The sequence below is a fragment of the Electrophorus electricus genome, chromosome 7, assembly GCF_013358815.1.
Source record: "Electrophorus electricus isolate fEleEle1 chromosome 7, fEleEle1.pri, whole genome shotgun sequence".
NCBI classification, from domain to species: Eukaryota; Metazoa; Chordata; class Actinopteri; order Gymnotiformes; family Gymnotidae; genus Electrophorus; species Electrophorus electricus.
Window position 1 is genome coordinate 6310318 of NC_049541.1, and position 52498 is coordinate 6362815.

The 52498-nt window shown below is 40.3% G+C and overlaps 6 protein-coding genes across 7 annotated transcripts; 3 read left to right on the plus strand and 3 right to left on the minus strand.

The window, feature by feature from the left end:
- Positions 1-8656: 8656 nt before the first annotated feature.
- si:ch1073-184j22.1 (erythroferrone) lies at positions 8657-14746 on the plus strand. The gene is made up of 8 exons (XM_027030010.2): positions 8657-9753; positions 10108-10224; positions 10465-10579; positions 12616-12743; positions 12969-13080; positions 13425-13515; positions 13623-13701; positions 13940-14746. The coding sequence occupies exons 1-8, from the start codon at positions 9628-9630 to the stop codon at positions 14036-14038; spliced, it is 867 nt and encodes a 288-aa protein (XP_026885811.1). The 5' UTR covers positions 8657-9627; the 3' UTR covers positions 14039-14746.
- A 1645-nt stretch (positions 14747-16391) lies between these two features.
- On the minus strand, positions 16392-17822 carry si:ch1073-184j22.2 (dual specificity protein phosphatase 14). Its single transcript, XM_027031746.2, has 2 exons — positions 17730-17822; positions 16392-17334 (listed from the first exon to the last, which is right to left on the minus strand). Exon 2 carries the CDS (start codon positions 17328-17330, stop codon positions 16764-16766), a length of 567 nt encoding a protein of 188 aa, XP_026887547.2. The 5' UTR covers positions 17331-17334; positions 17730-17822; the 3' UTR covers positions 16392-16763.
- An 859-nt stretch (positions 17823-18681) lies between these two features.
- Positions 18682-19937, plus strand: sft2d3 (SFT2 domain containing 3). Its single transcript, XM_027029818.2, has one exon. The coding sequence runs from the start codon at positions 18718-18720 to the stop codon at positions 19381-19383; it is 666 nt and encodes a 221-aa protein (XP_026885619.2). The 5' UTR covers positions 18682-18717; the 3' UTR covers positions 19384-19937.
- Positions 19938-20936: 999 nt separating this feature from the next.
- On the minus strand, positions 20937-43050 carry wdr33 (WD repeat domain 33). 2 transcript variants are annotated; one of them, XM_027029828.2, is made up of 23 exons: positions 42866-43050; positions 38143-38365; positions 37984-38052; positions 37744-37848; positions 36939-37034; positions 36675-36826; positions 34899-34996; positions 27713-27839; positions 27227-27381; positions 27064-27142; positions 26736-26846; positions 26509-26603; positions 26334-26420; positions 25752-25894; positions 25446-25598; positions 24544-25278; positions 24349-24412; positions 23842-24112; positions 23604-23669; positions 22907-23058; positions 22710-22811; positions 22121-22318; positions 20937-21928 (listed from the first exon to the last, which is right to left on the minus strand). In XM_027029828.2, exons 2-23 carry the CDS (start codon positions 38344-38346, stop codon positions 21759-21761), a joined length of 3432 nt encoding a protein of 1143 aa, XP_026885629.1. In that variant the 5' UTR covers positions 38347-38365; positions 42866-43050; the 3' UTR covers positions 20937-21758. The 2 variants fall into 2 exon arrangements, with proteins under 2 accessions (XP_026885629.1, XP_035383728.1); XM_035527835.1 differs by lacking the exons at positions 20937-21928; positions 22121-22318; positions 22710-22811; ... (11 more) ...; positions 27227-27381; positions 27713-27839 and adding an exon at positions 28956-30273.
- A 756-nt stretch (positions 43051-43806) lies between these two features.
- On the plus strand, positions 43807-45982 carry dusp28 (dual specificity phosphatase 28). Its single transcript, XM_027031408.2, is given in 4 exon segments — positions 43807-43941; positions 44093-44280; positions 44282-44446; positions 44706-45982. Coding segments are annotated over 3 exon segments (453 nt in total). The 5' UTR covers positions 43807-43941; positions 44093-44100; the 3' UTR covers positions 44814-45982.
- A 994-nt stretch (positions 45983-46976) lies between these two features.
- On the minus strand, positions 46977-51367 carry proca (protein C (inactivator of coagulation factors Va and VIIIa), a). The gene is made up of 7 exons (XM_035527861.1): positions 51295-51367; positions 50245-50402; positions 50117-50141; positions 49082-49222; positions 48716-48837; positions 48374-48491; positions 46977-47527 (listed from the first exon to the last, which is right to left on the minus strand). Exons 1-7 carry the CDS (start codon positions 51365-51367, stop codon positions 46977-46979), a joined length of 1188 nt encoding a protein of 395 aa, XP_035383754.1.
- Between the last annotated feature and the right edge of the window lie 1131 nt (positions 51368-52498).

Below are 52498 nucleotides of genomic sequence, written 5' to 3' on the forward strand. Positions count from 1 at the left end.
ACAGGGAGATTTGAGAGGTAAGAGAGACCAGTTGCCATGGATACCACAAGCTCCTCCACTTGGGCCTGCATTCCCATGGTAGCAGAGTGAGAGAGAGAGAGAGAGAGAGAGAGACAGCCACAAATCACATCACCCCATGTGTGATGCATATAAGATGCCCACTACAAAAGTTACTATTAACCAAAGATTTACAAAATAGTGCATAAAGCAAATTCACATAGCCTTTTCAGATAATTATGTTATAATAATACTATCCTCAGGTTGTTGTACTATTATCAGCTTCTACCAACTCACCTGCTCCTATAGCTTGTGTGAATGTTGCTGTACTATTATCAGCTTCTACCAACTCACCTGCTCCTATAGCTTGTGTGAATGTTGTACTATTATCAGCTTCTACCAACTCACCTGCTCCTATAGCTTGTGTGAATGGGTGAAGTTACACTTATATAGCACCTTTCTTAGACCCCAGGGACACTTTACCAGTCCAAACTCACTGTTTTCCTTCCAGTCAACACTCCAGTGAGAAACAGCAGCCAGCTGCACATAGCATATTCTTAACCAGAAAATATACTGCGTGCAGGAAGGGGAGAGAGGATAGATAATACCCAGGACAGAGCACCATCCATCACTCTTACACAGACACCCCAGGACAATTTTTAGGGTAGTCAATTTTTATCTAATCTCCATGTTTTGGGACTGTGTGAGGAAACCCACACAGACACAAGGAAAACCTAGAAACTTCACCCAGATAGGTAATTGAACCAAAGACCCTAGCACCAAGAGGCAAGCCACCAAGCCACTGTGTTGCACATGCTATGTCTAACATAGACTATTGGCAGTGCCCAAGAGGTTCACCTAAGCATGTCCTCCAAGAGGTTTGCAGTGTCAACCTCCTGACTGGCGCATACATGTGGAGCCGTCGGCCAGCAAGGGGCAGCAGAGGACTAACAGGTAAGAGGTAAAGAGGGAAACTATTTTCTAAATATTGGTCTAGCTTCTAAAATCAGAACAGTTGTGATCATATCCATGATGAAGTATTTTGGACGAAAGTGTGTTCATATCCATGATGTACCTCTGAAATGACAGAGATCATAAGTGAAAAAATCTTTGGTGAATTGCTGTATTTTTGTGACACTCTCCAAAAACTTGGATCACAAGCCAAGGAGTTTATCAGTTGTTAGAATAAAAGAACAATAAGTAGTTAATTAATGTGGTCAGTCGATCATGCTGCATTTTCAAATTTACTCCCACACACTACCCCGAACCATTATGCTGTGACAAAGTTGAGTTGTAAGAGAAGTATCGGTATGTGGTGAGAATAAAATTAGGTCTGTGTATTCTGTGCACAATACGTTTTGCTAGCTAGCTAATTAAAAATTACTAGCTACCGAGCTACGCTACAAATGTTGATAGCTTGCTAAGTAGCTCACTGTCAGTGGCTAGCTAGCGAATGTTGCATCTCACCTAGTCCGTATCGCCGCCAAATCTAGATAATGTACGATGGCAGTGCAGATCTTATTAACGAAAAAATATTACTAGCTATTACTAGCTCTGGCTGAAGGTGGGTTTAATAGCATGACCCTTGTCTACTAGCCAGCTAGCTAAGATAACAATGCAATGCAATGCAAATAAAAACTGCCAGCGAATCAGCAGCTGTTTCCCACGTGCATTCTGTATTTATCAACAGGTTACTCATTTTCGTGCATTTCATCGCATGTCGTTACATTCGTACGTTTAGCTTAGTATATTCCATATTCAGCGGTCAGTACTTTTTTTTCTAAAGAATTTCGCTGAACTGTAATTAGAATTTGCTTGGATATTTGGTGTCAGCGCCCTTTGAAGCAATAAGCTTAGATATATGGATAACAGATCAGTCTTTCAACTTGGCCTTTTTTTTTTTTTTTTTTTTTTTTTTTTTTTTTTTTTTTTTTTTGCGGAGGCAATATAAACGGCATCCATGATAGCCTTGACCGAATCTGTGGTCTGACAGGCTTGAATTGTGTGCTGTACAAACTTGGACGTCTCTGGTGAGTGAAAGAACTCCTGCAGAGATCACGTTTTCTGACAGAATTAGATTCCCAATACGCACAGAGAAAGCAAAACAGAAGCAGATGGTAAGATCAACCCAGTCAGTCATGTGGGAAAAGAATCAGTGTTTTCTGACTGAAAATGGATGCACTCATGTAATGATGCAAAATCCATTACCTTGATAATATGGTAATTTGGAGTTTAGCTACCATTCCCCAGACAATGTGTGAAAGTAATCAATTAAGAATGCAATAAATAAATAATAAAAATAAATAAAAATCTCAAATGTTCTATGAATATGATTTTCCACATTCATGACAAATGTCAAATTCTTGCACTTACAGTTTGTTTTGGTCATCCTTAACCATCTTTTGAATACAGACTCTAAGGAGTGAAGTACTGAAAAAATACCTAGTTGCAATGGCCCTGGGTATGAGGCACAGTATGACTGCACAGTATATGTTAAATTATGGATTTCATATGGAATCCACCTTTAATAACAGCAGCTGTTTTATGAATCATACGCATGACTATAGACAAATTGAGAAGCATGTGCACAGAAGGCACTGAGTGGAAGAGGAGGAGCTTACCTACACAGGTCTACATATTAGCCACCAGGCTGGCTAAAGGTAGATGCCAGTTTAGCTCAGGGACGTGGCACTACAGGAATGCTCAAGTGGAATCTATGAGGAAGGCCAAGCATCTCGCACGTCCCAGAGCCAGACACAGCAGCCCAGACCCCGTGCTACACAGCTTGCACAGGAGGGACAGTCATCACATAATGTCTCCATTTTAGGGGGGTGGAAGCTCATGCACATTTCTTGCCTAGACTAAATAGAATGGAGACAGGGGCTAGTCATTTTCCGAGCTCCCCTTAATCTTAATTGTTTTCAGGCCTTTTGTCGAGACAATGATTATTCTGGAGCCTGTAGCCACACTTTAAATGCAGCCTCGCCTCAAATGTTTTCTCGAAGCTCTGGAACTCTTGCAGTCTCCCTTGGGATCCTGCAGCCAAGGCACCACCTATAAATAAAAAGCACATGCATGATTTCAGTCCACTATACATACAACCAGTATAGGAAGAATGTGTGAAGCAGAGTCACTTTCGTGTGTCAAGCCCCCCCCACATATCACATTAGCTGACATACTTCAAACTTATATTTTGACCTCACTGGGCTAGTGCATGATTTGTAATCTGTTCCAAAATGTTTTATGACTGTTTCTTTCTTATTTTCAGTTCAGCTATTCCTGTTTTTTTTTTTTTTTTCCTGGCCATCCTCCAGAGCTGTGTCAAGAAGCAAAACGCTGTAGGCTCCAAGACCCAAGGTGCTGGAGCCCACCAGTCCCTGGCATGCACCGAGGCCACTGGCATTCAGTGCTTACTTGGCAGACACAAAGAAGATGTGGTCAGGCGTCTGGTCAGCATCCTCCACCTTCAGCTCATTTACCAAAAAACACTGATGCATTGGTCTGTGTGCCACACTCCTGAGGGCCACTGAGAGACAGAAAGCCTCAAACAATGGACTTGCAACAGGAGCATGTGAGTTTTTGAACATTTTTAAAATTCCTTAGGAGACTAGAAGTAGGAAATCAGTGTGCAGTCATTGAAATTGCGCATTGTCCAGGTTCTCACACTCACTTTCAGGAAGTGAGTGAAGGAAGGATAAAGAATATTAGTAAACCCATGGGGTTGCAGTAAGGAAAATGTCTACATATGTGGAATTTTACATTAAAGAAAACACTACAGGCCTGGAGCTACAAAATCTTAAAAGATTAAATGTGGTGCACTGGGAATGCTGTAAGTGGATTCCCTCACTGTGTTTGAGTGTGAACTCCAAGTTGGCCACCAGAATAAAACACACAAGCATCTAAGCAAAACCTTTTGATCCAACTGTCCAGGTCGAATGTGACATTGACTCCTCGGCTGATAGGACAAGTGATGTCGCATATTAATCCCATTTGCAACATTTACAGCATTAATCAAGGTGTTTACAATATCTGTAATGTTTAAAGAATCAACTAATGCTTTTTTATTGTCTCTGTTCTTCATACTATAGTTGATGTGTTGATGTTGGAGTAGTCAAAAATGCTAAAACACTAATAGTGAGAGGAGTTTTTGAGTGTGCATAAAACTAAGGATATTTTTGACACAAGAAAATATAGAGTTAAAATACCAGAGAGAATTCCCTCATTGCAATATAAATATAGCTTAGTGCTTATGGACTATGGGCAGACACAGTGACAGTTCATTAGTTACATCAGCACATTGATTTAATCCCTTGTACAACACATTAAGCCTTGGAGAAGTCTGTGTGTCTGCCAAGGGTTTTGTCCTGAAAGTCAGGTATGCTAATTGTGTGCCAAAGCCTCAGTGGAGAACATAAATGTCTCTCTAGCGGGTCCAGACCACGCCTGTACCACTCCGTGTACCTGTCCATCAGCACCAGCTCAACCCTCAGCAGGGTACATTTGGTCTTGGGCCAGAAGTTTTGCACCAGACAGCCAGCGTCCAGTTTTCGGTTCGCGTGCAAATCATGCTCCAGCTGATTAACTGTGCCAGACGAAGAGGCAAGAGATTAAGGGTGGTATGAGAAGAGTTCTACAGTGAGAAACAAGGGAGTGCAAGGGATAGACAAATTAGGCCATTTCAGTCAGAAATTCATCATAAATGAAGCACTTTGCATCATCTGATATTTCAGCATGAGTAAAACAATAACTTAAAAATCAGATTGATGACAGCATCCAAAATGAAAGCTGGCTTGGTCTGGGCACCTTTTACTTTTGATCACCTGAGGAGCAAAGGCATCAATGTACTCATCACTGTCCTGGGTACTCTGTTTTATCAGAGCATAGGAATGGATTAATGGAATTCAAGATTTCTCTCTTTAACCTGATACTTCTTTACTCAAAGATGTCCGTCTGTCCATCTGTCTTTAAAAAACCTTTTCTGCTGTGTGTCTATTGCTTTTGGTAACTCACTGGTATTACTGCCAGTGCAAACATATTAATGGCCTATTCCATTTTGCTGGCATGTTTACAAGTCGAGGAACCGTCAGCCTAAACAGATCAGTCATCGGTGCACTTTTTGTGGTACATGCCAAAGAAAGCCACCTTCATGTGGGGCAGCACTTCAGTAATGGATGCCAGTTTCCTGATGCAGGCTTGGATCTACGCACACTGGTCCTCCTCCACCACATGGTCCAGATCCTCACTTCTCCATGTTTCTGAGTGCATGCATACACACGTGTGAAAACACACACACACGCATGCACGCACCCACCCACCCACCCACCCACACACACACACACACACACACACAAAAAATAAAATAAAATAAAAATCTACAGGGCTGTATGAGCCCAGTGGGCAGACCATGACCAAATTACTCTGCATGAGTCAGTTTAACACTGGTGATTTTATTGGACCGTTGTGAACAGGGGGTGTTCTGTAGTTCTTGCAATAACAAATACCAGGATTCACACCTATCCAGAGGCAAATCATGGTTCTTAAGTAACCCAATAAATTGAGAAGATTTTGTATTTTCTTCTCACTCCTAATGCAAATTGGCTTGCAAAAGAAAGCAATGCGCCAGGACAATGAGAAGACTTTATGGGTATGGCAAACCTTGCCGTAACATTTTTCATGTGTAAAAACATTTTTTCCTCTATTAACTAAATGCCTTCAAATATAGTTCATTGCAAGATGAGTTTTATTATAAAAATGCTAAGCAGAGCCAGTTTTGCTAAGTGAACCACCACAAAGTCTGATCCCTCTTTAACGAACGCTAGCCGCTGTTCAAGCATGGTACTAATTGTACTTTTTGCTGCCACAAAGTGCTGTAAGGGAGAAGTGTCCACCTGTGTTTATAATACTGAAAACACATTTTCCCTTTGGCCATTTAGCTTTTTAAGTCCAAGAAGGACATCTGTACACGTATGCAATCTCTATGCAAGCTATTGGTAGTAGTCAGATGGGTTTAAAAAGGATTTGAGCTCTGGGACATTACTCCACCCTCTCTATTATGTTTTGTTTTGTGGATATTACGTAAGTGAACCTTCTTTATAGGATGTATAGTATGGGAGAGGTAGTCTATGGCAAGTGTCTTAGTCAAGTCTGCTTCTACTGACAATTCAACACAGAACATCTTCAGACCTTTTATTCTGGTATTAATACAGCAACAGAACCTATGCTTCATATCTGCAAACCCAAAGAATTTTGGTAAATTTGATATTGCATGTGTCTTACTTAGATCAGGAATATACCTCCACAATTACTGGCACCACTGGTAAAAATGAATTAAAAGGGGTTTCAAGAAATTCACCTTTTGGTGAATTAGTATAATCTCACATTGAAAAAGTGATCCAGCCTTTAATTTAAATAAATTTATTCTGAGAAAAAAGTCACTCATCATGAAATAATTATTTTTTGAACAAAACCACATGTACCACAATTATTGGCACCCCTAGAAATTCTTAAAAATAAAATGTAACTGCAGTATTTTTTCCATTTATATTTTGTTTTTAAGTTGCTAAGAGTGTCTAGAAACAAGCAGACTTCCTATTTTACTGGGGTATATACATGAGATGAAACAGAGGTCAAATTCTCTTAGTCATTCTTCAACATGGGAAAGAGAACACACAGTTCAAGTAAGGGAGAAGTGTGTTTAGCTTCATAAGTAAGGGAATTGCTATAAAAAATAGCTACTCCTGAAAACAAACCACAAAAATAAGTGCCTGGAGTTTGAACAAGGCTGCTGGAACTTAATCTGGAACCGTGCTCTCTGGTCAGATGAAATGAAAATTGCTTTTTGGCAACAAACACTCAAGGTGGGTTTGGCATAAAAATAAGGAGAGCTATGCTGAAAAGAACCGGATGTTCACTGTTAAGTGTCTTGGAGTGTCTGTGATGTTGTGGGGCTGTTGTCCCTCCACAGGCCCTGGGAAACTTGTTAGGGTACATGGCCTCATGGACTCCAAGAAATACCGGGACATTTTAAATAAAAATCTGTCTGCATCTTCCTAGACACTTAAAATGGGTTGTCTTTCGCTTTTCCAACAGGATCATGGATCTGAAACATGTGTCCATGTCAACACATAATGGTTTACTGAACACAAAATCAGTCTTCTGCCATGGCTATCTGAGTCCTCAGATCTAAACAAGAGGGTTGCGCTAAAGAGGCGAGTGCACAAAAGAAGACTGGACCCTAGATGATCTGGAGAGTTTCTGTAAAGAGGCATGATCTCTGCTCTGTATTCTCTAACCTTATAAGATGTTATAGGAGAATACTTGGTGTTGTTTTATTGGCAAAGGGAGATTGTACAAAGTATAAAATGCAGGGGTGCCAATTATTGTGGCACAAGTGTTGTTAAAATTAATTATTTCTTGATGAGATTTTTTTTCTCTCTGAAAAAATGGTGAATTTCTTATCTTTACCAATGGTGACACTAATCATGGGGAGGAGTATACATAGTATTGTTATATACTTTACTAATATGCAAATTATTGTTATACATGTTGCATTATTTCATACACATGCATTATGTGACTTGAATAGTCTGAGGACAGATTCTTGAATTCTAATGGACAGGCCTTACATGGAAAAGAAAAAAAAAACATGCTCAGGTAAAGGGATAAAAGTGTGTGGTTTTAATTTCAAAAGTATACCTGTAGATATTAATGATTGTTCAGTGGACTTTAACCATGATGGAAGAACAAAACCTATTAAGTAAAAAAGTAAGGTATCATCAGCAATTGTGCATTCATTGGCCAAAAAAGCGATCAATTGTTTCATACACGAAAGCTCCAATATATTATCTACAATTTCTCTTTAGCAGCTTCACCATATTGAAAACCCCCATGCTGTTTCAAACTGATGATGAGATGGTGCTGGTGTCCACTTGCATGAACTTTATAGCTAATTATATAATCAGGCTTTCAGAGACTACAGTAGTTTTGTGTTGAACTGACGCATTTCTCAGTCTCAGGACCACAGCATTCCTTAAATTATGTCAACAGACTGATATAAGAGAACAGGCTGAGAAGCAGTACAGACTGATAAAAAAAAGAGGTGTGGCAGGTTGTGTGGAAAGTGAGCAACTTTCTCCTAAATGTCATCATCCTCAACAGTCAGATTCAGCCTATCTGACATGCACACGTCTGCCCCTCCCCAAAGTGTCCTTCATGGCTTGGAAATTAAGATGGATAGGTCTGCATTATTAACCAGGCATAAAATTAACCACTTGAAACAAACACCATCTGTTCTTGGTCTCCACCCTTTTCTCTTGCCCATATAACGCATCTGGAGGAGATGTCTCTGATGACGTATGACACGAATTTGCACTAGAGCTTTTGTTTATGTATGCTGCAACTTTGGGACTTTGAGTCACGCTGTAGGCACTAGGACCCAGCAGGCCAAGCAAGGGAGCAGACAAGGCTGGTAGAAATGGTGGAATGAGCCAAGCATAAGACAAGGCAGGAGAGGGGAGGCGGGGGGCTGAAACAGACACAGCAAAAGCCGCAGGCCAGACGGGGGAGTGGGGCTGTGGAGAGACAAAGTGACAGCTCTAGATTCAGGAGCCGATAGGCGGTGGAGGGAGGGGCGGACCGTCAAGGGGAGGAGGCATCTGGCTGCCATAAGAGGGTAAAAACAGCAGGGCGCGAAAGGGAGCCTTCACAACACGGAGCCATCTGCATGCTAAGACTGAGGTCGAGGAGGAGCATGAGTACGGAGTAAGCTGTAGTCCTGGAAAGAGCTCGCCTAGAGGAATAAATCATCACCGCTCTGGGAATTACGGGAAACGCTGACAGAGTTAAAAGGGAGAGAGAGAGAAAAAGAGAGCGAGAGAGAGAGAGAGAGAAAGAGAGAGAGAGAGAGCTGGCCAAGTGGAGGCGCAGGGAGAGAGGAGAGGACAATAAGGTTAGTGAGACAGCAAGGTGAGAGTCTACCACCCACAGAGCAAAGACTCCAACAGACACTGGCTTTATCGCAGCCAGTCACGCTGGTCCGGAGCTGCACAGGCGCTAATCATCACAAAAACGCAGTGGCAGTGCCACACACAGTGTATTTATGGAATACACACAGAGGCGCATGATTCACAGCGCAAACTAAGAGAGTTTAGACTGTAGCAGGAAGGCATAGAGGGTCTTGGATGACCGAGGAGCAAGACTGAGCTTGAATCAAAGAAGGAGTGAGGTTAGGTGTTGTGCCTCAGTTTATTAGTGAAGATCCATCATCAGACTGGAACTCCATGTTTCTGCTGATGCAGAGCTCCCGAACTGAACAACCAGACCTGTTTTCATTTCTTTCTTAGGCACAATCCCAGTGCCTAATGTGGAGCATCTACGAATGAAGGAGCTGAGTCCATCTTCAAACTGAGGCCTTCGGTACCTTTAAACACTGAACTAAATACATCAGTGCTGATATTCCTTTGGCGGACCATATCCATCGTTTCAAAAATACTACCTTTACTCTGATATTTGAGCTACACACCACTGCACACACTCTCAGAGCCTCAAGAACCACGTTTTGCACAAGCCCAGAGTGGGATGGGACCCTTTCACTGAGGAGCCGAGTGAAGGACTGCCCTCTGACCCTGCAGTATGTTGCCTTGGCTTGGGGCAAGAGGGCCACTGCTGCCCCTGCTCCTGAGCCTATTGCTGACCGCCTGCTCCGCACAAGACAGCCAGGAGAGTCTGGAGCTCCAGGAAGAGAGCACAGAAACTCCTGTAAGTTAAGACCTGCATGTGCTGTTCAGGCCTGCATGCACACACACATGTTATACACCTGTTATCAACTGGAGCATGTGATACCACAGTGGAAAGTAATGTTCATCTTGCAAGCATGTGACATTACATTAAGGGAGAGAGTTACAGCAATACCTATTTTAGAGTTAAGGAGAAAATTGCCTCATACTTAATTACTAACTCCCACAGGAGTCACTATTAAATGGGCTCACTGCAGAATGGGCTCACTGCAATTATATGTTGACAGATGAGCTGATCGGAATGCTGTTGAGGTTTTTATGACCAGGAATGGTACTGACTGGCAAAATTTTGTGCTGAAATGAATCTCTTCTACAGGAAACTGTGTCCTCAGACATGGCAATAGTCAGCCCCCACAGAACCTGGATAGTCTTCAGGGACAATTCAAACAAGAGTGGAAACAAGAAGCCCAAACTAAATAAAAGGACCTCAAAGGTAAGTTTGTTCCCCTTGCCAGACAATAACTCAGAATGGGTGAACCTTCAGTTTATTTTTAAGACACCATGGTACAGAAATTACAAGAACCTGCCAGAATTGGTGTGTTGGGATCAAAGTCTAAGGGGTACACATACTCTCTCAAAACAATGTTCATTGTGGTACACTGCACCGTGTCTCCCAAATTCTGGAAGGTGTTGTGGGATTTTATGCTGAACTGACAACTGTTCATTTCTGCAGCATGGCCTACCTGGTCCTCCAGGCCCTCCAGGGCCCCAGGGTCCTCCTGGTCCTCCCGGGCCCCTGCTGCCTAACCAAGATGAGATAATGGAGGACCTTCAGTTAAAGCTAAAAGGTACAGAAAGCTTTGTGTTTTTTAGGCATTGAAGGGAACAGAAGAGGTAACCAGCAAGAGAACCTGTATGTTATCAGCATTTACAATGGCCAAAAATGTCACATTTCTGATTTTGAATATAGTGTGTTGGGAAATCATTCAAAAAGCGTAATTTGACAGATTTTCCATATAAATCATATATATTTGACATAGCACAATGTATAAACATTATATATAGTACAGAATCTTTTTTGCATGCCATTTATATGCTGTTCTACAATACAGTGTGTAAAGTTACACAATAAAGCCTCATAGTAAACATACAAGAAACAAACAAACAAACAAACAGTTACACAGTAAACCATCTGCTGCAGTGTCTGCTACTGCTTTGGCTTTTTTGAGTTTATATTCATGCCATTCGACAGAATTACAGTTGAGATAAGGTAACCACAGTACTGTAGTTGACTTGCAGTAATAGCACTGTAGTGTGCCACAGATATGCTTCGGTGCTGCCAGACCTGGTTGTAACTAACATGTCAATAACAACAAAACACCCATTAACAAACTAAAGACACCGTGGAAACAAACAAACAGCAGAGTAACTAAACACCAGTGCAACTCGGAAAGTACACCAACAAATCAGCAAAGCACAGTGACAGGAGAACAGACTACAGTTATTGATAGAACTGTTCCTTATGACAACAAAGATAAAACAGTAACTTAATGGCAAAAAATGAACATGAATGATGGAAAACTGGGCCACAGAACGATGGCTTCCTATCTTAATGTTCTCTGGAACTACTAAACTTCTGATTTCATCTGACAAAATTGTAAGATCATGTTAAGGGCATAAAATTACCTACTCATCAAGCACCTTGTTTGCAAATACAAGTGTTTGGCAGTCTCGTCTGACAACTAATCTGTTGCATGCCAGGTAATTATAAAGAGTTTACTGATGCTAATGTTTCTATTACCAGTGATAACAAGCTGTGAAAAGAGTTCAACAACTCCAGAAGTGCTGTCATGTCTTTTTCATGATCTGTTTTGGATCTGTTCTATCATAGTGTTTTTGCAGAATTGTTTAGCTGGGTTTGTATTTACATGCTTATTTCTGTTTGGTCTTTGTGCTGTGAGTAATTTTTTAAGCACAAGCTGGCAACTACACCATCAATTATATCAGCTTGCAGTCTTGCATCAGACATGGAACAAAAAATTTACACATGGAACAATGAATCTGCTCCTTTTGTTTTTAACGCTTTGATACGTTGTGTAGCATTGAGTGCGTGTGGGCAAGTGTGTTTATTTCTTTGCACCGAGTCACTTTCCTAGTATGATACGTGTGATGTACTGTGCTGTCTCACTTATTTGTTCGGGAGGCTGCTTGTCTGATTGTGTGCAGGGCTGATCCCTTAATAGGTGTAATTTTCTTGGACGATGATGCGACTTGGCGCGAGTGAAGAATTCCATGGATTCCACATTGTGCATGTGTGCGCGTGTGTGTGCGTGTGTGTGTGTGTGGAATGAGTGCTGGCAGAGGTCCAGAAAAGCAGACACAGGTCTGTTTGTGCTCCATAGCGGCGGGTTGCGGGCTGTTCTGACAGCAATATAAAACATAAAAGCTCTTATTCACACAGCAGAGCACAGTGGCGCCGCGAACTCTCTCACTTCAGCATGTAAGGCCCCCACCCCATGCACTCTCCTCCACTCCCCGTCTACTCACACACACTCACGCACTCCAAATATTTACCTCCCTCTTTCAGAGAAAGATTGTTTAATGACTTTACATGCAGCCAAGTGTCAGTCAAAGATAATCCCAAACAATTTCACGCCTAGCTGTTTATGTTTGATATTTAAGGCTTCTCGAGCCTGAGAGGGCTGTGAGGAGCTGACAGCTTCCAAAATGGTACAGGTATAATGTAAACAGTTGAAACAAAAAGAGAAGGGTAGACCACAGTTAAAGCAGTTAAGCTTTCTCTTAATAATAAAACAGCCGAGAAACTATGAGCCCTCACTTCACTCGGACCCTCTTCTTTGCGCTGCCTCCTCGTTGTGTGCAGAGATGGTAGGGTCCAACTGCTTGCTCTGCGATCAGCCCCCCCTTGTGGCCATGGCCTTCCACTGCCACCTGCGCCGTGACCTGCTGGTGCACCGCCGAAGCCTGCAGGAGCTCCAGCCCTACAGCAGCGTGAGTGATGCCGTCACTCCCTGCGCACACCAACCACAAGCACATTTCACGAGCAAGCCTTTCTTTGGTACCACACACCTTTGGCTCCAGCTCTGATTAGCCGTGGGTGGCTGGTCTGGGTCTGGCCAAGCAGCACCCAATGAGCCAGTAAGGGCAGGGGAATGGGGAGGGGTGGTGGCAGCTTGTGTTTGGGTCATCAGTAATCCTCTCTGTTTCGCCCTACAGCCGTCGGACACGGAGCGGTTCCACCAGCGGGGCCAGGGTTTCAACGCTAGCAGTGGCCGCTACACGGCACCCGTGTCTGGGTTCTACCAGCTCACTGCCAGCCTGGTGCTGGGTAAGCAGTGCAGAAATGATCTCATGTGCAGTGAGCAAAAGTCACGGCCCTACTTTCAGAGACACTTTATAAGTTAAGTCTGTCTGTCTCATTTGCAACTAGAGACAATGTAGAAAGCTGCAGGATGAGAAAAATGCAGGATGATGTTTGTTTGAATTGTTACATCATGCAGCAAGTTGAGGCACGAACACTGCCTCCGCTGTGGTTGCACGTAGATGTTGAGAGTGTGGGCCATTCCATCAGATAAAGCTCAGAGGAACAGGGGTGGGGTACTTACACTGAACATCCACCCACCACAACGCATCCATCATTACATTGTGTGTGTGTGTGTGTGTGTTTCTTAGAATCCAGTGAGACTCAGAAGAGGTCCCAGGCCAGGCAAAAGGACAGTGTAAAGGCTTCCATTTGTATAGAGTCTCTCTGTCAGACCAATGTGTAAGTACAATCCCACACTATTTTGTTCATCAACTTGCTCATGCCCATCTTAATCTCATAAGGACATGGGGAGCAATAGATTATATAATCGCACCCTTGTACTGCAGCTCCCTGGAGACAGTAACAGGCGTGAGCCCTACAGGGGGAGTGTTCAGCATCCTTCTGACAGGAACTTTGTACCTACAGGTGAGAATGACTAATGCACAGAAACATGTCCACGTGAACTCAGCAGACATATTCAACGATCACAGAGAGGATAGACGTGATCACAGGCATGTGTGGAGACAAACATGCAGAGTAGAGACAGCTAGTACTAGACATACACAAAGCATGTGTCTTAAATAATTAAACATAACTGAAATGCATATAACTAAAGAATCCAAACAAACCAGAAATATTCATGTATGTTCTGTCTGTCATACAGGCTGGAGAGTATGTATCTGTTCTTATAGACAATGGAACAGGCTCTGCACTAACTGTTCTCCAAGACACTTTATTTTCTGGGATTCTTCTTGGAGTATGAAAACTCACTCACACACACACACACACACACACACACAAACAAACAACAACAAAAAAATGCACACACAAATACATACACCACAAACAGTTGTCATTCTTTGCCATCCAAGTGGTCTCCAGAAACACATTTCTTTGCCTCTAAGACAGGAGTATATCAGCAGTAATAATTATGGCAGGGGGAGGACTAAGAGGGTGCAAAAATTATTTGTAAAATTGTTACCAGGGCAACAGGACAATATTTTGAAACATTTAAACTTCTGTTTATAGAGATGTACGTATTTTTCCATGTGCTGTGTTTATATATTACAACTAAACAGGGTAAAGAAACTTTATATATTTATTTGCATTTTTGAAAAACAGTTGTTAAGCGTGAAATTGAATAATAAAACTATTTGAAACCTCCCTAATATGGGACTGAAGTTCTCAAAGTGTGGTAATTTAATGTACTTATTTTTCCTTTATTTTTCTGACATCTGAAAAGCTTTTAAGAATCTGAAGGCTGCCCTACCAATGAAACTCATACTGTTTATTCGCATTAGTATTTTATTCCTTCAAATGAGTTCAAAGCTTTGCATGGGGGGCAAACTGCTTATATGAGAGTGTAAGTGTGTTTTATGTCTATGGCTTGTACACTTGTGTTTGGCTTTTTGTGTGTTTTGTGGTTTAGCCTGACACGATGTTAACAGATACCCGCTGGGAGTGGGGCTTCAGTCTCAGTTGGATTGCCCAATATAAATAACTAAATTAAAATAAATGGATTTTGGCAAGTTTGTTTAGATAGATGGGTTTTAATCTGCCCACAAGATTGTTTTAACATTCTGATTTTAAGATATGGTTTTAATTCTTGGTCTGGAACAATTTCTTTCTTTCTAGCAGGGTTGTTTTTTTATTTATATTACATATTTAAGGATATATTTTCCTGACAAAAAAACATCATGAAAAATTTGTGCTGGAAAAAAAAGGTTTATAGAGTATATTGATATTCAGTGGATCGCAGCAGTAGTTTTGCTTTTAAAATCCTTATATTAGCATTTCTCAGCCTGTGAAAATAGTTTGTCATACTCCAAGAAGCACACATACATGTTCTTACGTACACGTTCTCAAAAATGAAAGATGTGTTCAACGAGGGATAGGGATCATCACGCTCAAATAGTGGCGCCTGGTGTCTGGTTCTTTGCCCCCCTCTCAACACACACACACACACACACTCACACACACACACACACACACACACACACACACACACAGCTATACCTTCCAGAGAAACATCTAACGTCACATTTGTGGTACGACCGCTTTACCTTACAAGGACTGTTCGCTGTAAAATAATGTGCAGAAAGATAAATGATTGCATCTTAATGACATGCCAATTTACTCCATGATGGGTTCACTGAAAGCAGACTCTCATTAAACACACACACACACAATCACAAAAAATACATATGCGCACACACAAACACTTCGTTCTACCCTGCTCCATATTTTGCCAGCTTGTTTCCTGTTAATTGCACAAGATGGCAGTGTTTCAGGCTATAAATTCTATTTATTTTTCAGGATAAATTAGTGATTTTCCATCCAAAGCATTACGACTTATGTCCTCTCTCTCTCGGCTTTCAGTATATTAGCATACCCCCATCTAAGATTAAAAAACAAAAACAAACAATAAAAAACCACACCACCTCTCAATTGAAACATATTGTAGCCAGAAGTATATACGTAATATCTATTGCAAAGCAAGATTTTATATGATAAACATAAAACAGCTGTGACAGATTGTTTTTCTTACTGCCTTGGAAACACTACAGACTAGCAGACCAAGGATAAGACATATTGACTGTGCCTTTTTCAAACACTTCAAAAATACTTTTCAACTCTCTTCACAGAAACTGAGGTCTTTTCTTGTGCATAAAGAATACTATATAATATTTAAAAAATACTAATTTTCCCTTTTCACCAAACCAGAAACTACTGAGGTAATAATAAAGTGTCATTAAAAATATAATGTTATATAACATTTCACTGGAAATATGTAAACTGTCTCACAAAAACAGTGGGAGGAGTTTCTGCAACAGGCAAACAACAGTGACAAGGAGAAAATTGCCTGAGTAGTTCCATGACTGAAAGATTAAATGCATTTGGTGAGAGACTTTTGAATCACACATAAAAGAAGGCTATTATTAGGGAGCATGTGGACCATCCTGCCAGAGATATTCCAAGGCATTCTTATCTTGTTGGATCGACTGAATACAAACTTTCCAGTCATTCATCTCGCCTGTGTGCCAGAACCTGCACATCAGTTATTGGTTAATGTTCCCATGGTGCCCCCTGTTGTCCCAAAAGATACAGCACTGTACTTGCATAATTTCGCCATTTATTATACCCTGGAACTTCAGCCAGGTACAACCAACCAATATTTCAAAACAAATCATGAAAAACACATAAGCCAATTTACACAATATTCTCAAGGTCAGAGCAAACACTGATGGAAAACTAACTTATCAAGTTGCTCTGCTGACATCTGCTGAGCTGAAGAGTCCCACCTGTCAACAGAGCTGAGGAACAACATCAGCATTAGGAATCAGTACCCTCTCTCAGTCCTTCTTCAGAACTGGTGAATGTGCACAAGTGAATCCTACCACCTCTGCAACGGCTACAAATATAGCTCATTTCCATCCTGCTCCAGGGAGGGAGAGACTGCCATCCACTAATTTGCTTGGTACTGTACTTTAAGGCACAAAAGAAATATATCGTCTAAACCGGCTCATCCTTGGAGACGAAGGGCATTCTCTCAGACTGTATCTGTGAGCCAGTCTGGGTGTTATCGGCGGAGGTGGTGGCTCCACCGGCACAGCCACCTTCACAGTATTTCTTCCATAGAGCTTCTTCTCATAGTCCAGGAGCTGCTCCCAGAAGCCTGCGTTAAGGCGGATGCAGGGACGGCTCCGCTGCACCCAGCTGTGCGCCTGCTGGAGGGTGGCACCTCTGTACTTCATGAGGTAGGCCATGATAAGAGCAGGCGAGCGGCTCATGCCTGCTGCACAGTGCACCAGGGTCCCACCCGCCCGGTTGCCATGGATGCGAGCGGCCACCCGGTCGAAGTGCTCTCCGAGGTGGGCACCGGGCACATCGGCCACTGCGACACGCAGGCACTCTACGCCTGGGTATCTGGGGCAGCTGTGGGACAAGGTGGCATTGACGATGAGGGTGATGCCCTTGCGGGTCATGAGGGCTTGGTTAAGAGGAGCATCAGCTCCACTCAGGAAAAGGGTCGGGGTAATCTGGGACATAGACATGGAGCTGCTGACAACAAAAATGGAGTCAACAAACTGAATTCGCCGACAGTGAATTATAGCAATATTGATTTTTTTAAAATCACATACAGAGCACTGCTTGCCCATAGACAATCGTGGACACCAATAAGCAAGGCTTTATTTATTAACTTAATCTTATAACCCAGAACCAAATTTCTCCCTCCATCCCTGTCATAAACACACATCTCTTGTAAAAACATATAACAGCATCATTTATGAATTGACATGACATGCGAGTTTCACTTTAAAGTCCAATTCACATTCAAATTCTATTTCTAGATTTTTTTTTAATAGATATTTTAAGTCATACGTATTTAATATTTTCCAAATTTTAAAGCTTCTTTTGACTTGTGCACAATAATTTGTATTGGCTTGACTGACCTGGTCCCTTGGTGTGGTCTCTGTCTCTCACAAGTTTACTGTGTTTCCCTGTTAAAGGAACCCCCTGTTGGCACCCACAAACCATAAATAGGCTTCAGGAACTGTTGACCAATGAAGAGAGAGATTAATTTTAGACTCACGCAGCAGCTGTGGACTTAGATAATTTGGATCTGTTAGATTAAAAAAAGCCATCAGTATATCTGTGTACTTAAAAGTTTGCTTCCAGCTGTGAATAACTCCTCTTTGACCTTAGAACAATAGTTCAAGGTGGTGTTGCCACCCATTCCTCAGAAAACAGCATCGTCCTGCACTGAAATATAATGCTGCATCCCTTCCTGAAGGTCTTGTATTTTCGTACACATTGGATATACACTAGGCTTAGACCATATATGATCCCCCACTCCCCAAAAATGAAAACCTTTCCTACTTAAATTGTTTTATATATATATATATATATATACACACACATATACATATACATACACACACACACACACCTACCTATGTTCTATACATGCAATCATTCTTTCATCATTATAGATGGTGCATTAATGCCATTATATATCCACAGAATCAGGAAAAACTATTTAAGTAGGAAAGGTTTTCATTTTTTGGGGAGTAGCGGATCATTCCTTATTTTTCCATATTGCAAATGGCAACTCTGTACACCAGGACCCTTAATTTAAAATCTAATCCCCAAGCATATTAGAAACAGGAGCCAAAGTGTCTTAATCTTACAATAGGCCAGATCACGTCCTTCAGACTTCAGATTCTGGTGGCCAGAAAGCTTCCCACAAATTTGTGAATTAAGTCAAAGGAAAATTCAAATGCACACAAACAATTCCTGATTTGTTTACAACCTGCAATCAAGAAGCAATATGCAGATGAAACCATAAATTAGCTAGCCAATAGCTTGGTTGCTTCGGCTGTCGCGTCGTTGTGACGTGTTACTTCCTACCAACAACAAACTCCTTTACCTGACACAACCATGGCTGAATTAAATCGACAATTACAGGAATATTTAGCTCAGTCTAAAAGCGGTGCCAAGACGATATCGCAGTCCAGCTCCAGCACAACAATAAATATAGAAGAACCCACCGTTGTTCCAGGGAGCTGGTTTGGTACATGGTCAAGTCCGTTCTCTGGAAGTTCTAACGCTACAGGCCAGGGATCGAGCAGCGGCTTTTCCTGGCCATGGTCTTCCGAGCCTGATCCATGTTTGCCCGGCATCAGTCGATCACAGCGTCTTATCGCTTTCGGTACTTGTATTTTGCTCTCAGGCATATGCTTTGGACTTTCGGCACTCTATGCTCCATTGCTCCTGCTGAAAGCACGAAAGTTCGCTCTGCTGTGGTCCCTTGGATCGTTGTTCGCGCTGCTTGGGGCGGCGATTCTTCGAGGTCCTAGCAAACTCATAGCCAGCCCGACACCTGGTGCTGTTGTGTACTTGTGCTCCCTTGGGGGTACCCTCTACGCTGCTCTGAACCTCCACAGCACGTTACTTACCGCTCTTGGAGCATTTCTACAAATAGCCGCTATTGTGGGATACGTTGTAGCGTTGTTGCCAGGAGGGAGCGCGGGCATGCGATTTGTTGGTGGTATGGCCGCATCGGCAATCAAGAGAACCGTGACAGGCAAGACTATGCCGATTTGACTGACAATGATTATGCACTGACTGATGATTATCCGGTGTGAAAATCAGTGGTTTTTAATCCTATACGCAGTTACCAGTAACAAATATTGTACTGTAAATATGGGAAATGCTGTACGTTGACAAATGTAACTAAGTGGGATGATTGCCACACTAATGTTAATTCCGGCAGAATGGCAATTAATTCATATTTTTCCACTGTAACGAAATGAAAAGGACCAAGGTCAAATAGTGTTGATAAACTAGAAAACTGCAGATCATATCTAACATTTTTATCTTTGTAAATAAAGATGTGCCAGACTCATCTTGACATGCTACTGAATAGGGGCTACATGAATCTTGGAATTCACTATACATCTATGTAAATCAACAATCAATGGTATTTTAGTAATTCTAAATTTCTATTTTCTGGCTTGAGTTTCATGAGGAAAAATTATGAATTACCGCAGTTTTGAATTTACACACAAAAGGTTTAGGCTCCTGTAACTATAAGAAAGCAAGTAGCTATGCCATTTCTTTGTTTTGGTGAAGGAACATTAAACTAACATGTAAGCTGAGGCAATGGATGTCAGTCCAAGTTCTGGGGCCAATGTGTTCTGCACAATTCTGCATTTGTCAGCTATATTTTACAAGTTCCATCTTATGGAATGTTTGATGAATGACTAATTAGGAGTGTTTGTACAGCAGACACCCAAAGATGGGCAGAGCACTGGATCCCTAAGGCAGGGAGCCATAAAGGTGGAAGAGTGAGAGAGCCTGTCCCTTTATGCACACTTAAAACCACAATTACATTTGGTGTGCATGTTCATATGCTGAGTGTGCCAAGTGTCCCATGGAGCTTAGAATAAGACTGGGAACACTATCACATGTGCTATGTCTAGTTACTGAAGTGTATAGTAAAAAAATAAATAAGACAGGTCCAAATGTAGTTTTAACAGTGGTAAATCACCCAAAGATAACATGCCCGTTAACATCACATGGTATCTGGGAGTCATATATAAAGTGTCATATAATTATTTAGAACTTCATGTTTACCAAGATAGATGATGCTTATTTAAAGGTCTTGCTATGTCAAATCTGTTAAGTTGCAAAACACAAATGTTCTCAGGGTAGTATGAGGATCCCCTCAGTGACAGCACATGCTTGTGTTAGATCCAAATAAAACAGAGGCATGCTGGAGCAGCACACAAAATGCCTTTTTGACCAATATTAAAAAGTCAATATGCATCAAAGACAGTGTATTTTCCCTGTAGAACTGGATATTCATTATCCACATCAATCTTAAGTTGCCACCACTGCGAAGTAGAGATGTTCTACATTAAGGCCAAATGTTTGACCACGGATAAAATTGTGTATTATAAGGCAACTAAATTAGATGACAGTTTATTATTTTGGGCGAATTATTTAATATGGATCTAATAGCAGCAACTAAAGGATAATTTTATTAATCATGAAACTTTTCAGGTATTGGCAAAATAGTAATGTAAACTTTTCAACTTCTGCTGAAACACACTGGTAGAAATGTGTGAAACCAAAAAAATGACAAAACTGATGATTTGATATAAATCTTGCACAACTTCTATTGTAGTCTCATACAAAAAAACGGACAAAACAATACAATAACCTTCTGACAAACTGTACATGTTGAAACAAAGTCGGCAGCCTCAGGACTCAGGAGCTGCCTGGTAATGTTACAGAATGAGCTTCTCCATTATTTTACATAAAATTAAATCAAACAGGAGGAACTGAGCACTTAGAGGAAGAAACTTTAAAAAGTCCCGTGTTCCTTTATATCATTTGCTGGACTGGGAGACAGGAGTTGAGGTTAAGGTAGTCCTTAAGTTAAGGACAGTAGTGCACATAGTGCTTTTTCCCCCCCTTACAACCTCAAAACTTTGAGCCCACAGGAGTCCAGTGGAAGTTGTTGAGTCAGATGAGAGTTTGGCTCCATTTTACACAGGAGGGGCATTTTGGGAGAAGATTGTTTGAGAGTCCCCAAAGGAAAAGAACACCATGAGTCACTGGTGTGAACTAGTCTCTTATCAGTGATGCATGTGAAGTGTCCAAGATTGGATCCATCCAGTCAGCTTGAGCAATAACGGCTGAAAAAAGGTGAAATCAGAACTCACAGGCCTCAACCAATTATATAATCCCATTATTGTCTACGCAACCAGTCAGCACCAAGAGGTGGAGTCACAGGCACCTCGGGGCAAATTGGAAAGGGCTGTAAGGTCCATGTAGTTGTGGGCAAAGACATTTACCAAAATCCACTGAGAAAGCAGAACTCATGGAACAGCTGCATTTAGCTGTTTAGGTCTATGTCCTCCATGTATTCCACAGTGCCACCTACTGTCCTGAGGGGAATGTGGATTTAACTTCTACCGTCCACGGCCCCCTCTCAGTGCACCACGGGCAGCTCCACGCCTGGTCGTTGGACCAGTGTTGGCACCTGCACCACCTGTGTTAGGGGGTCCACCACGACCCCAACCACCTCTACCTCCCCTGGACGGAGGGCCGTAACCACCCTCCTCTCGAGGTGAAGGCCGGCCTAGGAAGAGAAAAGGAAAGAGAGACCAGGCAGTCATTATTTAAAGTATGAAATGTTACACATTCAGAATTGCATATTTTTTATTAATAAGTCTTTCATAAAGTTAGTCTCCTAGTGTCTATAATATCAAGGCATACCATAAATACAGGGGGGTTAGGGGGTTGAGTGAGGGAGCTAAACTGTTCTGCTCACCTGCCCCTCTGTCATCAGGTCCACCACCCGGTGAGTCCATGTCTCCAGTACCGGGGCCATCATGCCACGGACGTTTGCGAGGTGGCAATGAAGCCATGTCCATACCCTGCAGAGAAGAGGAGCGCTCCCTGCTGGCTGGAGATGGACTATCATGCATGCTGTGCTCTCCTCGTGGGTTGTCCCGATAACCTTCATGACCTGCAGGTGTGCGCTTAGCGTTAGCACAGATGAGCTTGGGTAAATGAAATGCAACAATGACAAATTACAAGCTAGAGTCATTTCCTTACTGGTTAAAGGTGGGATATATAACTGGTTGTGTACAGCACAATTTGGTGATCTCCCCACTCAAATGCGTGTGACTAAGCTCCTCTATTAAGTAATACATTTTGTGTGTGTGATGAACAGGGAAATCAACAAGTTGTGCTGGACTTCAGCTCTCCTGCACTGGAGAAGGGTACCCTTGTTTTGAGATTGGGACTGAGAAAAGGATGCAACATTCAGTTATTATCCCAGGACACTATCCATCTACACTACCACAAAAACATCATCCCACCCACCCCACCTGCCACCTTTTTTGATATGTTTCTACCTGAGTCTCGGCCTCCCTCCCAACTCTCTTGGTTCCGTCCTCCTTCATAGTGAGGTGGATAGTCATCGGGAGTTGGCAGAAGCCCCTTTCTTCCTACACCACCTAAGAGAAGATGACATGTTCAAACATGGCACCTCATGCTGACCAGATGGATTTTGGGTGTATAGCATTAGAAGGATGACACGAGTGAGACTGACCTCCCCGTGGTGGACCTCCACGTGGCCTTCCTCGGCCTCCACCTCCCCAGCCTTGACCCATTTCATCCTGAGAGTCGAAGCTCTCGTCTCCTCCATACTCATCTTGGAAACCCCCTCTACCTCCACGCCCACTTGGACCACCTCTCCTGTAACTACAAACAATATGTTATCAATCCTAAGCCACAATTCAGTATAGCGGAGGCATTTATTTTGTTTATACCCCATTTTTCTCCCAACTTCAGGTGTTATGCCAATTCCTTCACAGCAGCTAGCTAGCTAGCTCTCCTATCATATGACAGCTACAAACTGGGAGGGTATGGGCAGCACATGCTGCCTTTGAAACACATGAAGCCAAATCACTAATTCTCCTAGAGATGCTACCCACGGTACACCACAGAGAATCTGAAGGCACTCAAAGGAAAGTGCCAAAAGTTCTCATCAGCAGACACCCATGATTAGCTAGAATTGCTCTGATTAATAGAATAGTCTTCCCAACCCAACAAATTTGGTCTTTTGGATACACCGCCATGAATGACTGAACTAGAGAGTCCATGAAGAAAAAGCAATAGGTGCCACTTAGGAGTCCTAGCATACAATGTTTTTAGTGTTCTGCTGCCCAGCTTTGCATATCTGTGCTGATACACTCACCACTGTAAAACAGCCTGGCTGTCTGGTATGATGTAGTTGTTGTACTTACGAGTCATCTGCATGTGGAGCTCGCCTCTGTCTCTGATCAAACTCCTCCCCCTCGTATCCGTCGTACCTTAAAGGAAAACCTGTAATTCAGCAATTGGGCCCAATCTCTTGCCACATGAGGATTTTTGCTAACTTATAATGTCTTCAAGAAACTGAAAAGATCTTAGCTGAAAGAAACTAAAAGCAATCACATCCATCACACAGAAGTACTAAAAAACATTCTAGTGTTTGATGTGCACCTGTCAAGTCCACCATATTCCCCATCATGGGGCGGGAACCGCTCCTGGTTTTCCCATTGCCCTACAGAGCTTCCTCTGTGACTCCGGGGATCCCCGTGGTACTCCTGCACTGGTCCCCCAGGACCCCTTCTCCAGCCCTCCTGGTAGCCTCCATCGTCCCCCCAATACTGACCCCCGCCGTCTGAGCCCTGGCCTGGTCCACCTGGACCCCCAGGGCCCTGACGATCAGGCAGTGGTCCCATATGGTGGTTGGGAAGCCCACGAGGCCCATCTTCTCAATCAACCAGAAACCCAAGTATGAGACAGACAAGTCATAAATCTCTCTTTCCTAGATCATCTGTTCCTCAATATACAAGATTAACAATAATTTATATAATTTTTATAAGAATAGATTCCATATCTAAGTCACACATTTAAGTTCTTTCATTTTCATCTGGTGGTCTATCCTTCGTTGATCACATTTATTTATGACAAAATTAATAAATAAATGTGTTCACATGGCTGTACCTTTGCCACTGGGTCCTTGCTGTCCCATAGCATGCATCATTGACTGGGGGCCAGAATTCTGGCCCTAGAAGGCAGAAAGGAGATTCGGATTAGGATTTTTAGTTTTCTAAGTGGGCTCACCAAAAAAGTCTCTGAAGTGACAAGGTGTGCTATGTTTAAGCATGATTCAAAAAGGTCCTCTTGCTCCTACATCACCTGGCTGAACTGCCCTCTGTTTCCATCACCCATGTGGGGCAGCTTGCCCTGCTGCATGTATGGAGGAGGTCCCTGCATGTTGCCTGGGGGTCCCTGCATATTGTTTGGAGGTCCGTGCATTCCTCCTGGAAGGGGCCCCATTCCATGCATGTTCCCCATGCCTGCGATACTGCCATGAGTTCTGGGTGGAGGCCCCATCATACCTCCTGGCATGGGTCCCTGAGGGCCCATCATGCTGCTGTGGGGTGCAGGGCCCCGCATGTCTTGATGCATCATGCCTCCCTGTGGTGGCCCTTGGCCCCGAGGTGGCGGTCCCATCATGCCGCCTGCTGGCCCAGCAGGTCCTGTGGGCATCCCTCCAGGAGGCCCTTGCATACTCCTGGGTCCTGGCGGCATGCCATGGGGGCCTTGGGGACCTATGTTCCTATGAGAACCAGGGTGGCGTGGCGGTCCATGAAGATCTGGGGGTCCCATCATGCCCTGGGGAGGAGGGCCCTGGTGAGGAGGAGGGCCTGGAGGTCCCATTTGGCCAGGAGGCATGAATGGACCAGGCATTCCACCCATAGGAGGCATGTTGTGGGGCATTTGCTGGGGTGGCATGGACTGAGGAAAACCTTGTGGAGGTGGGGCCATTGGGCCACCCTGCCCAGGAAAGGGTGGCATGGCTCCTGGCTGACCACCAGGAGGTGGCAGGCCCTGCTCTTGAAGCTGAGCCATTCGCTCAATCTTCAGTTGCTACAGAAAAATTGAAACAAAAGCACTCATTACTGACAGAAACAGACAAGACAATGACCATAATCCAGCACTTGTTTAGCTTGTGTCCTGCCTCTGTAAAATGAAATGATGGCTGAGGATGAGAGTAGGGAGAATGTGGAATTGCACGTGTGCAAGTGTTCACTCACTTCCAGCAGCATGGGATTTGTGTACTGCAGTGCAGCCATCTCTTGCTCAATCTCTGCCTGGGTTTTCTTCTTGCCGTCCACTTTCTTTTCATCCTTGCCCTCTGTGGGTATCTCTCCAGGAGCCATTGTTGGCACCTTATTCTCCGCCCAGGCCTAAAAAAAATAATGTTGCAGATGTCACACCTCACAGCCGCTGCATCACCATAGCTTGCTCAGGTAAAAAGCTCAAAGGCCAGGCCAGCACAAAAATAATCATCAGTTTGTAAGTCAAAAGTCTTACCACAAACACTGCTGAGTCAGACGTACCTGTTGGAACTGTGCAGGAATTGGTTTTGCATAGGGAACCTTCTTGGTTGGAGGTTTCTTCTGCTCTTTTTGCATGACCTCATCCATTCCCCAGTCAAGGCCTGGAATGCTCATCTCTGCCTCTGGTGCCGCGTCTTTACCTACTGTTTACGGAGTCCACATATTAGCCACCCCTTCCTTGAAGGAAGGACTCTCAAAGTGTACAGAAGGATCAATTTAACCAGCACCAGATAGTCTTCTAACTAAACCTACCCCTCGTGCTGCCATAATTATGATAAAATGACCCGTGGGGTGGTTCCATTTCTGACTACAACTAAATCAAAAGGCATGTAACAAAATCCATAAGAAAGAGGATCATAAGGATTTTAAAAGGGATTTGGCACAACGCTGCATACAATGTTCTGTCAAAATACTCTCAATAAGCACCCTGGAAGTGCAGCTTTTCACCCACAGGCTCTAGTACTTCAATACTTCCATTTAATATCATGATTTTACTGTAGCAATCAAGCCATTTAAAACAGGTTGTCAAGGCTTTTTTTTTTTTTTTAAATAAGTGTTAGGCTGTCAGTGAATAGTCCTCACTGGTTTGCTCCTGCTCCATGGCTGCTTTCAGTTGCTCCGGGATCCCCATGCCAGGAATGGCCGCAACACTGTTGGGCTCCATGTCATCTGGAGACACATCATGGAACTTAGTGCTGTATAAGAAACACTGTGTTTTCTGTCCAGAGTGCAGGTGAGATCCTCACTCATCACTCACCATACTCCACCCCATCCTCTGACATTCCTGGCAGAAGGTTCAGGTTGTATCGATCACGCATTTTGTCACCTGGTCGGTTCCTGGTCCAAAATTTGCTGAAGATGGCAATAAACATAGATTGATCTCATCAGTATAGCTTAAACATGGTATGATTGCATCATTTTAAATGACATCGCTGTCTGAAAACATATCTATGTGTATAAAACACTTGGCACACAAATACATACCTTGTGTGGTCATTGGACCCTGAGCACAAGATATGGCCAAGAGGGTGCCAAGCTAAGCTCCAGATCATGCCCTCATGAGCCATCTCCATACCACCCACCTCCTTCTCCACCCTAACAACAAAAAGTTTTATACATTTACAGTGCAATTACTGACTCAAACTCAGATATCTCCTACTTTGAAACAAACGACAATTTTGATCATGAACTGTACTAAAAATAAGCAACCTTAACTAACGTAGCAAAAGTACATTTTTCTGTATTTTTGTTCAATTTAGACTTTGACCATTACACATGCAGGTGATTGTAGATGTGTGTAAACAGTGCCCACCCTGCATGCCAGAACAGAAGAGACCCATCAGAACCTCCACTTGCAAAAAGGCCCTCATGGACAGGGTGCCAGGCAACAGCTGCAACCAAGAACAATGTCAGTTAACACAAATGCACACACGCACACACGATGTTAGTAACAGCATTCACATTTGGCGTTATACCTGTAGCTTCCTTCTTATGACCTCTGAACACCTGCAGCTCTTCCTTCAGGTTACGGATGTCAAACAATTTGCACAAATGGTCACGTGATGCTGTCAGCAGCCAGTTGCCATTGAGATTCCACTTCACCTCCATGACTGTGTTTTTATGGGCATGCCTGAGACGTGTAAGAAAGGGAAGTAAGAAACTTTGGTGAAGGACTGAAAAGATCACTTTAGTTTCATTGTCATCTGCTCATTAGTTTAATTATATTGTTCCTAGTTCATCACCCTTACATCTTAACAATATATTTCTTAGCTATCTCTTATTGGCTAATACAAGAAATTTGATTCTTGTATAAAAACATTCTTAGTAATTTACAACCTCTAATAAAATAAAAACACTGCTCTGTGTACAGGTCAGCTTTTTCCTCTCTCCAGCCCATCAAACTCCCTCCCAGGCTTGTAATTTAACTCCTTAAACACTCCAGGGGACAAAAACAAACTTACAGTGTTGCCAGACTCTGGCCTGTCTTTGGGTCCCAGAACTTGATAGGCTGCTGGCTGTCCTTGCTACCGGACACCACCAAGCCTTTGGTGGGATGCCAATCAACACATTTCACATCAGCTCCGTGGCCTGAACAGCAACAAGCAGTACAAAGTGAGCAGTTTCATTAAGGATCTTGATGACTGATTCACTGTCTCATATAATCAAACTTAAAATATTTTAGTAATAGAAGTAGTCAATATATTCTAGGCTGTGCAATGTCAGCTTTAAAGTTTTTCACAGAATAAGGGATAAACCCTTTGTGCCAGTGACACTGAATGCACCCTGAAAATGATGCACTGTTCTTTGCAAGTGTGTGTGAGACAAAACATGACCAGTGTCAATGACAAAGAGGAAAAGATACTCAAAAGACAGTCTACTAACTTTCAGCATTGTGGACAACTGGAAAATGGAACAAATTAGTTTTGGGAACTGAGCGGGGGCAATACAGACTCTTAGCTTTTAACCTAAAAATTAAAATCCATCATATTGTTTTGCAGTTGCTGCAGTAAACCTATGCTGAAAACAAAAGACAAAAACAAAAACACATACCGTACCTATAGTTTTCAAGAATTGTACTGTTGCTTCACACATCATTCCATTGTTAAACTGAGAAAAAGCAGCATATCTGAGTGATTTGTCAATTTCCCAAACTACTTCCGAGACACTCTTAGCGTGCCTTACTGTACATGACTTCTTGTCTATGCAAGAGATTTGTCTAGTCATTCCTAGCATACCACCACTAATAGTTAAAGCAGGGTATTTTACTGGAGCTACTTGCACCACTCAAATGAGCATGAAGTACCCAATCTACACTAATATAAAAGAATTGTCTGAATGGTGAATTATTGAAGTTGCATAACAACTGAAAAAAAAAACAAAACTGCACACACAGGTGTGTATATACACACACATAATATATATGTATACACACCTACATACATACACACGCATGCAAACTTATATAATGTGTGTGTGTGTGTATATATACACACACACACACACACATATATACATATATATATATACACACACACACATATACATATATATATATATATATATATATATATATATATATATATATACACACATATATATACACACACACACACAAATTATATATAGCATTTTTTTTTCCCTCTTAAAGGTAAATGTGAGATATGTAATATCTGTAAATGTAATATCTATGGAACTTCTTTATATTATCAAACAATAACATTATGAATGTAGCTCTTGAATCATTTGCATCATGCATCAACCATTTTTATCATCATTATTATAATTATAACCACTTCTGACAATCTCCTATATCACTGATGTTTAAATGTAAACCCCTGCTATAAAAGAAGAAACGTTCTATACCCAGCCATCACAAAATAAATCATAACTTATTTATTCAATTAATTATTTTTGCATAGAGAACATATGCACTGCATATTGGGTGAATTATGGCTGAACATTTATATTTATTTAATTACCATGCATTAAGTATGAAACACTTTGACATGCTGCTGCTTTATGATCGTGGTTTGTTATTCTTTTCTGTTATGCATGTTGATGTAAATAGCTGCACTGATCATAATTAGATGCATAAAGGGTGTGACGTCGTAGTGCTGCTTAGTAAAGAGTTCTCTGGCCCCAGCAGTACTGAATGTGTCACGTCAAAGCACATGGATACCAAATTCAGAAGTACAATTTATATTTAGCTGACAGTGAATTCAAGTTTATCACATAGAAAGTACCACATGGAAAGGGAGTTCAGGACAGCAAGCTTGAAGGCTATGCCTTTGCCTTGTTCGGTAATGAGCCAGTCTCCCAATGAATTGGTCTGTTCTGCCTGACTAATGTTGCTCCCAGTGATGGGTTGGAAGCAGAATTGAGGTTAAAAGAAGACATGGCAACAACAACTAGCTTGCATGTATACATTAGCAGAAATGCCAGAGGTCTGATGTAATTACTAATAATTATTAAATACTAAGTAATTACTTGAACCTTTTGTTGGTATCATCATGCACATAAAAATGTGGCCGTCCCATGGTTGTATTTCAGGACAATGACATAGTACTGAGGTTTAAATTCAAGATAAGACCAATGGAAACATACAAAAATGGACAGAAGATAAACAGGTATAAAATGTGGCAAATGTAGTTTATAGGTGCAGGGCATAGTAATTAAGTTACCCAAAGACACAGCAAAAACAGGTTTTCTTTCATGTATTTCAAAGTTCACGTGTTTATTTTTTTTTGACTGCGAAGCTCACCCATGTGATATGTAAAGTAAAAAAAAATAAAAATAAATAAAGGATTTCCACCCTATAGATTTGTGATGCTTTTTTCCTTTTAAACATCTGTACTTGTTCACACTAATTTATTTTAATCTGGAAAATGCAGGTTTATTTAGTTTTTTGATGCCAATGTATGAATACAAGTGCATATGGAACATTCCTTGTACTCCCAGATGAGTCAGGATAAATCTTATTTCGATCCAGATTGTGGAAGATCATGATTATCAATGAATGCAACTGAAAAAAAAATGCACATTTCAGACTAATGCTCTCTATTATCCAGCCCAAACTTGCAATGGCAACTGATGAAGCAACATAAATCAAAACACAGTTCAACACACTCTTAATATACTAAAATACTTTTCAATGGAAAACTGTGTGCTATAGACTTCCAACAACTTCCAAAACTGATTCAGACTCCCAGTCCAAAGTAGAATTAAAGTCAATTAAGTCTGTCATGCTACTCAATGTAACTTAATGTAATGATTAGTAGTGACTAATGTATTTACATCATTATAGGTATGTATACCCAGACAAAAACATGTGATACTTATGGACCTGTATTTTAACTCACATTTATCAGAAATGTTCCACAAGAGGGCGCTAGTGGTGCCTTAGTAACTTTTGGTTGGGACATGTTATGTTTGCAGCACGTTTGGAGTCAATCAACTTTTACTTTCTTATAGTAAACTGACCTAAACAAACCCTACATAATGCAAAAAAAAAAAAAAAAAAAAAAAAAGCTCACTAATGCAAAAAACATTCTACTGTTTACATATCAAAATTGGACTCTAGCAGGCTAGCATAACAATATAGAATGATCTTTGTCTGGCCATCGCGTAGGGTTTGTTGGTCCTAAATGCACTAATGCCATGACTATAATACATCCAACACAATGAGTAACGAGTAGAGTGGCACTCGTATGTTGAGCTTTGTTAAGTTTTGCAACTTGGCTGAAATGTTCATTAAGTAGCCTCATTAGGTGTGATTTTTAGTAGCCGAAAGTTGGTCAACATAGCTTCTTTTTTACTTACTAAATACAGTATAGATTAGTATAACTTAAGAAGGGTTTCATTTTTTTACCTCACAATGTTTTGCACCAACCTACATGAATCAGTTGGGTTGAGGATTTGTTCAAAGGAATAAAAAAAATTACAGCAGAGGTACGGTTAGCATGGAGCTTTACACTGAAGACACTGTGTGCCCTTTATAAATAATGATGCCTTACTAATCAATTTATTCCCGATTTAAAAACAAGAATAAAACAGATGAAATGGTTTCAAGTTTAATTAACACTATTAGTTACTTATTTTTGCCATTAAAATAAAACTGCTATTTAAGTTTCACAAAATTGGCATGCACAAGCTTCTTTCAGAAAGATAAAGGTTATCCCAGTCAGAAAATGTCCCGATCCTTGCAATCTCAATTTTGTTGTGCTTCACAGTGTTAGCCTGGCACACAATTACCAAAAGAACCAAACAACATATCTATTTATGCCTTCAACATGAAAAATAACAATTTGACATTGGCAGCCTAGCTATTGCTAGCTTCTTAGGTTGGTCACTTATACTAGTGGGCAATAACGGTATTGCACTCTCCAAGCACTTTAGAAAGAAATTTCCCTGCAGACTATACATGCGATTTAAAAACAAATAGATTTTGTTTAGCTATTATTTTTTATTTGTAACGCTATTTTTTATTAATTTTTTTTAAAAATTGGACTGGGCCACATCAGATGATGTTTTTCTTCCCAATACTCATGCTGCTATACTAAATGTGCTAGAAGATTCAATTGACTTGAGCCAGAAAAACTAGTAAAACAATGGACAAGATCAGATATTCTACATTCATTTTCCAAGTAATTTTATGAATTTGAACAAAGAGAGAAATTCCTGCGCTATTTCAACACAAGATTTGTTTGTACATATGACTATATATTTTATTTTGTATTTAATTCAGGGAAACCCAAGAGGTTAGGAAGCAACTTGGGTTTATACTGGGCTTTTTTCGAAATAGCTAGTCTACGCTAGCACTTCCAATTAAATACGTTTTTATATGACACACAAAGTCTGTTTGATTGAGACAGTTCATCTACATGCCAGGTGTCCTTAAACAAACATCTTATTAGTTGTAAGCCCACATTTCATAACACCTTTGTTTTGTATTTACAAATGTTATACATTGCAATTTTGTATGCAACAATATATAGTGTATTGCTTGCATAATTCACATTTATCAACAGTGTGGGACATTCTAAAACACAATAAAGTATCAAATCAAAATGTAATGTGCATTGTAAAGCACTGGCGGTAAGGAACCTTTTTTTTTTTTTTTTTTTTTGCACAATAGCAGTTCTTTCCTATAATGGACAAAGGTATGGCATCATATCCATGCCAAAAATAGAGGCCACAAAAAACAGGGTGAAATTTATAATGCACGCTTTAACAGTTTAAGTGCAAAAAATAGGGTGAAAAATGTTTGACCATTTCGCATGTGTAAATATCCCACTCCTGAGTGTAATTGTGAAACTTGCTAGGTCAGAAGTAAGAATTTTGTGCTTATTTATTAGAATGTCAAATCCGAACTGTCTCATCATTCGTGATTTTATTTTTTCCTTCTAGATTTGATTGTTGTCCTCACATGACAAATACATTTCCTTTACAAGTACATCGGTTTTGACACCTTGGGGGCAGGCTCAGGAATGGCTTTGACAGTTTCAGGGTGGGCGTATGGGTTTTGGTGTCAGTGCAAGTTATTGGCTGATTGCTCTAGGTTTTGTGACTGACAGTACACTACAAAAAGCCTTCTCCAGAAGATGGCAGAATACAAGGAATGTAGACAGGTGAGTTGGATAGATTAGAAGCAAAATTCAGGTTGATATAATAATGATTAACACTAAAGCGTGTACCGATTCCCGCTGCCCACTTGCCAATTAGATTTTTGTCTTGAAGTTTTAAGTGCTTATTTGAACATTATAGTTTGCTAGGTTAGTTAGCTAGCCTCTGCTATAGTGCATAATCATACAAATGTAATGCAATTTGGGGAATTAATTTACAATAGGTTCACATCAGGAGATATTGAGCTATCTCCACGGTATTATGCACACAGTTACAGGTTTTAGTGCCGAAAAATGGTGGCTTTTAGTGTCATGTTGGTAACATTAACATTACAAAGTGTTAGTTTACTATCGTACGCTAAAGAGCCAACATTAAGTGGATCAGCAAAGAAATAACTAACAAACTGTTAAAGGACATTTGCCACTAGTCGTCTTTTTGCAAACAATTTGGGTTAGACCCTTGTTTATTGCCAAAATCCACTCACTTCATAATATAGCTAGTTAATCTGTCTTAATAGTAATCTTTAAACTAACAGCTAGTAGCACCTATAGAAATATATATTCTGCATTTGCCTCGATGCATTCTGTAACTGTGTCTAGTTTAATTGGGAGAAACAGGAAAAAGAGCATCAGGAATCAGTAAATGTTTGCTCATAAAAAGGTGTTAAGCTTGACTATTAAATTACTGTAAATTAGATTGAGCCAAATTTTGCTCTGAGCCTAGCTAGCTAACTCTACATTCCTTGTCATCTGCAATCTTTTAGAAAAGGCTTTTCATAGTGTGCTGTCAGTCACAAAACCAGGAGCCATCAGCATTTGGTGACGGACTCGTCCATGAGCCCGCCTCCAAACTGTCAATTTGTGGAAAAAGGAGCCAAACGAAAAGTCCTCGTCACATGAAGACAGTGATCAAATCGAGGAGGAAAAAAAAGAGAATGAAAAAAGACAGTTTGAGTATGACATGATAAATGCGCATAATTCGGTGCTGACAAGTTACACATTTATGCTCGTCTGTAGGATATTTAATCCCACAAAATGGTAAAACATATATTATTTGTACCCTCTAGGTTTAGCATGAATATGACTCCATACAAAGGTTGCACTGTAACTTTAAAAACACAGTTGCAGCTTTATGAAATATGTATAAAGAACACAAATCACCTCAAAACAGCAAGTGTTGCTATGATTTGTACTTTCAATATGATGCAATACTATGCCTCCTGTTAGTAAAACATTATTTGATCATCTAAAACTGCTTTAAGATGCAGGATACAGATATTTTAGCACCTTGGGACATTTTGAGTATTTTTAAAGGAAAAAAACATTTTAACTCAACATCAAAGTGGTTGTTTAACTTTGGAAAATTTCAAAATATTTGGTTAACTGAATAATTAACAGAATGGTCTAATTGGTTATACTACTCACTTAATTTATTACCCATTCTCAACCCAGATCCTTCATTCCTTCATATATAAATAGTGTCAGACTATCAATCACCTGGAATGGGTTTTGAAATATGATGCAATTATTGTCAACAAAGCTGAGATCACAATTAACTAACCAGACTACACACCACTGAGTTCAGAAGTATGCTAAAGATGAGTCATTAAGCCTTAAGTCTACTGAAGAAAATGAATGAAGCTGACAACACAGGAATACAAGACAAGAAGAGCAGACAAATACCGGATTAAAAGTCAAACATAAACCAAAGATTACCAAAACATGGCAATGTCCAGATTTTAGGAAAATCCTGATGCATGAAATTGCAACAATGAAAGCAGACAGGGGTAAATCTACATTTCTCAGAGAGCACGCATAAACTTTTAATTGAGGGATCTAATTTCTTTTTGTACAGACAAAATTCTAATATGAAAACAGGTGAACTAACATTCAGATACAGAAAGCCCATAACAAAAAGGAGTGAGCAGTGTGGTGTGTTTGTAAACCCAGATGTCACATCTAATTTAGTGTGTTGCCTGTTTTCTGGCATGAGGTGTTTGTGTCTTCAAGTCCGTCATAAACATACCTCTTAGAATTCTTTCCTCATGGCAGCGGAGAAAGTCCCAGATGCGTACAGTTCCATCATCAGAGCAAGTGGCAAATTTATTATCCGTAGGAGAGAAACTGAAGACACAGCAGGGAAAGAATCAATAATGAAGGATAACAAAGCAGCTCTTTATGGGATTGAGAGACCCCGATAATCTGGGAAAGCCTTTGAGTCGTCTTGCTCACATAAGCCTTCTACTTCACCTTAACAGCTCACTCTATCAAAACGCTATGACCTCAATCTTTATCACTGTTCTAGCACCAAAATTTAGTGTGATTCAGTCCAATCCTGTGTATATGACAATGAGACTAAGGAAGCAGAGGTTTTAAATTCAAAGTCTGGGTGTGCAATGTGTCAGTCCACATATTACATATATTAAAATAAAAACAAACAAACAAACAAAAACAAACCTCCTCTGGACAACCAATTTTATATATATATATATCCAGATATATAGCTAACAGCATAGTGTGGGTGTGAAATCAAGGCCTGACGTTCTTTCTGGCTCTTCTTCATCCAGTTATACACTAGCAATGTGCATAAATATTCTTCTCTTACCATCTCTGCCAGAGAACCCTCAAGACAGTTCACAACAATGCCCAACCAGTAGGCAGGATTTAATTCTCTCTACACAACTATGCATTGCAAGTGCATCTCCAAACGTATACTGCTACGCCATTATTTCTACATGAATATGCAGATCAGTGTCTTTCAGCAAATTAATAAGAAACATTAAAAAAAAAAAACTTTTAAAAATCCTACACTAGAAATACTCAAAAGCCATTTTTTCTTAATGACTACCAACCCGTCAAGGTTTGAAAGCACATGAATGGGAAGGAAAAAATAAAAGAAAATCTATCCCTTTAACATCAGCTGTAGCCATACATGAAGATCTGAGGTCATGAAATGGTCATCACGTTGGTTTCAAATGTGAAGCTCATTCCAATTGTTACCCAAGAGTGAGGGGGGGTGGGGTGGTAGAGGGGTAGAAAAAAAAAGACCAACTTTATTCAATCATCTGTGTACCGCACCATGTGGCGAAAACAGAACGTCGCTCTGGATGTCACTGCGGTGTGAGCTTTCAATGGATGTGATGGGCCACGTCCACTGGATTCCAGATGACAGCTGTATTATTTAGAGGAACTTTTTTAAGCTTTATTCTAATAAACTTTATTCTTGCAAACTTTATTTAAAGCGAGTAATCTTTATTCAAAGCTAAGTAAAGGTCATCTTGAGCATGGCAGATTCCAATAGCCATGGGGTACAAGTTTCCCCATTAATGTATTAATGTGAAATGAACCATATGAGTGGAAGTGAGCCACCAGTGCATCTGTGCAAAGACAAGCATCCATCCTCCTCAGAAGAGAGGGTCCAAACAACCCTCCTAAAAACACTGTCCCTGTGTGTCTCTCTGTCAGGCTACACTGTGTTTATAATAATCTTAGAATATACAAAAATGTGAATACTTTATTTAAAAAAATATGAAAATATACCTTTTCTGTACATAGTAAAAAAAACCATGTATAGAAAAAACCAGGATACATAACTCAAGCCACAGGTGACAAATCAATGCAGTGTTGCAACAGCACACACATACATGTGTCAATAATCAAAGACATCAACATTGAGCAGCACAGGGAGAAGTATATAAGAACTGAGAACACTGAAGGGAGGCCCCTATAGACAGGGCCCTGACAGTGCAGGCGCAGTAACAGGCTGGGGTTAACTACAGAAAATGGTAGATTGGGTATAGACCTGGCCTCTCTAATCGCCTCCTTGTGGGCCTGGAACATCTTGACGTTGTTCATGTTGGACTGCCAATACTTGACGTAGCCGCCGTGGTCAGCAGTTAACATCCACATGTCGTTGTGAGACCAGGTCATTGCCCTAACAGGGCTGTCATGAGCCTAGTAAAGGAGAAGAGGTCAGAAAAAATATGACAAAGGGAATGTTGCCCTATAAATTCTTGTTAGCTAATATGCTGTATTTGTTTTTGCTTTTTTTTTTTAATGTCTTTACCTGTAAAATTGTCTCAAAGTTGAAGGTGAGGCCATTCCACAAAGTAAATTCCCCACTGGAGGCACCTGTTACAAGTCGCCTGCCTTCAGGAGTCCACTACATAAAAAAGGAAGAACATGAAAGGTCAGATGAGAACATACCTCAATAAGTAGTGTTAAGTTTACTAATAGAAAGCAAAAGAACTGTAGACAAACCTAAACTTATTATTGTGTTAAGTGAAAACCTGCAGTAACTATCACAGAGAGAAGCAGAAAAATGATTGGAAATACATTAAAAAAAATCTTAACTAGATTCACACACAATAGGAAAACAAAAAGGTCTATTCCTTTCAAACACTATTTAGCCTAAGGTCATTAAGGACCCTGTGGCTGTTTTGAAAGTCACTCCAATATCAACAAGATAATTTCTGACAAGAACGTTGGACAAGCTGTCAGAGCATGTGACCAACATTTTTTTTTTACTGCATCTTAGCCACCAAAAACAGGAGCAGCAACCTCAATCAAGGTATTTCAGGAACAACTGTCAAATGCAGCACTAAGGTGTTATGCAACTGAGTGCTTGAATATTACAAATGCCAGCAAACTAGCTTGTTTTGATTAGATGTGAAACTCCGTCAAGGTTCAAAACTCAATCTTAAGTACCAAAGTAAAATGATTAGTATCCTTCAGTCTATTTTTGGATCCAGACTAATTGAAAGATTTTGACCTCTCTTTGGTAGTGTAATTTTCAGCTCATTCAAAATGCACACAGCAAATAAAAACAGTAATTGATACAAGTTATGAACTTGGTAGCAAAAGAAACTTACCCGTACAACAAACACGGGACATTTGACTTTATTTGTGGATGTCCTGACAAACTTGGTGGTGACTGCATTCATGGGGTTATTTAGCATACCCACAGGAGGAACAAGCTAAAGAGACAGGGACAGTATTGGTAAGGAAGGAACAGATAAAATGTATTCAAACTCTGGACAAACTACATCACGGCAGTGGGTGATAGGAAATGCAAAAGCCTAAAGTCACTTCAAATAAAAGGTACCACTCACATCATTAAAGCAAGCTGCATCTGGCTGGATGGCACGAAAATCTCGGTGATCTCGCTGCCACAGCCGATTCTGTGTGAAAATACATAAATCAACTGGGGATAACCAACATTTTGTACTTATACAGGTGGTCATTAAAATCACTGCACTTCTTCACAGTACCTCGAGGTATCTGATAACTGAGGGGTTATAGTCGATGGTCTTGCGATTCACAGCTTTTCTCATGCGTTTGCCATCAAAGGTGAGCTGTTGCATGGCCTGCTGCTGAGCGAAATCAGGCCTCTTGTAGAAGAGCTGCCGTGGTGCCTGGTGCTGGAACCGGGGCATGTGAAAGAATCGGGGTGGAGAGCCGATGTCTGTCGCCATGGTGACTGTTCAGCCAAGCCTGTGGGACAAAGGCAGATGGATTAACTGCTGTTGTCCCTAGTTCAGTTTACTTATAACCCGCAGTGATTTCCTGCCAATACACTGTAATACTGACCTTTAATATAGTATATTTAGGGACACTCATGGTCAGTTATGCTTCACCTATGTGCATGGTCAGTTATATTTCACATTTTTCTGCAGCTATTCAAACAGGCTAGATTTTACTAGTTCAATCACACACAGGGATACAGTGCGTTGCAGTGCTTCAAGTCTCAGCACACCTAAGACACTGATTCAACTCAACAAAGCCTTCAAAGGTGGATGAGAACCATTAGAAAAGAGGAAATATTAAGAACAGTTCAGTTTCAGTTATAACAAAGTACCTTTATTACTGCTCTATTGCTCCTGAGTTGTTCCTTTAATAAACATTCAAACCCTTTTAAGGCACTGCTTACATTTAACCCACTACAATTCGGTTTTGCATATTATTTGATATCTTGTACCACACGTGCATTAATTGAACAGCAGGGCTGTCGCAGTTAAGGTACACAGAACCTAATAAGTATTATAGTTAGTCACTCAGTAGTGGCATAGTGACTTCACTCAAAATACTGCTAAAGCTTCTGAGGCCTTTAACCATGACAAGAAAAAAAAAAAAAAAAGTTCTTGCATTATTAAAAGTACAATGATTTACAACAGCATTTTAATGCTAATTATTAATATGTACAGCCATGCATGTTTCTGCTAAGCCATCACCAAAATTCCCAAACCTGTAACTAAGGGCTCCACTTTTCTGGAAACCCTGGATGAAACATGCTGGCAGCACAGCAGTGCCAAATTTCACATGGGAGCAAATTCCAACCCCAGCTGCTATAGCATAGAGCACAAAGAAATAAAGGCTTTAACCCAAAGACTGCAATCTCCCCAACAAACAAATGCCAGTTCGTGATAAAAAAAAATTACTGAAGTTATTAAACATGTGCTCATAGGCAAGGAGAATCCTGCTCTGAGTACCCAGATTTCGGATTTCAAAGCTGGATCAAGGGAAAACTCACTCATATTGCAACATATGGAAATGTACTTAGACACTGACATACTCTTCTATACAAATACTATTCACACACCTGACTGGAAATTCAGCTTTGGTACAAATAAATGTTAAGTCACTGGTCAACACATCTTTCAAAAACTGAACAGAACACTTTAATGTATTTAGTGGCTTTAGTGCATAAGAAAAAAAATAATCACAGCCACTTCTACTTAAAACTTCAACACATGGCAGTGCTTTCCCTGAATGGTCATAATTATATGAGTCAGAGCAAGTTTTCACAACTGAATCCCAGCAGCAAATTTCACGGCTGTGATGATAGTATGCTAATGTTACTATATGTACATTCCCTTACTTTGTGCCATCCTTTGTGTACTCAAATGAGCCTATTCCAATTAGGCTAGGCAAAGTTAATTATTATATAGGCTACAGCCACAATGGCAGCATTATTATATCATTTTAATGTGTTAAGTAACAAACTGTAGCATTTAAACAGTAATACACTTGGTAAGCAGACCTATAGAAATTGGTATACATTTGTTAGTGGAATACCTCTTTGCCTTTAAATGCAATATTCTCTAATGCTAATAAGAAATAACATTAATATAACTGCCTTTTTTTATATTACAGGCTTTTGAGAACTCCTTGTCACACATGGTAGTGTGCATGATGTGTAAATCTGCATAAAAGCTGATGTTTGCCTAGACAGACAGACATTATACAGTAAGCAACCTGTTCCTGAGGACCCTCAGCACACTGTTGTTTCATAATACATCTGGCTGAGCTCACAGAGCAGGGCAAAACCAGTTAGGAATGTGAGCTGGGATAGGGGTTTAAACCATGGAGAACCATACACTGGGATCAAGTACCACTGCAGGATCTGATGAACTTAGATTAGAATTGTGCAACACTTTGTTCAATCATATACATCTAATCACCTTAAAAATCCAAATGCCAAAAATCTGGTGCCCCCCCCCCCCCCCCCCACAATAAAACCTTCCACAAGGACATGCATAAACAGCAACTGGTGATATTTATTTATAAAACAATTATATAGTGGACTAGTTGGTAAAGAGTGTAAAACCTATTTTTTGGACATGTCAAGAATCTATGTGGAATGAAGACACGACATGATGAGCAATTTTTGATAAGAAATCAGATTATAATCTTAGTGAAAGGAAAGGAAAATACTTCTGTACAATAAGTAAGCAAGCAGGGAAAAAAACACAGCTTGCCCTGATTGTAGGTATTAGGCAAGAAAATTCACATAAACAATACTCACAATAGGTTAGTTCTGGATTTTTTTTTTTTTTTAAAGAAATGATGAAAGTTTTTTTTTTTCCTGAAGGAAAAAGAAAAAGTCACCAAAACTATCTTTGTCTTATTAATCACCTTCAGGAAATAAATACATTTTAGCCTCAGAAATTAAATGCATGGCTTCTGTTATCACTGTATGATGAGGGATGTTATTTCTGGAGGACACCAAACATTTGCTGCACCCTGACAGTGTAGGCCAGCAAATGTTCACAGCCAAAGAAGCTCACAATGTAGTTTTTAAATTCCAGATACAGAACAAGCACCTCTATGCTCAATCTACTGCATAGAATACAATGAAAACAATCAACTTATAACAATGAATGTTCTGCTGCTGTTGTAAAGGCATTACAAGGATGATCAAATAGGTACACCTTGTTCTGCCATTAACTGGCAAGTTTAATGTGGCATTTCATTTCTTTTAGGCATAAAAAAGGAGAAAATAAAGGATACGCAGTAACTTTATTTTGAGATATTGCTTACTGGAAAGCATAGCACAAATAATCCTGCATGCATCAAGCCAGCCTCAATGGACAGTGGGAAAATTCTATAGGTGTAAGTGCACTTAAAGAGTAAATACATTTTATATAGCACCAGTTTGTATCTGTGATGATTATTGAAGAGGGGAACTTTACTGCAGGTTTTTTTTCCGACATTTAAATTGACAAATTCACAGCTTTAGAACCTGTCTAAAATGTAGGCCTAACAGCTAAATAGTTGTATGTTCAGATAAAGATGTGTGACTTAAAATATGTTTTGTTGTATATATTACATATTTTAAATATTAACAGCTGAGAGGAGCAATTAATCTTTCTTTAAAACACTAGCAAATGCTTTAATTCGACTACTTGCAACATCTGAATCCTTAGTGACGATGTTTATAAATTAATCACACCATCACAAAGAAGAAAGTTTGTTATGTTGCAGATGACTACCCCTATTAATTTTAAATCATTTGGTACTGCACACAAGTGTCGAACTTTTCAAAAGGAATACAATTTTCTTGAAAAAATAAAAGATGGACAGCAATGTGTATATATATATATATGGGCTTGTGGATGCATTCAGCAACAACCTACCAGGCAAAACGATTTGCATCTTATCCCAACCAAGTTATGCAATGTTAAGTGCTGTATTCAAATTGCACAGATTCACCTAGGTTCGTCGTTACTGTTACGATATTTTATTGCATAAAGTGGGGGTGTAAACTAATAGCTATCTAGCTAGTTTTTGCTTACTTGCTAGCTAATGCCGATAAGTAGCTAAATGTTGCAGGTTGTAACTATGCAATATACCAGACATTGTGGATGTTCGATATAACAAACAGTTATCGCTACCTGATTTTTGGGTTACTTTAACTGCGTCGACTGACTGGTTAGCTAGCTAGATTAATTGTTTTACTTAGCTAACGCTAGGTTAGCGTAGCCTGACAGCTACTCGAACGAATTTTAGCTAACGTTAGCGTTAGCTATCTAAAGCTAGTTAGCCAAGTTCGGTATAGCTACCGACTAAACCCGAGGTAATATAAAAATAATATTCATTTGAATGGACTTCAGCTAGCTATCTGGTATAATCTGCACAGAAGGCTAGATTTAATGGCTAAAATGGGAAGTTTTTGAGGCGGAGCGAAACTCATTAGGTTAACTTGGTTAACCTAACCTATCCGCATAGCAACGGTTGTAGGAGACCGGGCATGCTAGCTAACGATAAATGTTTTATTGACCTTTTGACTAGCATTAAACTATTGAACGGTTTAATGCGTGCATTATTTTATTGTTTAATACTGGGTTTTCAAACGTCACGTAAATACAAAAAAAGTCCCAAAACAAAACGTGGTGAAGATAGCAACCTAAATGTAACGTAGGCTAAGCGAGCTAGCTGGCTGAATTGAAGTAGCTAGCGAGTAACCCATTCTCCACACAATGGTGGTGAGCTAGCTAGCTAGCTTGCTAACATAGGTTTCTAGACCTAAGGCTAGCAAATCCTATTATCAGAAGACTACAGTGAACGTTAGTACAAGCACTAGTTTATTTGTTGCCAAAAGAAGTTAAATGACGCATCAAAAATGTTTTCTGGTATTTGTTTTCCTCTTACACAACGAATTTAAATGGCGCCCGGTCAAGTCATGTTGCTTCTCGTCAATTCTTGAGAACTCACCCAAAATATCCAGTGCTGACTGAGTCTATATAGCTATATTTAATTCACGACTCTTCCTCGTGGAGACGTTTGTATTCTCTTTACGAAAATACAATAAGAAATGTCCCCAACCTGTATCTAGATTGTCAATATTTGCTTTAAATCACCCATGGCCTCCATCTCGAGGCTTCCCTTCGTCTTGATACTTTGAGCTGACGTAATGACATCATTACGTCTTCGGCGGGAGAAAGCGTCACGGCATCAACATATTCATGGAGCTTGCTGTTGAGCGCTTTATAAACATTCTAAAATTCTAAAAATTGCTGCATCCGGTCTCTGATAATAATCTATGTAATACAAAGTTAAAGTGAGTTGAAGATATCCAAAGGTTTTCTAAATTAAAATCAAGTAGGAAAACGAACTTTTTGCTTGTACTCTAAAAAGCATGGGAATAAACGTGGTTTGTGACAGATGTTAGATGTCTCAGGTGTTCCAACAAACTACCCCTTTCTACAGCTAGCAAGACAAGCATAACCCACCACCTGGAACGGCAATTTTGAAAGGGGTGTGTGTTAAAGGATGATCTCAGGAAAGAGAACTACAGGTTAAAAGGTTTTAGTCAACTGACATCAAATGTAATATTCTCAGATAATGTACTCGTAGTTGATGTGATAATATTGTTCAAGACCTAAGGACGTTTAGATGCATTTCTGCATTGGTGATAATTGTTTGTGAGCAGAGCAAAGAAAACAAGCTATATTATCGGAAATGTTCCCCTTTCAAACTTTTAAAACTTGTTTTATCATTAGGTGTTGTTTTGTGCATATTTACATATTTAAAGATTTTTCTCTTATATTTAATCAACAGCTTCTTACAAAGTAACAAAGAGGACTCCTCCGAGGTGAATGAGCAGCATTAGGACCAGGGAGAAGCCCCACAATCGTTCTGCCTAGCTCATGCAGTAAATATAGCAGTGCTTTGTGCAGTAAGGCTGACCTCTGCATTACCTTTCGAATGACATCTTGTGCAATTAGAAACCTACAGGTCTGATATGTGTAGGTGAAGGTGTCTACTTGATTGCTGACTTGAGCGTTTATGTGAGTAACAATTTTGTTGGGAGCAAATGCAAGTTAGGTGAGTTAGTTTATTGTCTAATATTCTCTATCTCCCTCTCTTCTGCCTGTTCTCTCTCTTTCTCTCATTTGCTCACACACACACACACCACACACACACACCCGCAAAACACAGTGAGCTTCATGCTTCCGCTGTGTAAGATTACAGACTCCCTGCTGATCAGCAACGCTAGGTCGGCCTGCAATGACGAACTCATCCAGAAGGAGGCAGTGACGCTGTGCATTAATGTGTCTAAGCAGCAGGCGTTCCCATCCACCCAAGTCTGCACTTTCCGTGTGCCGGTTTACGATGACCCGAACGAGGGATTTGTACAAATACTTTGACCGCTGTGCTGATGCCATACACAGCGAAGCCAACCGGGGCGGCCGCACCGTAGTCTACTGCAAGAATGGCCGCAGCCGTTCAGCAACAATATGTGTGGCTTACCTTATGAAACACCAGGGTCTCACATTAACAAATGCCTTCGAGGTGAGTTTAATTCCAAGGATGCATGTCAAACTCTGTTACTTACCCCAAATGTGTTTGTCATGTTCAGTGTGCTTACTATTTGCTCACAATTTGTTCAGTTGGTGTGCACTTGCAGTAAAAGCTTCACAAATATACCTGTGCTTTAGCTAGATTCTAACCAGCAATTACATGTCATAGTATTAAAGTATGGTCAAGTAATTTACGCACTTCGCTCAGTATGCTTTTGTTGTATGCTTTTTGTTTTCATTTGTGTCATCAGGTAGTGAAACGTGCCCGGCCAGTAGTAGAGCCAAACCAAGGATTTTGGGCTCAGCTGGAGCAATATGAGCAGGAGATGATCAGGAGGTCCAACCACTACCCCACCTAGACCCAGGGCAACATTCTCAAATCAGGCTTGGACGCCCGTTGAAGTATGCTGAAGCTGAAGTGCCTCGTATAGATTCTGCTTAAGATGGATGCTACAGCTGTGGAGTAGTGACTTTTTATGGTAGGTTGTACTGCTCACTAGTGTGACCATGGGCAACATGGGTGGGTGGGGTGGCATTTGCCTCCCCTAAATGTTTGTCAACTCACTTTAATTACTGGAATATCTACATTTGTCAAAACTATACTTTAAACAGAGACTGATCTCCATGACACTAGGGGGCCACCGAGTATTGATAACGATCAATAGACTGGCTGCACTTGTAATGTTTCTCTCATTGACTGTTTATCTCTCAAGATATTAGTTGTAAAGGTGCATTGGTCAATGGCCAGAAATGACTAAACGACCCAATACGCTAAACGACAACTGGCACATCTGATGAAAACGACAGTTTGAAGAGACAGGTGTCACGGAGGCACTAATTGCCTACTTCACAAGCCCTTCTGCTCCAGTGTTGACCCCAGCTCATCAGTGTATGAGTAATACGTATGCTTAATTAATTAATATGACAGGGCCATGTGTGTGAGTGGGCCATAATCAACCATTAATTTCAATTTCAGTAAAAGATGGTTGAAAGGTTAGAAAGAAATTGTATGAAATGTTTACCACTGCTTGAATACAGCCCCGCAGCTGATCGGGTTTTTTGCCTGTTGTACATTTGGAAGCCAGGGGGCAAGACAGATACGTTTCAAACGTCAAATCTAGGCGATAGACTAGTAAACTTCGGGTTGTTCCTGACTATGACAGTGAGCAGCACATCATGAGAAAGAAGAAAGCTTTCTTGCTTGCGTCGATTAAAAGCCTACATGAGAAACTGATAAATACAGGTTTATTTAAGATAAATGGTTTATATATAATATATATATATAGATATAAACACACACAGAGCGTGTCACCCCCCCCCCCCAACCCCCAAAGTCTCAAATATCGCCAGTGAATACGACAATGCAACTTGGATTCTTGTAGTCAAGTTGTCTGCCTTAAAAAGGCACTCATCTCCACACTGTTGAATTGTGATCTTTGTGTTTTCAGCTCACAGTGCCTTAAGTAGGGGCTGTTCAGGTTCCCTGCTATAAAATTCACAATAAAGTCTGTTGACCCTTTATGCATGACGTGCAGATGCTATGAAGTTTATTTTCCTTTTTGAATTGAGTAGATTAATTTGTCATTGACAGAGTTTTGTATGCTTTTTAAGAACACAACAGATACACAGAACACAACAGGTGCAGAGTTTCCACCTTTCTCTACAATGACTACTTTCTGTAAGAGGACATATATCCCAAAATAAATGTAAAATGTTATAAAGGCTTGCAAGTAGTTAAAAAAAAAAAAATTTCATGTTTTGGATCATTCTTAGCCATAAAATACTACTAAAAGTCTGAGTTCAGTTTCACGTGGAGTCTTTACATTATGTATATCCATGCTTTCTTAATTGACAAAGACTTTGGCATTTTAGCAACTATTCTCCAACACACATACACACACCCACACTGTTTCAATGAATTCACTTTAGCCATATCATAGAATCAGGCTAAAATAGTTTCCACACAAGGGAATCTCAGCTGTCTTTTCTTTATCATTTTTAGTTTGTCTAATTAATAATCAATAGCTTCTCGTCATTAACTTCGAATCACGTTTCAAAATGTGACACCACAGTCGTCTGTGTGCAACCATCTCATAGTCTCTTTATAACCAGATGTGATAGTTGCAGTCTAGTTTCTAAATATGAACATACTGTATTCTAATATTGTGTGCCTTTGTTGTTGTGAAAATCTTAATTAATAAATAAAGAGCAATTGTTACACACTAATTTAATGCTTACATCCCTCCACTAGTGCTTTTCATTTTTTCTAAACACTTATAATTATGTTCTTTATCTTTTTAACCCGTGTTTAAGTGAAGAGCATATGCAAATCAAAGGGTATTGTCTTCACACAATAAAGGATTTACAAAGTTGTAATTAAGAGTGCATATTGTAAAGATACATATAAATTTGATTTTAAATTTTGAGAGCTTACTTCTGTGAAAAGAGGAGACACTTTAGAAATCACCGCATGATTTACAGATGAAAGATAGGCAGAACAGAGTCGAAATTGTGTTATTCAATCAAGGACCTAACACTATGCTCTCTATCCACTCCAAATAATTGGAGACTTTGGTGTAGATACCCAGTTTGTCTGTGCGGCCACAACCCTCCCCCCATGACACGAGGCCAATGAGAAACCATGTGTTGTGGTACTGAGTCATCATCGGTCCCCCGCTGTCTCCATGACACGCATCCTTCATCACTTTGAGCATCCCAGCACACAGCACATTCTGCGTGATGTTGTTAGTCATGTGGCGAGCGCACTCGGTGGGGTCCACCAAGGGGATGGTGATGTAGTTGAGGGCGGCGCTGTAGCGGTTGGTCGTCTCATTTTCCCTCCCCCAGCCTGTCACCACAGTTTGGGTTCCGTTGAGGTGCAGCACGCGCTCAGCCAGGCTGCGGCTCGGGAGGCATGCGGGCAGGATATAGGTGTTAAATTTCACCGGTGAGTTCAGGTGTAGAAGGGCTATGTCATTGTCTGCAGTCATGGGGTTGTAATTTGGGTGGGGGATGGCGTTTGTTACAGGAATGGTCTCTTCAGTTCCTTCATGCTTAAAACGTAAATAATCACCTATATAGATGGAGAACAGCCATGAACAATCTTGAATTATTACACATAGCTCTGCACTTTACAGATGATCATACTAAATAGTATGTCAAATTAGTATGCTTTATAATTTTTATCTTATACTATTTATCCTCACAGAAGTTACACATAACCTGTTGCACATAAAGTGCAACATATTGATTTAACAGTGCCTAAAAAATTTCTAAACTTTTTTTTGCTCATGCACGAATGATCTATGTTCATAAAACGGCAACTGTCACAGTGAACTGGGCACCCAACCAGAGGGACACACCCACTGACACACACGGCACACATCCCGTATTCAGTAAGAAGAGTATTAATCACTAACCATCTGCACCTGTTCTGTGTTTCGGTTTCCTTTTATCTAACCCATAGGCAACTACCTCCAGTGCTCTGCATTGGTCTCGACTAACAGTGTCCTGTCCTTGTATGAGCCTTCATCTGCTGAGGCCATGCTTCGAATTATCACTGCCAGCACTTTGCTTCGGCTTTCTTTTTGAGTTTTGCTTTGCATGCTCAATGCTGTGCTATGCATTTGTGTTTGCCTTATGAAGAAGAAAATCTTCCGCTATACTCATATCTTACTCCCTCCCTGCCACCAACACAGCAACATCGTGATCTGTAGCATGTAACATGTAATATTTGGTTTTGGACAGAGCTTTGGTGATGCGCTAGCTAAAGAGTGCATCATACATTGTGATTTTGCAGGATGTCAGTGGGAGGTTGTGGAAGGTATGTGAACTCTAAAAACATTCCTCCTTATTGAAAAGCTACAATACTCCTGATTTTAAACCACTCCTCCTTTTTTAGAGGTAAAGAAAGACAAACCTAGTCTGATGCTGAACCGCAGGCTTCTCTCGAGACAGTGAGCGGCTGTGAGAACCCATCGTTCATCAATCAAAACACCACCACAGTGAAAATGTCCTTTGTAATTCAGTATGAGAGCCTAGAAAGTGCACAGATTTAGATTCTACCACATAAAAAGTTTAACAAACAATTGGTCTATATCAGAGATTTATTCCAATCAGGTAATTGCTTATTAAGACTTCTGATATAGTCAGCTAATTATATCTTTATGATGATATAACAGTATGCTGCATTAATGTAATCGTTAGAGGTGTCATACATAATTCATAACTCTTGCTCTGAGTCTCCATCTAAAAGACATACCTGCCAAGGGCTCTCTCCCTTTCGGCCAATTTCCCCTCCCACTAGCCATGGTTGTAGGCCTACGATGCGCTTGGTGGCAAAGGATGACTTGGCAGTCAAGATCTGTCCACATGACTGAGCACCTGGAAAGAAGAGACGCATGCAGGCCATGTTTTGTCCTTTCAAAACTGAGGAGCAAACGCTGTCAAACCTGAAGATGAATACTATATATCGAGGGCTTGGAACCAGACAGGCGTAAGTGACATTTTGGGTGAAAATCAGTATATATCAAATTTAAAGCTTTTCATGTGCTTTATCTAATGGCAAAAACACAGTACTTATGAGTTTATATAAAACAGTAGGGAGGGAAAATGGCCATATCCTCACTCTTGGGCAGGCACTCTCTGGAGTTCTCATGGATTTGGTAACCTTGGATACAGGTGCAGTAGCGCCCATGTCGGTCATTCCTCTCATAGCAATCATGATGACAGCCTCCATTGTTCACCGAGCAGTTAGAAGCTGTACTACCTGAGGGCCAAGCCCCGATTGTCCATCAGAAATTTTACCATCTCTTTAATACTCACCCCCAGAACTTCTCCAATTTTTCACCAAGTGCTACATCCAAAAACATTTCATTGTGTCAAAAACAAAAATTAATTAAGAGTTTAGTTCAGAATCAGAATCTTTTCACGTGACTCATCTGGAAGAGAGAAACATTCATGGACACCATCATTTTTGGCAAATACAGGTTTTCATTTTGAGAGAAATGTTCAGATGTACATGAACACTATTAAGCATAAGAGGTACATCATAAAACAAAGAAATCAATCCCATTTGCAATTGCAATCATTTAATGTAACTTTTCTGAATCTTGGTTCTGGAATACCACATCTGACTCAACTCCTTGGCTGATCAGTAAGCTCTTCTTGATGTTAAAATGGATGTATCAGAACAGGGAGCATTCTAAAATAAGCCAGGCATGGGTACCTGATCACCCAGATTGAGAAATACTGATTTAACTAATCTCCTTTTCCAGACAGCCATACCGTTTAGATAATGTAGTTTATTATAACAGATGTATAGATGTGCATCTCTGTGTGTTTGGTCTGAGAGAGATAGCATAATATTTTGAATATGTAGCACCAGTTTAGTTTTTTCTTTTTTATGGCTAGGTCTCAATCATAAGCTTGGATAAAACTAATGTGAGCTCACGTAGGTGACAGTATTTTCCTTCAAACCCAGGGTTGCAGAGGCAAACATAAGACTGGTGCTGGTCCACACAAAGCCCATTCTTGCAGGGGTTTGGGATGCATTGGTTACCATCTAACACATAATGAATAGTATTAACATTGCATAGTATTTTGAAGATGGCACTACAATGCACCTTGTTTGACAGTGGAAAGAAGACAAACTCACACTTACCTTCATACACAGTCCAGAACTCTAACTGCAGAGGTGAAGAGAGAATCAGTTATCGAACCTGGCAGCTGGGACCATGTATTCTGAGGTAACATGAGTGAAAGAATTGTTAAGGTCAAGAAATGACGAACCGTGGCCTCTCTGGTATGAAAGATCTCCCTCGCCTCCTCAAAGTCACATCGCTCCTCCACACACTCTCGTTCTTTGGAGGGAGGCTTGAGTTCTTCTAAGAAGCTATTAGCTCTTCTGGAGCGCAAGAGCATATGTGCCTTTGGGCTGCTGTAAAAGACTAACACAAAAAACAAGACCTACAGAGTTCCAAAAGTATTGCAGGTCTTGGATGATAATATCATAAAATCAAATTCTTAAACAGAATTCAATGCAGCAAGAATCTGTAATCTAACACTTATTTAAAGGTGTTTCCACAGTTAAGTGAAATTTTCTGACAGAATGACAACTATAACCCCTGGATCACTGTGGCAAAACATTCTGTAAATCCTTGAACCACATTGTGTGCTCTTATTTGTAAGACAATGGTATGGTTTGGTCTCACCTGATCATAGCACCTGGTTTGTGGTTCTGGTGACAATTGGTGCCACACATTTTTTCCTGATTTTTTCCTGATTGTGAGATCGGTGGGGGAGGGGGCATCGTTTGGTTTATTCTGAGACTCAGTGACCCTGAGATACACCACTGCTGCTGTGACTTTTTCTAAGGCTCATCTCTGCATGTTTTATTGCTCTTCTCACTATACGTTTTAGCTTAAGAGGAAGAACTGTTTGTTGATTCTGAGTAGAATTAGATTTTTGAGACAGGATCAAATGGAAATACATGTAGAATCTAATTAATTGAACTTTTCTTGGTTTTATTTTCATTAATTATATTGAACTTTATTTTTATTTTGATTAATTATGTGGTTAAATTTCCCACTTATATTTTAAACACCTGTAAATAATTCTGGACATGCACATAATCTTCTAAAGCTTTAGCCAAGTGCACATATCCTGGGCTGATTCTGGAACTTTCACAACTTCAAAACAAACAGATCAATACCTTTTAGTTATTCAGTTATATCCCCAAGTTTTGAAAACCACTAAACAGTTCTGTAAACTGCTTAATAACACATTATTCAATTAAACCTTTCAGATTTCATTTAGATTTTCTATATTTTCAGGTCATACCTGACATACTGAGAGCTGTAGCAGCCCAGAGGAGAATCAGCACAGAAAAGCAGAGGAAGGCTTTCCCCGCCATAGTCACATGCACTGCAGACATAACGAGGCCAACATCCCCATTATTGCACTTATATAATTATGCTGATAAAGCAAAACACATGGCACATACACACCCATGACAGAACTGGGGTGAGATTATTAGGATCCTACAGTGATTATTTTCTGGCTTTACCTTTAGTTCTTAGCACTATCCAATTTGGCAATGTGAATGCAATAATATCTTACTAGACAGCAGCCGTCACCAATACACAGTCTGGTTTTTCCTCAGACGAGAACTATATGAGGAGACCCGTACATCAGAAATACTTGAGTGCCTTGGATTTTAGTGCTCTCTTCTTCGTCTCTTATCTATAGTAGACAACATTGCATGAGGAGCTGATTGCAGGTTACTCCAACAAACTCTGCTGTACAAATAGCTGTGGTTGAAATGAGAAGCATTTGATTCGAATGAAAGCTGTATAGCTGAAAGAGATAGAAAGGCCCAGAAAAAAGGCACAGCTAAAATTTAGCCTAAATTCAAACAACCATTTTACTTACTTGCTGACAAATAAAGAAAGATGAGGAAAGATGGATGTGGTGTTTAAATTGTGTTAATGACTGACTATCTGTTTACTTATAGTCCACAGTTTGTTCCTGCCTTCTGACTTCCAGTCAGTCCAAATTTACTTACAATATAAACCACTCAAAACACAGTTATACCAAACATTTGATTGCATTTCCTTTTTTATTTCAGCAGATAATTTGAGGTTGTGTTATGCATTAATTTAAATTTCTGTCCCTATGAATTTGGTCATGCTTAAGTATATGTTCGTATGTCAACTGATTAAAACAAAAATGGAGAAACTACAGTGTCAGAATTAGACACAATATAGTGTTACAGCAAAGCAGTATTGTAAATAAGCAGTACATCTATAATTATTAATATTTTTGCTTGCATAAAATAATATAATTTTGCTAGAGCAACTAGTCTGTGCCATTGTTATGCAGAAAGGCAAAGACTATTTAAGTTGCTACGTGTTTCTTAGCCATATGTCTTTGACTTTCTTCCAGCTTGAGACATGACAAGGAAGTGGGATGCAAATCTTCATGATAAACGTATTTATTTAAAACACAATCAAAACTGAAACAAAACACGAAGAACAAGAATAAA

Excerpts from the sequence above, each read along its gene's own strand:
- si:ch1073-184j22.2 (XM_027031746.2), bottom strand. The coding sequence starts at position 17,330 with ATGTCTATGTCCCAGATTACCCCGACCCTTTTCCTGAGTGGAGCTGAT.
- wdr33 (XM_027029828.2), bottom strand. The coding sequence starts at position 38,346 with ATGGCGACAGACATCGGCTCTCCACCCCGATTCTTTCACATGCCCCGG. Across the intron at positions 36,827-36,938 it reads ACTTTGAGACAATTTTACAG|GCTCATGACAGCCCTGTTAG; the intron begins GTAAAGACATTA and ends CTCCTTTACTAG. Across the intron at positions 34,997-36,674 it reads GAGGCGATTAGAGAGGCCAG|TTTCTCTCCTACGGATAATA; the intron begins GTCTATACCCAA and ends CTGTGTCTTCAG.
- proca (XM_035527861.1), bottom strand. The coding sequence starts at position 51,367 with ATGGCGGGGAAAGCCTTCCTCTGCTTTTCTGTGCTGATTCTCCTCTGG. Across the intron at positions 50,142-50,244 it reads TTCATACCAGAGAGGCCACG|TTAGAGTTCTGGACTGTGTA; the intron begins GTTCGTCATTTC and ends TCACCTCTGCAG. Across the intron at positions 48,838-49,081 it reads CAGAGAGTGCCTGCCCAAGA|GTGCTCAGTCATGTGGACAG; the intron begins GTGAGGATATGG and ends TCTTCTTTCCAG.
- si:ch1073-184j22.1 (XM_027030010.2), top strand. The coding sequence starts at position 9,628 with ATGTTGCCTTGGCTTGGGGCAAGAGGGCCACTGCTGCCCCTGCTCCTG. Across the intron at positions 10,580-12,615 it reads CCTTCAGTTAAAGCTAAAAG|AGATGGTAGGGTCCAACTGC; the intron begins GTACAGAAAGCT and ends CGTTGTGTGCAG. Across the intron at positions 13,081-13,424 it reads CACTGCCAGCCTGGTGCTGG|AATCCAGTGAGACTCAGAAG; the intron begins GTAAGCAGTGCA and ends TGTGTTTCTTAG.
- sft2d3 (XM_027029818.2), top strand. The coding sequence starts at position 18,718 with ATGGCTGAATTAAATCGACAATTACAGGAATATTTAGCTCAGTCTAAA.